Source organism: Sciurus vulgaris (assembly GCF_902686455.1).
Source record: "Sciurus vulgaris genome assembly, chromosome: 17".
NCBI lineage: Eukaryota > Metazoa > Chordata > Mammalia > Rodentia > Sciuridae > Sciurus > Sciurus vulgaris.
This window is the reverse complement of record NC_136478.1, coordinates 45403106-45460440: the sequence shown is the minus strand read 5'-3', so window position 1 is coordinate 45460440 and position 57335 is coordinate 45403106. Positions and strand designations below refer to the sequence as shown.

Below are 57335 nucleotides of genomic sequence, written 5' to 3'. Positions count from 1 at the left end.
CCTTCAGTAGGCTGAAGTCTTGGAGGAGGTTGATAATGCGGTGCTCCACAAGGAAGCTGCCTCTCTAGGAGTAGTGGCCTTCAGGTGGGGTATATTCCCTGCTAGTGGGCAGAGGTGCCTCCACTTGTTGACCAATGGTCATCCAAAGGGGACCTAGGCTGTGGGCTGAGGCAAGGCCTGTTTGGGCCTGAGCCTCTGGTTTTACTGTCCTTGTGGGAAACCTCACCCAGCAGGGAAGACTCACCCGGTGGGGAGGTCTCGCTGGTCAGTTTCCTCCTAGAGGTTCCCCTCAATTTACATCTACTGCCTGGGCTGGGCTGCCTTCCTCTGCAAAGTTTCCAGGGGCCCGGCCCTACCTCCTGGGCCTGGGAGCCTCACCCTTCGCAGATGAATCTCCTTAGGCTGCCCCTCCTCAGAGAATTTGCCCATAGGCCTGGAACCTTCGCTCCGCCCTAAGCCTGTCTCTGTGCGGCTCTTCCACCCAGAAGCCTCCTAGATCCTGGGACCCTGTTCTGCACCTAATCGCCTGGCTGCGTGGCCCCTCCTCTGAGCAGCCACCTGTGGCCCCGAACAATCGCTCTGAGTCCCAGAGACCCGCCACAGGCCTCTTCCTCCAGACAGCTGCCCAGTATGCCGGTGCGGTCACTAGGAGTCCAAGAAACTCACTTCGTGCCTCCTCCTCCCACCAACCACCCGTAGCCCGGGGCAATCAATCACTCCGAGTCGAAGTGACCCTGCCCGTTCCTCCTCCTTCTCCAGATAACCCCCCGGGTGTTCAGGAGCAGTCCCTCTGAGTGGCTCTGAATCCACGTGACCCGCTGCACGGGTCCTCTGGGCCACCGCCCGGAGCTCTGGTGTGGTCCTTCAAGACCAAGCGACCCACCACGCTTCTCCTCCAGGCAGCCCCCCTGTGTTCAGGAGCTGTCACTTTAAGACCAAATAACTCACCACTCGCCTTCTCCTCTGAGCAGCCGCCTGGAGCGCTAATGCAGTCACTGCGAGTCCAAAGGACCCGCCGCGCTCCTTCTCCTCCTTCTCCTACTCCTCCGGGCAGGCCCCGGGGTTCAGAAGTGGTCAGGGTCCAAACAGCTCGCCACGCAGCCCCTTCTCTGGCAACCGCCTGTAGTTCCCGTATAGTCGCCCGAATCCAAGCGGCTGCTCCTCTTCCTCCTCGTCCTCAGGGCAGGCCCCGGGGTTCAGAAGCGTTGTTCTGATTCCAAACAGCTCGCCGCGCGGCTTCTCCTCTGGCAACCGCCTGCAGCTCTGGCGCAGTCTCTCTGAATCCAAGTGGCCACGCTCCTCTCCTCCTCCTCAGGGCAGGCCCTGGTGTCCTGAGTCCACACAGTTCTCCCCGCCTCTCCTCCCCCGGGCAGCCGCCGGAGCCCCAGTGGCTGTTCCGAGTCCCAGCGCTGTGCCGAACGGCCTCCTCTATGGCGCTCCAGCGGGGGGAGGGGCGTCTCGCCGGCAGTTCTACTTCACAAAGTTTCCTGCGTTCCGGGACCCCCGTCCCATCCGGGATGCCCCCCCAGGGGGTGAGAGTCACCCGGCTACTTTGAGTTGGTCCCAAGCGTCTCAATATCTCCTCTCTTGAATCCTGAGTTCTGGAGCAACACGTAATGCAGCCACCCTCTAGGCCGCCATCTTGAAAACCCCCCTGATGTATTTAATTTGAATAAAAAAACAACATTAATGTTGTATACTAAATTAGGAATATGGGTATGTATGTAAATGTATAAAAAGTAGGAAAAGGTGGACAAATTCATGGTGGGTGCTTGCATATGTGGATGAGGAAGAATGGGATGAAATAGACGATGGCTGGAGGAGATTTTGGTTCCACATCTAAATGTCCACATGTTATTTCAAAACTACAAAGAATCATAAAATATTAGGGTACTTCCCGACAGTGGCAATACATGTGCTTACATGGTAGGGTTAGCTTGCCATAGCTTTAACAAAAAAGGTAGATTTACATTATATTTTAAAACAATGTAACAGTTGTCTCCATTTCCAGACACTGAGATTTTTTTTCCTAGTTAGAAAATACATCTGAAAGCTTGGAATGGAACCACCATTTGACCCAGCTGTCCCACTCCTTGGCCTTTACCCAAAGGACTTAAAATCAGCATACTACAGAGATACAGCCACATCAATGTTCATAGCTGCTCAATCCACCATAGCCAGATTGTGGAACCAACCTAGATGCCCTTCAGTTGATGAATGGATAAAGAAACTGTGGCATATATATATACAATGGAATATTACTCCGCCATAAAGAACGATAAAATAATGGCATTTGCAGGCAAATGGATGAAATTGGAAAATATCATGCTAAGTGAGATAAGCCAATCTCAAAAAACTAAAGGACAAATGATCTCGCTGATAAGCGGATGATGACATATAATGGGGGGTGGGAGAAGTTAGCGTTAGGGTTAGGGTTAGGTTTAGGTTTAGCGTTAAGGAGGGGGCAAGAATGGAGGAAGGAAGAACTGTATAGTGGGAAAAGAGGAGTGGGAGAGGTGGAGGGAAGGAAAAAAAAAGCAGAATGAATCCAACAACATTACCCTATGTAAATTTATCATTACACAAATGGTATGCCTTGACTCCATGTACAAACAACATGTATCTCATTTGTTTACAATAAAAAAAGATGAAAGATCACAATAAATAAATAAATAAATATAAACCAAAATATTATCAAATAAAAACAATAGCAATGGCAAAAAGAAAGAAAAAAGAAAATACATCTGAAAACTTCTAACTGCTTACTATAAAAAAATATTTAACTGATTAAAAATGAAATGGCAATATAATAAAACAGTTTTAATTTGCTGTTTTAGCATGCACTGGTAATAGTATGCAAGATCTAATTTCTCATCATTTCTAGCATTGTTTACCAACCGATTAGTTGGTCGTACAATTGTAATTATCCTGTCACTAAATAATGATACAAGCAGCATTTTTGTGGAGAGAATTCAATTAGAGATACTGACTTTAGGTATTAGTTTCCTGGTTTCCTCATATTAATTTCTATACTAAAGGCTTTAGAGACTTAGGTTTTTATTGCAGTGTTTTAAATAAACTCTTCTTTCTAGGTCTTCTGTTAAACCTCTGAGTAACATGCAAACCCATTCATCCTAGCTTCAATCTTACCTTGCAGGGTTTCCCCCCCATAATTTTGAATGGTAAGATTTTCTGAACTAACACGTGTCTCAGAATCATTCCTCTCTCTCTCATAGATTATTTATATACCAACGGTCAGGGGATGTAATTCCTCTTCACTGTGACCTGCTGGTCCTTCATAGGCACAGCAGTTATTTCACAGCTCTGGAAAACTCCTGAGGCACAGAGATGATGATACCAACAGTTGCAAGTTGAAGTTTACTCCTGCCTGGCTTTGCTCTCCTTTAAAGGTGCTTATGAACAGTAAGTTGATAGGCTATTGCCTAGGTTTACATTCTAGTCAGAGAAAAAGAGTTAAAGAACTAAAAGAGGAAAAATGAGGTGATTTCTTATTGGATAAATAATATGAAAGATAAAGAGTTGATAAAAGTAAGTGGGGCTGGGGTGAATACCCGAGGCATAATTGTTAGGGAAGGGATGAGAGTAACATTAGAGCTGGGAGGGTAAGGACCAGCAGGGTGGAAGAGTTACCAGAAGGGGTTGTAACACTAAAGACCTTGAATAACCAGACTTGGACTGTGTCATGAACAGGAGCCTAGTGTGACTGCAGCTCAGCCAGTGAAGGGGAAATGGGTTTGGATTTAGGATGCACAGTAGACATTTCCCAGATGATATAAGGTTTACAGGCCACAGAGGCAAAAGATTTGGGATCTATGTTTCTGTACCATGGAAACCTACTGATGGGTCTAACACCACAAATTTCAAATTGTGGAAAGTAGATTGGGTAGAGCATGAGTGAAATCAAATAAACCAGGTGGGCTATGTAATAATCAAAGATAGGAATGACAGTCTTTACACTAGAAACAGCAGGCATACAGGATAAGGCAAAATGGACAGGTTTGACACACATTTTGGGGTAAAAGAGGACTTGCTAATGTGGGGGATGAGAAAAAAGTAAGTATCAATCATGACCCAATAGAGTTTTGGCTTGAGCTACTGAGTACTTGGTTTTCTCATTTAGAAGCATTTGGGAAAAGGTGTGAAATCAAGAACTGTTTTGGACATGTTAACTTTGTGATTCTCTGATAGGGAAGTAGAAATGTGAAGGACACAGTTCTGTATGATTCTAGAAATGAATCTAAGAGATGAGACATTGGCAAACAATCATTTTTGCCATTTTAGACCACATTTTGTGTTAAAGTTGAGTTGGTTTTGATGCCCACATTTCACCCATTTCACATTTTCAGATTTCTATTTACATTCTTCCTTACACTTAAATCACTAACAGACTCAGCTTTGCATTTAATTGGATCAAATACCCTTGTCTCCACTTCAAAAGAAAAGAAAATCTGAAATTCTGGTTATCATTTTCCGTTTCCAATGAATACAAATGATCTGAGTAATTTTTAAAATCATTTTCAGTGGGCTGGGGTTGTAGCTCAGTGGTAGAGTGCTTGCCTAGCATGTGTGAGCCACTGGGCTCAGCATCACATAAAAATAAATTTAAAAAAGCTACTGTGTCCACCTACAACTAAAGAAAAAGTTAATGATAAAACACTGAAGAAAAAAAATGAAAGATAATAAAAAATGGACAGAACTCCCATGATCATGGACCTGCAGAATCAGGTATAAACCTAAAGGAAAGAAAGTCAGCATACAAAAGACATACCTGCATATCTATCTTTATTGTGGCCATATTCACTGTAGCCAAGTTACAGAATCAGCCTACATGCCTGCCAACACATGAATGAGTGAAGAAATTATGGAACATATACACAATGTTTTGCAGGAAAATTAATGGAACTGAAGGTAATCATGTTAGCAAAGTAAGTCAGTGTAGAAACCAAGTGTAGCATGTTTTCTTTCATATGTGGTGACTAAAAGGAAAAAAAAAAGACCTGAAATTGCAAGAGGGACTATTAGCTTAGGGGACCAAACAGAAGGCAAGTGAAGGTTGAGTGGAGGGTGTATCCAATTAAAACACAATATATATGTGCATAGAAATGTCACAGGGAAAACCACTAATTTGATCATTATCATGAGTTAATGTTCATGATGATGATGATGATGATGATAATGATAATAATAAACAATCTCTGTGTATTTAAGGAATAATATGTGGGAGAAAAAAGACCATACAGGGTGGGTATATAAAACAGGGACCAGGGACCATGAAAAGTCACAAGAAAATAGGCTATGGAGCTTGGAGATATAACAAAATTGGTGTAAGAGGAAAGATATTATACCCAATTTCAGGGATTAGTGAAATTTTCATGTATAGCAAGTGGTATGAATTGGGCCAAGGACACAGATTTCAGTGTCACAAGAGGACTTCTACTTTGCATGAAAGCAAGGCACTGGGCACAACCTGTGGACTGAAATACACCTATATTTGGGAGGCAGAAAGCACTTGAGAAAAAACCTGTATGGATGTCATGGTGATGTTACAAAGAAAACAAGAAATATTCATTGCCCTGAAGAGCTGCCATTTCTGAAAAAGGAAGGTTATGAAAAGTGGTAGTAGTAAAAGGAGGCATGGAGACATGTGGGCCATTCAAGGCGATAAAAAATATAGAAAGTGAACAATTCGATGGTTACTGGTGTGTTTATAAATATATGCGACCGCTCAAGTCAATTGAATAATCTGTACCTTTTAGCTGTTCCCCACCCTCCACACATTGCCTGTCTCCAGATTTAAATAAAGAGTGATCCAGGGCTGCATGCTGGTGCACACCTGTGATCCCGGCAGTGTGGGAGGCTGAGGCAGTAGGATGTCGAGTTCAAAGCCAGCCTCAGAAACTTATCAAGGCCCTAAGCAACTAACTCAGTGACATCCTATCTCTAAATCAAATTCAAAAAAGGTCTAGAGATGTCGTTCTCTTGTCTCTATAAATTACCCTATTGTGATTTTCATATGTATGGAATCATTCATATGCAGACTCACGACTGGCTTCTTTCATTTCTCAGAATGTTTTTAAGGTTCATCCATGTGTTCATTCCTTCCTAAGGCTGAATAATATTCTGCATATAGACAGGCCACCTTGTTTACCCATTCCCCAGTGATGGCAGGTTCCAAGATTTAGCTATTATAAAAGATGTATCTATGAATTTCATGTACAAGTTTTTGATTGAGTATTTTGTAATTTTCAGAGTATAATTTATTTTTTAAATTTTATTCCTAAGTACTTTCTTCTTTTTGATGCATGGAACTGCCCTCCTCAATTCAATTTGAAATTGTTTAGTGCAAGTGTACAAATGTACAACTGATATATACATTGATCTTCTAGGCAGGAGTGTTGCTGCGTTTGATCCTTTTTTTTTTTTTTTTTTTTTTGGGATGTGGATTGAACTCATGGCCTTGTGCATGAGAGGCAAGCACTCTACCAACTGACATATATATACCCAGCCCTAATCCTAAGTTTTTGGAGTTTTTATTTGTTTTGTTTTGCTTTGTTTTGGGTGTTGATTTTTTAAAATTTTCTACATAGAAAATTATAAAAGCTGCAAATAGAAGTGGTTTTACTGCTATTCAAACCTGGAAAACTTTGTTAACATACCTTGTCCAAAAGCCCTTGGGGAAGAAACTTCAGACATTGAGTGGTAGTGGCAAAATTGGACATCCTTGTCTTCTTCCTGATCTTAGGGAGAAAAGAGCCAGTCTTTGATCATTAAGTAAGATGTTAGCTGTGGCTTCTTCCTACATGCTCTATGTCATGTTCAAGAAATTCCATTTTGTTCCTGGCTTTTTGAACATTTTAATTGTGAAAGATTATTGACTTTTGTTCAAAAGCTCATTTTCTCCATTGAGATGATCATGTGATTTCTTTTATATTTCATTTACATGATGCATTACATTAATTGACTTTGGGATGTTGACCCAACCTGTGTTCCTGGGATATGTTCAAACTGTATCACGTAGAACTCATTTCATATGTTATGGGGTTTGGGCTGCTAGTACTTTGTGGGGGATTTTTGCACCCTTATTCTTATAAGATATACTTTGATGGGCCCTGGTATCTAGGTAGTATTGACCTATAAAATGAGCAGAGAGCTTGGCTGTATTCGTCAATTGCAGCAGAGAGACACTGGGTAACTCACAGCTGAGAGCAGTTCGCCTGAACCTACTTAGGCCTGGCAATGCAGAGGCCTGACAATTCAAAGGGACCAATTTACAAAGAAATAATCTCAATTTGAGCAGAAAAACAAAAAATGTACCTTTGCCCAGGCAAAGCCAGTTTCACAGGAAACTACCAGTGACATTATTCCAAGAAACTCTTCTATATGCTGAATAAATAAATAAATAAGAAACACTGTGTCTGCAGATGCTTCAAGTTTTGAAAACTGTGCCAAATTCTCATATGTACAAAGAAGACTCACTGAAAGACACCAGAGAAGAGAATAATTGTCACATGATTCCAACAGGAATAAAAAATTATTTGCAATTTGTCCAGTGCTCTAAAGTCAGACCCCATGCACAAGTACATGATTGCAGGAAAAGGGACAAAGTGATGAATACACTAGAGATGGGAGTTAGTAGAGTTCAAAAATGAAAGAAAAATGAGCAAAACCACTTTAGAAAGAAGAATCAACTACAAGAAGCACAAAATACAACAAATACCACAGAAAGTATAGTGTGGAAAAAGAGAATATGGAACTTAGTGAATAGAACAAACTGAAAAAACTGATGGAAATTATTGGAAGAAAAAAGGAAAGTGAGAGGTGATCCAATATACAAAAAGCAGAGCCCCTAAAGCTGAAATCCAACTTCAGATAAAATATCTAAAACTGTTTTAACATCTAAGAATGAGTCCTAGCAATAAAGCATAAATAATTATAGTGAAAAGACAACATATTGTAGGAAGAAATCATCCCAATCATCAGGACCAAAAGACTGCCTAATAAACGTGAGACTAAAATCCATGAAGAATCAAGGTAAAAACACCCAATCACCTTCAAGAAAAAGGAAATTCAGTTGCCAGTAAGCTTCTGCACTGCTAAATTCAGTATCCCAAATAGTGAGGTAACTTTTCTAACATAAAGACACATAGACGTAAACAGTAAAAACCATAGGGGAAAGAGTATAAATAATAAATGAGATTTTTTAAAGGCGATTTGTTTGCAAGAAGAGAGTGCAAGTATAAGCCATGGACTAGGAGTATCTGCATACACATAGTTGACAAAGGACTCACATTCAGATTACATAAAGTACTCCTAAGTACCAACAATAAAAAGAGAAGCTCAAAAAAAAAAAAAAAAAAAAAAAAAAAAAAGAAAGAAAGAAAGAAAGAAAGAAAAGAAAAGAAAAAAGAAAAACAGGCTAAAAACACCAAAGATGTCCAAATGGTCATTAGACATCAAAACAAAGACATTCAACTTCACTGGCCATCAGTCAGGAAAACCACATGGCCTTACCACTACATACCCACCACTTTTTACAGTCTGTATTAAGAAGAAGGTGGAGCAACTGGAACTTGCAGAAACTCTTGCAGAGTCTCAAAACTGCCTCAGCCATTGCAGAAAACCCACAGAAACTGCTTCTGTGGCCTCACATACTGGGTGACCCACCAGCTGCTCTCCTGGGAATAAACCCAAGAGAAACGCACCCGTATGAACACAAAGTGACAAGGGCAAGAAGGCTCGAAGCATCACTATTCATGAGAGCACAAAGAAGGACTGGACACAGACAAGTGGTATATTCATGCACTGGAACACTATTTAATACAAATCCACTTTCTTTGTTTTTCTTTTTCCTTTGCTTTCTTCTTTTCTTTTTTCTTTTTCTGTCTTTCTTCTCTTTTTTCTGGTACAGGGGATTGAACTCAGGAGCACTCAACCACTGAGCCATATTCCCAGGCCTCTTGTATTTTTTTAGAGACAGAGTCTCACTGAGTTGCTTAGGGCCTTGCCATTTTGCAGGCTGACTTTGAACTTGAGGTTCTCCTATCTCAGCCTTCCAAGCCACTGGGAATACAGGCATATGTCCCTCCATCTGGCCAAATGAACTTTCTACATACACAATGTGGATGGCTCTCACAAACATGATGTTGCACAAAAGAACCAGCACAACGTGGTACATATCCTGCTTGATTCCATCTACACAGCGGTTCAAAGAGACAAAACTGATGTAGGGTGGTTACTGTGGGGGAGCTGCTGGTTGAACAAAAGCTCCACAGGACCTTCTAGGTTGCAGGTATGGCTGGACCTGGGTACTTACAGGGTTGTTTCCCTGTGGTCCTTCACTTAAGTCATACATCTCTAATTGCACTGGTTGCTTGATTGCATTATGGTGGACAGACTTCCCTGGACACATGATAAACTCTAATAAAATTTACCTGGGGAGGAATACATACAAGGCAAATAAACAAAAGAAAGCAGGGGTCATGACCTTGAAGATGCTCAACACCATAACCTACAGTTCACAATGAACATGTAGCAATAATGAGCAGATGCCTATTAACAAAACTGCAGCTTTCCCACCAGAGCTGTGGTAGAGACCTTGCCTGGCCTGCACAAGACCCTAGGTTAGACACAGATACCCAACAGCACAGAAACAAACAACAAAAACAAATTGAAAAAGCTGCAACTCGGGCTGGGCTGTAGCTCAGTGGCACAGCGCTTGCCTCGCATGTGTGAGGCACTGGGTTCCATCCTTAGCACCACCTAAAATTTTTTTTTAAAGAAAGGCATTCTGTTCATCTACAACTGCAGAAAAAAATAAATAAAAATTTTAAAAAACTGCCACTCTCCTAAAGCAGACGTTATAGGTTATGTAAGAAAAATTCAGGCTCCACATGCGAGTTAGAAAAATTAACAAAACAATAAAGCACAGGCCTATAATCCCAGTGATTGTGGAGGCTGAGGCAGGAGGATTATTGCAAGTTTGCTGCTAGCCTGGGCAACTTAGTAAGAATCTTCCTGAAAAAAAAAGAAAGAATCCCGTGGGACACTTCCAGGGCCATTCTCCTGGATTTCTAAATTGATAGTATGGTGGGAAACCATGGAGGAAGAATCAACTAGAGCTATTTGGGGGCAATGGATGGTGGTTTCACTCTAGGTGGGTGGAGTCCTGTCAAGCAGAAGCCATACAGATATTCTTGGGAGCCATGGAGAAGGGCTGCCTGAATAAGCAGAAGGCAAGCAGCCTCAGAAGGACACCCTGAAGCGGTGGGAACAATGGTGTGGCCGGTGTGGGAAAAGCTGCAGCAGCGTCCAGAGGAGCATTAGGCTGACAGCAGCAGTGCGGGTGGGGGTGGGGCGGCCTTCCTCTGCCCACCCTGCTTGGCCCGCGGTCCTTCCTCCGTCACGCGTTCCAGCCCCACGTCACAGGGGCTCAACTCAACGGTGCACACTTTGTCTCCAAGGAGCTGGTGTGTTGGCCGAGCTCCTCTGGTCGACGGACTCGCTTCGGATCCAAGTACACCAGGTGCCCAGAATGGGCACCTGCTCTAGCAAACGGGGGCGCGGACCTCGCCACCTGGCGTGTGCCCATCAGGCGCCCATCCGCCTCTGCCTCGAAGCTCCCTCTCGTCACAGGGAGCACCCTGCAGCTCCTGTCCGGACTGCCTGCAGGAACGTCCAGCAAGACCCCGGACGTCGGGCGCCTCCCGCAGCTGGCTGCTTGAGAGGCCCTGTCCTGCAGGCAGTGGGCGCCACCATGGGGATCCTGCCGCCGCAGGCCTGGGGGGCCTCCGGCCCAAAACCAGCGCTAACATCGCGGTCTGTGCGGATCTTGGGCCCCTTCACAACCCTAAGGATCCCTCCTCCAACTCGGAGCAGACCTGTCCTCCCGCCTTCACTTGGTCAGCCAGTCCACCAGGCTGAGGAGCCCATGACACCGGCTCCGGGCCCTGGAGCTGCTTCGGAAGAAGTAGAGCCCAGGGCCCAGGAACATCTGGAGGAAGGCGGGGAGGAGGAGCAGGAGGAGGAGGAGGGGGACGTGGAGCATGAGGAGGAGCACAAGGAGGAGGAGCCGGAGGAGGAGGCGGAGAACATACAGGAGGAGGACGAGGAGAAGGAGCACAAGGAGGAGGAGCCTGTGGAGGAGGAGCCAGAGGAGGAAGAGGAGGACGAGGACGACGAGGAGGAGGAGGTCGACGAGGAGGACGAAGAGGAGGAGGAGGACGAGGAGGACGAGGAGGAGGAGGAGGACGAGGAGGAGGAGGAGGAGGAGGTCCAGGGAGAGAGTGGTGAGCCACGAGGGAGGCCTGAGGAGCTGGATACGGGGCCCCTGAGCCAAGGGGCAGCAACAGCAGCAAAGTCTGCGGAGGCTCAGGGAAATCTCAGTGCCCTGGAGCCCAGCCCTGGGCCCCTGGAGACCAACAGCAATCCAGACAGGGCCCAGGTGTCTCCACAGCACTCGTCTGGTGGGAGCCCTGCCACCTGCTGCTCCCAGCGCCCTGCTCAGGGCGTCCAGGTTACAGCCGAGGCCCAGGCAGCAGTGCGGCCCGAGCCACACCAGGGCTGCTGCTCACTGCCAGAGGAAGGGAGCAAGGGGAGGCGAGATGAACACCACCGGACAATCTCTCCAGGCCCTCGGGCCTCCATCAAGGGGCTTCCGAGCGAAACATCTTCCTGGGCTCCACCCCATTGCTCTCCCTCACAAGGGGCTGCTACCTGGAGGCCCAGGAAGAGAAAATTGCCCATGGTAACGGCCCTGCCACTCTTGGTGCCCTGGCCTGAGGAAGAGCTGCCCCCACCTGCCAAGCGGCCACGTCTGTGCTTCCAGGAGGACTCAGGCAGCCTGAGGAGGGAAGCTCAGGCTGCAAGGAGGACAAGGGGGGAGGGTGCCCAGGCCTTGGCAGGTAGAAGGGGGGCTCTGAAGGGCCCCCGCACCACTCAGTCGCTCCACTCCTTCTTCCGAGTGGAAGTGCCTGCCCGCAAGGCACACTCAGTCAGCCCGCCCAGTCACCCCTCCCAGATGCCCCATATTCTTTCCAGCCACCAGATCCAATTCCAGCTTGCTGAACCCCTGAACCCATCTGTCCCTCTACCTTCCCCGGTGCCAAAGAAAGATGAGGGGGAAAGCCCCAGTTCAATTCCTCTGCCTCTTCCCACTCACACTCCTCCTGCTTGGAGCAAAGAGGGAAGCAATGTGGGAGTTAACCCCAATGACTTTCACCAACCTACACACCTGCCGAGACCTGTGGCATCTCCCAATTCCCACCTCCCCACACCTCTTATCCAGGTCCCTTTTCCCTCCAACCCGACCCGCTGCAGATCCATCTCCCCCATCCCCATGTGTATTGATTCTCCTCCTCCCACTGCTCCTCTCCTTCCTCCCACTCCTCCTCCCCCTCCGCCTCACACACTTCCTCCCCCTCATCCTACCCCTCTTCCTCCCCCTCCTCCTCCACCTCGTCATCCTCCTCCCCTTCCTCCTCCTCCTAACCCTCCTTCTCCTCCATTTCATCCACCTCTTCTTTCACATCTTTATCCTCCTCCTGCTCCTGCTCTACCTCCTCCTACCCGCTGCAGATCCATCTCCCCCATCCCCATGTGTATTGATTCCCCTTCTCCTCCTCCTCTTCCTCCTCCCCCTCCTCCTGCCCCTGTTCCTCCTCCTCCCCCACCTCCTCCTCCTCCTCTCTCTCCTCCTCCTCCTCCATTTCATCCACCTCTTCCTTCTCTTTATGCTCCTCCTCCTCCTGCTCTTCCTCCTCCTAATGCCCCTTCTCATTTGGCTGCTCTTGCTCCTCCTCCTTTTCCTCCTCTTTATCCTCCTCCTCTCCCTCCTCCTTCTCCTCCTCTCCCTCCTCCTCCGCCTCCTTTTTTTTATCCTCCTCCTCCTGCTCTTCCTCCTCCTAATGCCCCTTCTCCTTGGGCTGCTCCTGCTGCTCCTCCTGCTGCTCCTCTTCCTTATCCTCTGCCTCCTCCTCTTTATCCTCCTCCTCTTTATCCTCCTCCTCCTGCTCTTCCTCCTCCTAATGCACCTTCTCCTTGGGCTTCTCCTCCTGCTGCTCCTATTCCTCCTCCTCCTCTCCCTCCTCCTCCTCATCCTCCTCTGCCTCCTCTTCCTTATCCTCCTCCTCCTGCTCTTCCTCCTCCTAATGCCCCTTCTCCTTGGGCTCCTCTTCCTCCTCCTCCCCATTCCTTCCCAAGCCCTACTCTCCTCCCTTGCACCTGCAACCTCCATTGCCAGGGCCACAATGGACCTGCTACCAGCATCTCTGCTACCAGCATAGCCAAGTCACCGGCTCCCCTTGCTGGCCATGCCACTGTGCAGGCTGAGGACATTCACATGGACACAACCCCTCCATCGATGGCACTCATTTTTGAATCTTCTGCTTCCTGGGGCAGCTCCTGCCCTCACCCCAAGGGCCATGGCCAGAGGATGAACAGGCAGCCAGCTCATGCAGCTGTCTCCACTGGACCCCTGGTGCCTCAGGTCAACCACCCCAACTCCAATCTCTACCCTGCTGTTGTCCTACAGCCCACCCCTCAGCCTGTATCCAAGAACCCTCAACAGAACAGAGCCTCTGCCAACGCCCCCAGGCTGCCACTTGCCAACCATCCACTGGACTCCACCCCGGCACACAGGGCCTCTGCCCCTTCAGCCTCCAAGACCTCCAGTGAAGAACCCATGGATACCACCCCTCCATCTTGGGCGGTCCTCTTCTAGTCACCTCCTGCCTGCCAAGCTCTCATACTCACTCCATTTGGTAAGCATGGCACACACGTTGACAGCTAGTTCTAGATCGCAGGCCTGGTGGCACATGTTTGATGTTCCGATTGCTCCCAGCGTGACTTTGGAGGTGAAATGAGCTTTGCCAATCTGGGCTTTTGACATAATAGCTGGACGTAGAATCACCAAGGTAGCATTTTGCATGCACACACACCCGCACACACAAACACCCACCACACACACACACACACACACACACACAGAGGAATGCCACAGTCTTTGACTCTATATTTCAGAATTATGCAAACTTGAAAATTTTCTAAGACTATCAAGAGACTAAAGAGATGTGACAAGTGTAGGAATTTGGTGACCCTGGACTTAAACCAAGTATGGAGGATGCAAAATAACAAACCTGGGCTAGACATTGGAGGAAGGTATCTATGTTAGTTTCCTGAATTTAGAAATGTTCCAGAGTTAGGAGAGACAATGTGTTTCCTAGAAAAGTCACGGCACAGTAAAGGCATTAAAGGGTTCAGGGGTATGAGACACAAATATTCTTCTCAAAATGTTCAGAAAAATGGAATTAGGAAAAGTCAATGATAATCAATATGTGACAAAATGTGAAAAGTTGGTAACTCATCCTAGCAACTCAAAATAATTCTCATGAAAAGGCACTCAATCAATTTTGTCCAGCCAGCAATGAAGTTATGTAAGTCCTCAAGAGTCTGACAGCACGCTGACTTTGACCATGATACAGTGCCATGAGGTGTGGCCTGGTGAGATCCCTGAGGTGCCCACTGAGATTCCCGGTACACTTGTTTGTCTTCACATTCTTTAATTTCAGAGGCCTGGAGTAGAGCAGCTTTGCTTTGCTCAAAAAGATGACATTGAGTCTGGATTGGAGTAAGATATTTCTATCATGTGGGAGATGAGAAGCCACACTGGGTCTGGCCTAGGGAACCCACGTGGGGATATTTGTCAGGAAACATACCAGGTGCCCTTAGGGAGGTAAGCAGCAGAGGCTTCAGCCCATCACACGTGAGCAGAGCATTGCAGCATCCGGGAAATGAGGGCCCTGCTCTGTTCCTTCATTTACATCCACACAGCGACACTTTTCATTTTACACAGGAATACTCAACTATGACTGATCGACTGTTCTTCCAACAGGAAAATCCAGTTTTCCTTTCTCAAGAGAATGAATACCAATTTCAGCATAAAAATCACTCTTTTGCCAAGAGTCCTTGTATTCCTTTAGCCTTTATAGTGTGTCTTATGCTCTGTGCAAATCATCACATCATTTTCTGCAAGTTTCACAATTCTCTGAACCACATATTATGAGCCCCATTTTAGGTTTGTAAAATGAGCTGAATGGACGCTGATTCCTTTTCCAAGATCCCAGTGATAAGAGTGAGCAGAGGTGATTGCATAAGATTTTAAATCTCATTCGAGTCCATAATAATGAACCTGTATACTAAACAGACTCTACAATATGGACTTGGAGAACAGAAGCTTACAACCTGCTATACAAAGAGTCTGTTATAGGAAGCATCACTAATTAGGCACCATCCATGTGGTGATCCCTTGAGCCATCTGTATTATAGTACTGTGACCATAAAATAACTAGTTGGAATAAATCAACCAATCTATTGAGAGGATAAAATGCAAAGCAGGGATATTTTCACAGATTATTGAAAATTACTCAGGAAAGAAAATTTTAAAAGAAAATATTCTTTAGTAATCCATTTTGAAGATTTAAAACTCTTGGCAGGGTGCATACTTCTTAAGACCTTAAAGGGAAATTCATTTCCAAATTGGGATCAGTTTTAAAAATGCAAGCTTTAAGTCCTGTTTGCACTTAGCAATGCCGAAACATTAAAACAAGGTTTTCTTTCCAAATACAACAATTTTGATGAGGAAAAATTTTTAACTTCTTGTTCTTAATGTTAGTAGGATCCTAGCTTCATTTGGGGCCAGAAATTTCAAATTAGTTGGTTGCATCTTAAATCTTGCCCCTATCCCTTCCTTTCCTGATTGTATTTTAAGAAGTAACACTGTCTCTTCATTTAAGGGATGTTCAATTTCCCTAAATTCTTGAAAAATATCAAGTTTCATTCATGGAGTTTGGAAAAGCCTGAAAGAACATTACTTTAACTACATGCTGACCTTGGTTTCTGTTTCACTCATCCTGTCCATGAAGGTTCTTCACACAGCTAACTGTTGTTCTTAGGCTCCGACTGGTTGATGCTTGCCCTCAATGAGCTTAGACTTAAGCATGAGACACACATGAGTGGCTAACTCTGAGTGAGGGCAAGATGAAAGCACCCAACAGACCTGACAAGGAACCAAATGTACTGTTCCTGGAAGTGTCTTTCTGACTCTAAATTAGTTTTGCTTTTTTTCCCTTCTCATTAGGTGGCCCCACTTCCTATGCCTTAGGAGTCAGCTTACCATGTAGACTGGCCATGCAAATAACTCAGACTTCTGCAAGGGAACACCGGTCTCAAGGTGGAGACATACTTCCTATGGACATTATACAACTGGCTGACTGCTGCAAATGACAATTTGGCTCTCTCTGACTCAACGACTATACACGGTGAAATTCTGGGGTTGCAGAGAACTGCTTTTCCACCATACTTCGGTGGAGGGTTTCCTTGAGACTGTGATGAACACAAAGGACATGAGAGCAGACATCAAATGGAAGAGAGATCCTTAAGGACAGTTACCCCAGTACTGTGTTCAAGAGCTCAAATATTGACTTTTCAGTTACAAGAGCTAATTCTTTTACTTTAAAAAATTCATTTTATTAATAACATAACTCCAGGTTACTATAGCATATTTACTTTGAAAGTTTTTTGACATTTTGATTCTGTTAAAATAACCCTTAGTTTAAAATATAAATACATGTATTCTTGTAAAAAAAAAAACATTTTCTCATTATACTCTCTTAGTTGATAGTTTTATTAGTTTGTTTTAATTTATATTTGATTTTTATTCTTTTAAAAGTTAAAAACTTTAAAAAGCACATGAGTCAATAAATATTTATTTTCTTTACCCTCATTTGTTTGCTTTATTGAATCCTAAATTACCTCTAACATCAACATGATCCTGAAATGGATTTGGATTGGAGGGTTAACCTTTTTCCATGTCTCATCTATGAATTTTCTCCATTTGAAGGGTAGAAGAAAGGAGAATTACCTTTAGCTGGGAACACATCCAAGGTGTCATGAAGGAAGCTGAGTTTGTACTGTGCTTGGGTTTCCAAACCTGTGAAGGAATAAGGACTTCCCAGAGGAGGAAAGAGAAGAGAGACAAATGTGATAGAATCTGGTGCATCCCTACAGCCCATTGGGACAGAAATACAACACACAGGGAGTGTGGAGAAGAAGCTGAGGGTGGTTTGGGAGGGACCATTGGAAGAGGTCAAAGGTTTGCCACCTGGCCTAGAGAAGTATTATGCAAGGAAATTTCAATCATCAAAGATTTTGTAAGAAAAAAGTCAAGATTTCTCAGTTAGTTCTTAGATAATTCTGTTTATCCTGTTAATTAAGGAAATAATTAGGAAAGATGGGGATTGAAAGTAATGTAGAATCTTCTAGTAGGTCTGGTGAGAAGTATACACAATGTAAATACAGTAAGAGCTTCAGAGAAGGGATAAAGCTCTAACACCCACCTTGGAAATCAGGATAGGTTCCTCGTTCCACCTGTTTGAACATTAACACCTGAGTAATGGTGAGGCAAGCTGTTGTAGTCACCCTTTTCCCTGCTGTGATTAAAAGTTCCTACAAGAACTTTGTAGAGAAGGAAAAGTTTATTTAGGGGCTCCCAGGTTCAGAGGTCTAGTCTATAGGCAGCTGCTTCCATGTCCTAGGGCTGCAGGTGAGGCAGATCATCATGGCACAAGAGTATGGCAGAAGGAAGCAGCTCAAATGATGACCAGGAAGCAGACAATCCTTTCTCCAGATACCAAATATATACCCATGGCACACCCCCAATGACCCCCCTCCTCCATCAGACCCTGCCCACTCTCAGTTAGCTCTCAGCCAGGGATTCGCTGCTTGGATTAAGGCTCTTATCACCCCATCACGTCTGCTGTGAACCTTCTTTTATTGTCTCACACATGCTTTTGGGGAATACCTCATGTCCAAACCATAACACAAGCATAGAAAACAACTTTTTCTTTCTTTCTTTCTTTTTTTTTTTTAATGGACGAGAACAGAGGTGGCAGACGTATCCAGAGGGAAATAGACCACAGCTGGGTGTCCATGCAGGTGGTGTGTCTTACATTTTTATAGATCCTAGGTTTCCTCTCCCTCCCCGCCTTCCTTTTCTTCCCTGTGTACAGGATGATGTCAGGAAGGAGCAGCCCAGGGTGTGATCATTTGTGTTGGAAAGTGCAGATCTGGGAGGTGTGAGCAAGTGGTTCAGTAGGAATTGCAACTGGAGCGGCCCATTTCTTATTCTTTTATAACCCTCCTCGTCTTTCCCACCTGATCATTTACTCTCTGTCTCTTTTTCCTGTCTCGTTTCCCCTCTGAGTAAGGGCGCCCTCAGTTCTGAAAGGTGAAATGGGCAAGGACTGCTCTGGCTGCTTCAGGCTGAGATAGGGTGACATGGGACAAGCACTTTGGTTTCCCTTTTAGAAATGTCGTGGGCGTGTTGATGAGTCTGAGGGGTGAGTCTAGTTTCGAGAAAACAGGTTAAGTCACCTGGGAGGAAGGTGCTGTACAAGAAAAAAAGAAAACAGGAGTTCTGGAATGAGGTTAATACAACAATAAATGTCCCAGCATTTGAACATGTCAATGAACATCATGATGATGATTACGATGATGATGATGATGATGGTGATGATGATGATGATGGTGATGATGGTAGAGACCAGCATATTTTTCACCAGGAGATGCCAGATGACCAAGAGCTAAGAAGTTGTTACCATGACAAGGCCTGTGAGGACATTGCCTCTAATGGGAATGGGAATCTTTAAGGATATTAGTTACATTGCCAGAGTTGTCAGGAATGTAACCACAGCATTTAGTTTGTATAATGTCACAGATGCTCCCATAAGTTGTACTTAAGATATCTAATGCCACCTGAATTTTGTAAAATACCTTTTTATTGGCATAACCTCTGTGTTTATTTAATAGAGATCCCTTTATTTCTGGCACTTAGGGTGGGTAATCATATTAGCAAAGACAGATCAAGCGTGCCTCTGTAGGAGGGTAGGAAATTTAGAGGTCTCGAGTTCCCTACTGTCATGTATATCTAAGAGGAACAAACAGATTTGAAAATTAATTTTAAAGAAGGCTTATATGAGAAGTAGTGGAATGCAAATGGCAGCCTCTCCCAGGGGCAGTTTCCAATTTAATTCACCAAGGGATCCGAGTTTACTCTTCTGTCAACCCAGGTTCTTCTTCTATCTAGAAACTTAGTAGGTGTATTGCACAACTGGTCTGAGTATCTGCTTTAGAAAACAACTAGAAGAACACAGACAAAATGTACCAGTAGCAAGATTGCAACGGCAGAATCAGCCTGAATTCACAATCCTCTCTTTGGGAGACACACCTTGATAAACAATGATCTTTCCATAACTCCCTTGACCTTTAGGCCACTGTCTCAGATTTTAAACCAATGTACAATTTGGAAACTGCTTGTTGACGGGAAAATTAAGTAGAAGCTGTACAGTGGTTCCAAGGCTAATTACAAACATGAATTTCCATGTGACCCTAAGGAATTCCGCTTTCCTGGAGCAACAGTTTCCTATTTGTCCTAAGGGAACCTTAGGGCCTGTACTCAGTACAAGAGCATGTGTGCTCCCAGGAGCAGGAATGAGGTGTAAGTGGAAGGCGGCCTCCAGCAGCAGCTTCATACCGATTTCATGAAGGGCTTCTGTTGATTTAAGCATTGCTTCAACCCCAGGTTCACTCTCTGCCCAGGGGCTTCGTGGGTGTAGGACACATCAGGGCTAACAGAGGTGAAATGATGCGAGTAGAAAGGTTCCACAAACAGGATCAAGTGAATTCTCAACTATTATTGGGAGTTATCTCTTGATAATACATAATTTTCCGTTTGATTCAGCTCTTTTGCCAATGTGACCAAAAGACCTGACAAGAACAATCTAAGGAGGAACATTTTATTTGTGGGCTTATAAAACACAAGAGGTGTCAGTCCATTGACAATCAGCTCCATTCCTTGGGGCCTGAGAGGAGGGAGAACATCATGGCAGATGTGTGTGGTGGGAAAAGTGCCTCAGGACATGACGATCAGGAGGCAGGGAAACTGGGCTCAATTCACAAAATAGACTCCCCAAAGTCTGCCCCATTGACCTACCTCGTCCAGCCACACCCTACCTTGCCTAAACTCCCATTCATTCATCCCAACCATGGTGTTAATTCACTGATCGGTTTAAGGCCCTCATGACCCAATCATTTCACCTCTCAACCTTCTTGCATTGTCTCACACGAGCTTTTGGGGGACAACTAACATCTAAGCCATAACACTCCCAAATCTCGCTTGTGCCCTTCACTCCAAGGTCATAATTTTAATGCCCATGTGCAATTTGGAAACTGCTTTTGCAGGAGATAGGAAATGGTACAGAGTAAATCCTAAGATTCACGGGAAGGAAATGAGTTTTAAAATTCAAAAATTCTCTGCAGTCTCAACAAAAGGGCCAGAAAGAAGTCAAGCTTTTTAAGTGGTAATAAAAATTCAGGCAGGTGATGAGAGAAAATCTTTTGTTTTGGTCATCTTCATCTCAGGAGTTTGATCAACAATGATTGTCAGCATATCCCTTCAAAAACAGCATAAGAAACTAAAGACCTAAGGCTGTGTTTCAGATAGTATGCTCATGAATATTTAGCACATGTGATTCATTAGAATATAATTATAGAATAAACACACTACAAGATAGAGGAGTGTGAGTGGTACACAGGATGGAGTAGAGTATGCCATTAGAAAACTAGGGACCAAGTCCACCAATGGAGTAGTCTCATCATGTGACCTGTCTCACCATTTCACCCCTTCCATCTCTATGGAAACTGTTACACATGGTGCTCCCCCAAGCCTTGTGTAAACAGGAGACAAAGGCACACCCAGGCCATAAGTAGTCACAGATAAATGTGAAGGAATGTGATCAGGCCTTCTCATTCTCCTTTTGTCATTCCACATGTAAATACTGAACCTTGCTCATTTCTTCCACTTCCGTAGCCAAACCACTTTTTGTCATATAATCCCACCCAGAGTGCTTTATTTATTCTTTAAATCATAGTATTGCTCATCCATTTGATAGAAAATGTGGCTGTTGTATGCTTTCAAAGCCTCCCCACATCTTCTTTTTCCCTTCTAGACAAGGCCAAGGAAAGTATTTCATAAAATACCTACAAATCTGCAAGTAATGTGTAAGACCCTATGATGAACATCTTATATAATTCTAAGCTAAAATACAGGAAGGTTGGAAACAACAGAGCATCAGTCTGATACATGGAAAGCAATGTAGTCCAGAATCACCACTATACGAGGAACTCCACGACACGGGGTATGTTCTATTTACAGTGATGGAGTTAGTGATGGGTGATATTTCAGACAGGAAAATAATTTGAGAATTCTGTTGAAGCAACATGAATCTGGCACGAGGTAGAAATAAAGTAAAAGTCTTAACTCTTTAGAGACTAATTTTTCATATGTAACTAGGATTCAGTAAAAATGGCATTTGTTTGTGCTATCGATTTTTCTTCTGAACTTGGGAGTTTTTCTTGGGACAGAATTTCTTAGGAGCTGAGCATGGACTCAAGCAACAAGCAACCGAGTTCAAAAGCAGTTCAGTCACAAGGTATGAGCAGTGAAACACACAGAAAGAAAACAGACCATGGTTTCAGATTATTTTATTTTACTGATACCATCTTTTGGTGTTGGGAGAATCAGTGAGCTTGGCAGCACTTTTCTTCATATATTCTATATGGTGATTGAGGATAAAATATCTCTTCTCAGAGTTTCTTTTGAGGGAATAGGGAATCATACACTATTTCCAGGAAGCACCCGGCACAAAATAAGTCCTCAACAACTAGTAAGAAATCATCATCATCATTAGAGGAGTAAATGGAGAACCCAGGGACCTGGGACCTGGACAAACCAGCTGTCTCTTCTGCACTGTGTTCCCCTGGTTGTCCTCCATCAGCTTTAACCTCGCTTGTGTCCCTTCCTCCTTACTGGCCAGAACTGTTTTCACTGTTTTATCCTGATTTCAAACCACAGGCTATTGGGTCTTTTCTTACTATAGAATCGATTATGCAGATTTGTGGCCATGTTCTTGTCATAGGAAAGCATAAAATCTTTTTTAATACATCTTACACTCTTTGTTAACTCTTCTAAACCAAAACAAAATTTAAAAATCAGATAAAAGAATGTCAGATGAAAGCATGAATTAATGAGTGCAGGAAAAACACAGCAAGGAAAAAGTAGGTAATATAGGAAGACCTCAAGAGGTAGAGGTAAAATAAAAAGCAAAAGCACAATTTGTTTTAGAGAATGAAGAAATTAACGAATACATACATGAAAAAGGTAGAGAAAGGAGCTTACCCACACCATCCATAAAATAAGTACCACTAGAAAAATAGAAGGGCATTTTCCATTTTGTAACACAAGGGGATAATGAGAGCATAGAAATGGAGAGTCGTCTGGAATGAAGAGAAAGTTCTCTTGCAAAAGGCTGTGTGTGTGTTTTGCAGGCCTTCAGTAGAGACTTTTGGCCAGTGAAGTGATATTCCAGCTGGATATTCCAGGGGTGCTGCTGCCTCACCAAGCAGCCAAGCTATCATGTGTGACGATGGCTGGCTGGTGCCGCTTCAGCCCATGCTCACCTGGGTAAGGTCCTCTTACTTCATCCTTCAAAACCATCCAGGGCTCTTGGCCTTTTTCTAATAAGAGCACATCTGGCTGATAAATGCACAGCCCTGCCCAGAAGTCAAAATATTAAAACATGATCACATGAATAAAATTTCAGTCTGGAACCTTGGTTGTTAAGGAAGAGAAACAGTGACAGGACAAGAAAAAGGCACCCAAGATTCCTGAAGGATGGAGAAGTTGGGTCACCGAGGATGATGTGGGCTGCCAGTAAAACACAAACTAGGGCTGGGCTTGTGGCTCAGGGGCAGAGCACTAGCCTAGTACGTGTGAGGCATTGAGTTCCATCCTCTGCACCACATAAAAATAAATAAATGAAATAAGATTATGTGTCCATCTATGACTCAAAGATTGTTTTAAAAAGCAATACCTCTAGATATTTAAAGACAACCCCAAAATTGAGAGGAACAAAAATCAGGAATTCCTAAGTTCAAATTGTGATGCTCACCAGGGAGATGAGGTGGCTCCAGCTCTCCAGCACCAGGGCTGTATGAATCCTGCTGTCCCCGGTCCAGGCTCTCCCACTCCCGAGAGGAATCCACGACCGCATTCCTGAGCATCAGCAAGTGCTGAAGCACACATACATATGAGGGATGAAATCTGAGGAGGCATTTTCCATGGAAAAGGTGCAAAAGGGCACTCCAGGGAAGTGGTCATCAGGGAACGAGAAAGCTGAGCTGGCAGCCTGAGGGATGGGAGGAAATGTGTTAGGAAGTGTGACTGAAGCCGAGTGCTTTCAGGCTCTCCACACTCCTCGGGCTCAGTCACCACATCCTGTGACCTTCCTGTAACACATGGCACTAGGATGGCAGCCCAGAGCATTTGACATCACAGCAGTCCTTTGTGAGGTCACTGAGAGGCTGTGGCAGGCTGCAGTGACTTCCTCCATGTTTGGAGAAATCCTCTTCCTGGCTGGCAGCAGTGAACGTCTCAAGTGTGTAAGGAAAACCTTCACACATTCCCGCTCATCAGGAAAACCTGCGGAGAGGCACATTCTGCTCTGCCAACCAACTGCCCCAAATGGACCTAGTGTTACCAAGGGAACTTGTATAGGAGCATGGTGGTCTGATCCCCCATGGCACTTGTGATTGGGCAGAAAGCCTTTTAAATGTACATCTGTTCCCACAATAATTAGTTTGCATGCCGCTCGCCACAAGCCTGTTTCCACCCAGGTCCCAGAGTCTGGGTTCTGACTCCACACCCTTACCTGCGTCTGAGCTAGCCTGGTACAACTACACACTGGGTAATGCCATCCCCTTGAGGGTAAATGAGACCCGTGGACTGCTTCTAACCAACGGAATATGGCAAAAGTTGTGGAATATCACTATTGTTTTTATTTTGTTTTATAGCAAAGGTGAAGAAGAAGACTCCAAGCAGCAAAGTCAGAGGCTCAAAGCAGCAAAGATCCTCCCTCTGTTACTCTGTTCAATGCTTTGAAACATTCAAAAAACAAACTGCCATGAATTCTATAGCCACAAAGAAATTGTTTAATGCCAACCACCTGAAAGCTGGACCCTCCATGAGAACGGCTAACACCTTCACTTTGTAAGACTCTGGGGAGAGGACCCAGCAAACTGTACCCAGGGACCAGGCTCTCTGCACTTGAAGAATCTGCCTTCTGTCTTCGGCACTGATGGATGCTGCCTCTTACCCTAGAGCCTGCCCACCACCAGGGAGGACAGTGACAGGTCGAATACTGTGACCTCCAGGACAGCACAGTTCTCCTTTCTCTTCCCACCCAGGCTCTACTCATCCTGCCACGGCCTGAGTGGGACGTAGAATCCAGGACAACTGGTGAAATGTTCCTAGTGGAGATGTGGAGTATCCTGTGAACAGGTGACCTTGGAGCACCTCAGGCCTACGGCCACCTCGCCAGCAATGAGCCTGTGGACGAGGTGTTCTCCCAGCCTGCAGCCCTCAGCCAGTTGCTCTCCAAGGTCCTGTCCCTGGTGACTGTCAGTCTTCCTGGGTGAGGAGGTCCTGGAGATACTGACTGAAGTAGAAGGAGGAACCTTTCCTTTCTTGTAATTTCTGGCTTAACTGAGCTAGTTCTTCAGACCAGGAAATAATATTTCCTAGGATGGGACAGAAGAAATTTTCAGAGTGGGAATGGTGTAATGATAGGTGATGAGGACTTTGAGAGATTCCTGTGAGAATATCGCCCAAAGTCTTTCAAATGTAATTCTGGCTCGTTTTTGGCTGAACTGTCACTTTTTCTTGTTACATTTTGCTTGCAGTGGCCCAGTGAAAACATGCTCCTGAGGCATTAATAGAACTCCAGAGGCCTTCTGACTCTTAATGTTAGGATGGGATATGAATAGCACAAATAAAAAGACTGCCCAGAGAAACTATGAAATAGTAAATGATTTGTGATAAATTGTTACATTGCAATAGAAAATCAATGTACTTGTTAAGCCAGGTGTGGTGGCACGAGCCTATAATCCCAGTGACTAAGGAGGCGGAGGCTGGAAAATCTCAAGGTCAAAGCCAGCCCCAGCAAGTTAGTAAAGGCCCTAACCAATTTAAGAAGACCATTTCAAAATAAAAAAATAAATAAAAAGTGCTGGGAATGTGGCTCAGTGGTTAAATGTCCCTGAGTTCAATCTCTGGTACCAAAAAAAAAAAAGTATGTTCATAAATATATATATATATATATATATATTTATATACACACACATGTATATATATTTGTTAATTTAATGTATCTATTTTTCAGTATGTAAAACATATCTCTACAGTCAAAACTATACAAAATGGTACATCCAGAAATTTTCCCTTATATGTTTTTTTCAAACAATTCTTTTTTTAGTCTTTATTTTTTAATGTGGTGCTGAGGTTCAACCAGTGTGCCTCACACATGCTAGGCAAGCGCTCTACCACTGAGCAACAACCTCAGCCCCCTCCTCCACTCTCATTTACTGTATCCTCCTCTTTTCAACATGTAAAGAGCTCAGTTGTCAACACTATTCTCTGTTCACACATTCTCCTAGATGATCTCCCATATCCTCAAAACATCTAAAAGAGGGTGACATATATGGCAGTCTCTGTGGGTGGTCACACAGTAGTCATTCCTTTCCCCTTTCTTCCTGCCTGGCAGAATCCACATCTCATAAGAGAGGCTGAAAGTGGAAATTATTCACTTTCTTAGCATTTGTGACTGTTGTGCGAGGACCTGAGCTACTGCAGCCAATTTGTAATTAGATGCAGAGACACTGCCATCACATTGAGGATTACAGAACAGAAAAAAGGTAAGAGCAGGGGATCTTGAAATGATTATTCACCTGTTAAGTCAGGTAAGTGGGGAAGTAAATGTCTTTATTCTATAAGCCACTCTCAGTTGAGCATGGTATACTTCCAGCTAATCATCTTAATTAAAATTCCCAAATTTGTATCTCCAATGCAAACCTTTCCAATGAGCGTCACACACACATATCCAAATTCATATTCAGTATCACCTCTTTCATATCCAACAAGCATCACCAATTTAACATAACCCTCCCAAAACTTGCTACATACCCATTGTTCCCTATCTTGTTAAATGATACTACTGTTCATTCAGGTGCTCAAGAAAAACATTTAGCCACTATTCATGTTCTTTTTCCTTCATATTCACAACAAGTATTAGCAACTCCTGTAAATTTTATACTCAAATTGTAACCCAGTTTCACCATTTATCATTACCTCCACCCTTTACTATCCTAACTCAATGCACCATCAGAACAAAGTCGTCTCCAAAACAGAACATATATAAGTGCTGTGGTTGGATATGGTTTAGTTGAATCTCCTCAAAGTTCATGTATTGGAGGTGTGGTCCCCAGGGTGGCAGTATGGGGAGATGGTGGAACCTTTAAGAGGTGGGGTCTAGTGAGAGGTCCTTAGGTCATGGGTTGGGGGTGCTCTCTGGAGGCAGTTCTCCTGCAACCGCTTGAATTCTAAGCAACTTAATGAGGCCCTAAGCAACTCACTGAGACTCTGTCTCTAAATAAAATACAAAAAGGGTTGGGGATGTGGCTCAGTGGTTATGTGTCCCTGAGTTCAATCTCTGGTACCTGCCTCCCCCGCCCCCCGAAAAAGGTGCAAACAACAGAGGAACACCAGAGCTTGGGCTACCAAATTACTAACAACTCTGGTGCAAAAGAGCAACTTTTGCATACAAGTAGAACATAATTACCCCATTAGGGTACAGGGAGAGAAGGGCTATAAAAGGAACACTGAGCTTGCCCCGGCGAAAGGTGAGGTGAAGAACAGTTAGATTGGGAAACAACCAGCCATACACAGAGATACAGAGTTTCCGCCGTGAAGATAAACCCAGAAATGAAGAACCTTCGCAGACTTTTGCAGGTAAACTGCGACTTCAGGAACAAGAACACTGTGACAGAAACGGTCACCGCCCCCCACCCCTCCAAAAAAAATCAGCCAGTTTTCGCTCACATACTCTGCCCTCGGCGCCACACATCCAAAATTTGTCAAAATGACCACAATCGCGGCATGTGATTTAAAATTCAGAAGCTCGGAGCGCTGACTGAATCCGTCGCCCCCTTGGTGCTCAAACATAGGAGTGCAGCAAGGACCCTCAAGCGTTGAATCACAAGTCACTTGGTCGCGGAGCCACAAAGTTCTTACAAAGACACCCACGATCATTCGAGCGCTTAGAGTCTTGCACAGTAACTGGCACAGCAGGGCTGACAGCGGCCGCCTGTAGGCGCAAGCGCGAAGAGTGGTGGGCGCAGCGCACTCTGGGAAATGTAGTTCAGTCAAAGAAGGCCGCGGCGCAAAGCTTTCTGGGGGCTCGTGGTTCGCGGGGCCAGTCGCAGAACGCTGAGTAGCTAGTTCAGATCCCGCAGGGTTCGGGTTAACTTGGGTCCTCTCCCGGCTCCTCCTCGCGGAGGATTCTGGGCAGTGACGTCGTCGGTCCAGGTGGTGGGGCTGGTTTCCATAACCCGCGGCGCGGGGAGGTGAGTTAGGCCCGGCCCCGGGGCGAGAATGGGAGCCGGGTTCAGCCGGTACGGCAGGGGACCGGGATGGGAACTCCGCAGGCGCAGCTGAAGAGGTTGTGTGCCAGTGTGTGTCAGTGCCACTGGGTACAACTATGTGACGGGCTGCGGGCGTGACAGAATGCTATCTGGTGTGTCCCCGTATGTGTGCGTGCCTGTGTGTGCTTGTGTGACTGTGGCCATCTGTCCCTGGCGGAAAAACTGTGTATTTGTATGCCCCTTCAGGTGTAGCTGTGTGTTACTGTGAATAGGTTTGTGAGAGACCGAGGTGTGACATTGTGTGTCGGTGACTGTTTGACCACCTATGTGGATACATCTGTGTTGGAATCACAGCCGATGTGATTTTTGTGACATGACCATCGGTTTCTGAAGGTATCATTTTGTATGAGTTATTGTGACTATTATGACCTTGTGCAGTGTGCCATTGTGTGTGACTGTATAACTGTCTCTGTTGTGTGTGACCACCTGTCTATCTTTGTGCTCGTATGGCTGTGTGTGATTATGGATGTGACTGTGAGACTGTATATGTGTGTGATTGGGTGAGAATCCGTACATATATGTGAGATGGTGGGTTTGATTGTCAGGATCTAATTCGTGATTGTGAGGTACAGAAAGACTAAAATTACTTGCCCAAGTTCACACAGTTACCAAGTGACCGAACTCAAAACTGGACTCAAAACTGAACAGTTTGGATGAAGAGTTCTTGATTTTAATTAATACATTGATTTTTCACACATTGTAAGAGTGAATAATGGGAGCTTTGGATTCTGAATGTTGGAGATGATAGTCTCTGGTCTTCTACCAGGGACCACTGAAACATGGAAACATAATCTGATTTGCTTCCTTACACAGGACCCAGTCTAAAGACGATGTATTGAGACCATCCTCAAACTGGCTACTTTTAGGGGAGAAAAGTACAACCTGAAAGCCCAGTCTTCTTCCACTTACATCATTGAGTTTGAGATTATAGATGGGTCGTTGTCAAAACCTTCATGTCTGGTGCTGAGAGAGGCTGATCTGGGCCCTTTTTCTGTTGTATCATGTGAGCTAAGTTTTTGGTTTTGATTTTCTCAGTTAATTAAAAAAAAAATGTTCTCTTAATTTCCAAATGGGAGTACAGAAACTAAGCAAGAGGAAGAGTGACTCTTCTCTGAGCCACATGTTAGCTCATGCATTCTTTTTATTTTTTTTATTTGTTCTTTTTAGATATACATGACAGCGTGTATTTTGACATATTACACATACATGGAATATAAATTATTCTAATTAGGATCCCATTCTTGTGGTTGTACATGATATGGAGTTTCATTGGTTGTGTATTCATCTCTGAACATAGTAAAGTTATGACCAGTTCATTCTGGCTCATGCAGTCTTGACACTGAGGAAAGAAAGATTCAGAGAGATGAATTAACTTGCCCAAGTTCATGTAGCCTGTGAGAGAAGGACTGAAGAATCAACCTGGGTCTGGGAGCTATATAAAACCCAAGTTTTTTCCTTTGCCTTCTTTGAGGAATCGATGGCCCACTTCAAACTTAGAAATATATTACCCAAGGGATACTCAGCTTTCTGAATTAAAAAAAAAAAATCAGAAACTTAAAAGAAATTTATTTTATGCAGATGCTACTTAAGACTTCTGCTTTCATATGCCAAGAAGAATACATTGCTTCTCCTCTCAGCTTGCAGAGGCTTTTATGTACTATTCCAAGCTGCATTGCACTAATATTCCTAGAGCTGGCTAGTACAGTATAGCCTAGAATCTGGGGGTTGTGATCCTAAATTCTAGGTCAAATATAACTTCCCATTTCAGAGTGAAAAAAAAATATTGGCTGAGAGAACATGCAGCTTATTTTAGGCTGCAGTTTTTGTTGGTTTAGAATTGTAGTTTGGCAATTTTTCCTCAGGCTGCTTTTCTGTGGAGTAATAGATAACATCTGTCATCTGAAGGTGCTTCTCTAAGGAACATATGAAGGAACATATGGCATTGGTTCCTCAGAGTTTTTTTTTTTTTTTTTTTTTTTTTTTACATAAGAGGGTTTATTAAGCAAACAGAGTATCTCCCTGCAGAGTAAGAGAGAAAATGACAGGAAAAGAGAAAGGGCGTGGGCAAGAGAGAGTGTGAAAAGCAAGGAGGAGAGAGAGAGAGAAAGTGAGTAGGAGAGAGAAAGCATGAGAAAAGATCCCTCAGAGATTTTTGTTGACTATTTTCCATTCAGACATTGTGGGTTCTTGACAGAAGATCAGTTTTTAAGTCTCACTTCAGTTGAATTTATGACTGAGTTGGTTACACATCTTGAATTCACTTTCACTTATCAGCAAAATGGAGATAATAATACCTACCTTTGCAGTTTTTTAAGTATTGAACGAGATAGTGGCATGCACAGCATATATAATAACACTATGTATATTACAAGAAGCACAGTAAGATTTATTTATTCATTTATCCAATATTTTTGAGTACATGCAATAGTTCTGACATCGTTCTCAAATAGATCAGTGAACCAAATAAGTCCTAGCTATCTTGGATCTTACGAATGTGACATTTTCAATGATGATACATGCTAAGAAGAAAAATCAGGATAAGGGAAAAGAGTGACTGGAATGGTGTTCTCTTTAGATAGAATTTTCAGGGAAGACCTTCTGATGTAGTAACAGCTGAACACAGACAGGAATAAAGAGGGAAAGAGAGCCTTGCTGATTTGGGGGAGAAGAGTGTTCCAGGAATAAGGAAAAGCAAAGGTAACCACTGTGAAGGAGGAGTGTCCATGGTATTTGATTAACAATTAGGAAACCTGCATACCTGGAGAGAGGTGAGCAAAAGGGAGAGGGGTAAGACATGAGGTCAGATGAGCAGCCAGGGGCCATGTCAAAACCCACTTGTTGGCCCTGGGATAGACTATAGATTTTGTTGAGTTGGGTTTTTTGTTGTTTGGGGTTAAATTCGGCATTGATCTTTTCCTCCGCTCTTAGAAAGGATGATTCTAGGATGTGGGAATTGTGTAGCATTTCCCAGCTTGCCAGGCCCTTGACTAGCAAGGTAAACATTTGCCATGGTAAACACTGCATATTTCACATGTTAAGATGTTTCACATGGACTGTAAGATTTATTAATGTGGACACTTAAAGGGTAAGAAATTGAAGAAATAAGCAAGGGTATTTTTTCCATCATTCATCAAAATGTGTTTTTGATACATCAGTATAAGTCCTGCCTGTCAGAAGAGCATTCATGATGGACAGTTTCACAGAAGTTTTTTTTATCTCATATTTGTTTGTCAGTCCTGTGCTTCTAATCCCAGCAAGCAACTAGGGACAAATGTTTTAAAAGTTGAAGAAATGTGACATTGTTTGTTTGCTTGTTTTTTAAAGATATAGTGACTGATTGTAAAAGTTAGATTTATTTATTGTGTAAACTTGGGTACACAATACATTCTTAACCAGCTTATGAACAATCATTGGTAAGTTGGATAATACAGAAAATGCTTTTTCCACAGAATAGTTAATTTAGGTCAGTGAATTAAAGAAGTTGGTGATACCTGTCAATTAACTATTTATGCATTATTAATAAAATTATAAGAATAAAATCATAAAAAGAAGGCTATGGAGACCATCAAGGGGCAGTAATTCTATTTTTGTGGGTCTTACACTAGTAAAATAGAACTGGGATGTCATTTTTTTCTTAACTCTCCCTTCTTAGGACTTGTTCTTAATCAAAAACGCAAACTGAAAAAGGAAGGAAGAAATGGCTGTTGGACTTTGTAAAGTCATGCCCCAGGTAAGTTGATATTTTCAGAAATTTCAACTCCTTTTTCAGAACTTTGGGGCCACAGGGAGAATCACAAATAGCCCAGGGCATCTTTATCCTTCTTCTCTGCTATTTATTCATCTAATCCTTCTACAAAACTTTTAATATCTTTTTTTACTTAGTGTTATTCTCAAATGTGTGATGAATCCAAACTATCTTCTTTAGAGTTGGGGATGAGTGCTAGAGTATGATCATGTATGATTGAGTACTCTAATAAACAGGGAGATTAAAAATGGCCTCTCTGAGAAGGTGACACTACAGCAAAGCAAAACTTCAGTGAAAGTAGAGAGTAAGTTTGTGAAAATCTAGTGTAGAAAGAATAGCAAGGACCATGTTATCATGGTGGGAGCATGTTTGGTTTCATCCAGGATAGCAATGAGCCAGTGTCCAGGGGGTGGGAGGGAGTCAGCACTGCGAGGTCATAGTGTAGCTATGTAGGCCCTTGAATGTCATCATCAGAACTTTGAGTTTTGTTCTAAATGTGAAGGAGAGCCATTGAAGTGCTTATGATATGATTGGATTTATATTTTAAAATAAAATAGAAAGCATGGGAAATAGGGTGAAAGCAGGGAGACCAGTCAGGAGACTATTGTGGTAAGCCAGGTGAGAGGTGACAGCAATCTGGACCATGTGGGGAGCATGCGAGCTGGAGAAACTCTGCATATGTATTGGAGATAGAAAATGGGATTTGATGAGGGATTGTTTGTGGAGTGTAAGAAGAAGAAAGTCAAAGATGACTGCAAAGATTTTTGGCTGGGTAGCTACACAAATAGCCATACCATTTACTCAGAAATTCATGATGGAGACTATTGGAACCAAGAATTGAGTTCTGGATATACTGAGAGGCCACATGGAATGTTGATTATATATCTTGGCGTTCAGGACTAGAAATGTGAATTTAAAGCCATGAGACAAGATAAAATTCTTGGCAAATGTAGGTAGGAAGAAGTTCTGGCAAATGTAGGTAGGAAAGAGATCCAAGGACCAAGTTGGGGACATTTTAACAAGACAAGAAGAGGAGGAACCAGCAAGAGACTGAAAAGAACTGAGTGTTGTGGCGTATGCCTATAGCTTCAGCTACTTGGGAGGCTGAGGTGGGAGGATCACTTGAGTCCAAGAGTTCAAGACCAGAGAGAGAAAGAGAAACAGAGAGAGGGAGGGGAGGGAAGGATTGATGGACAACCAGAGTATGTGGGTCCTAGAAGCCAAGAGTAGAAAATGTTTAAGAAGAGAACCATCAGTGAGTTAAATTCCAAGAGAGTGAAGGTGGTGAAGCCTGAGAATTGACCATTGAATTTGGTAGCATAAAAGTGACTGATTAGTTTGACAAGAACTACTTCGTAGAGCAATTGGGATGAAAGCATCATTGCAGTGGGTTCAAGAGATAATGAAAGGGGAGGAAGGAATAATGGAGATGGAGAGTCTGGACCTATGATAATGTAGCCAGTAGCCACATATGGCTACTCCAAATTGAGATATGCCATAATTGTAAAATATATGCCATAATTTGAAGATCCAGTACAAAGAGAATAATATCTTATTAATAATTTTCTATATCAGTTATATCATTTACTCTTAAATATCTTTAAATTATATCTTAATAATATTCTAGATACATTGGTTAAATGAAAAATATTATTATTTCTGTTTGCTTTTAAAAATATGATTACTGAAAAATCTAGAATTACATATGTGACTCACATATTTCTGTTGGATATCCCTGGTCTAGACAACTCTTTGGAGGAGTTTTGTTATTAAGAGGAATCGAGAAATGGAACAATAACTAGAGTGAGATCATGGAAGGGAATTTTCTTATTTATATATTTCTTTATAAGGTAGAAGATATTGCACTAGTTTGTATACTGATAGGAATGATCCGATAAAGTGAGAAGAGTTGGTAATACAAGGAAAAAAGTTGACAATGTCCTTTTGTGGGCAAGTGAAGGATTAGCTGTACATAAGAACCTGTTATCCGTAATGAGAGAGAAGACAGAGTGTATGCAGTATAGATACAGGTTGGCAAGTACGGAGAGAGACAGGAGGATCAAGTTCAAAGTGAACAAGGGAGAAGTAGGTGAATTGAGAAAGAAACAGTATGAAATAGTTATCAGGAGAACAGGAGAGTGAATTTTTTAGCGAAGTATAGTATAGTAGTCTTACAGTGTTTGAGGAATCTATGTTTTCAAAATCAAAATGTTCATCAATTGGGGTTCTAGCAAGAAACTCAAAAGGGGACGATTTATAAGATATTATCAGGATATGAAGAAACTGAAAAGGGTGGTACTGTATCCTGGGACTCATTAAAGCAGAAAATTGGATGGAGAGGGCCACTGACAGGTACTGTGAGCTTTGATTGAAGAACAGAGATCACCCAGGGTAGGGGTTCAGGGGGGAAACTTATTGGAATAAATATTTAACCTACTCACTTCCCTTATATCTCTTGCAAGGAGTTGAACCCAATTGACAATAGCAGTGTCAAGGGAGTACACTGAGGCAGTCAATGTAGGTCAGCCTCCCAGCCACAGAAAAAAGAGCAACACATGGGAATTACACAGTTGTATCTAGTTGTATAATTTTTTTTTCTCCAGACACATTCAGCCCTATTTCCATATTTGATATTTCATTATATTTGGTAGAAATGAAAATACATTCTAAAGACTGGAACCCCATCACTTTTAAGCATTGTGTATTCCTTCATACAGAAATAGAAAATTTCACCAGTTTTTTCACTGAGTGGGAAATAGTTTTTACCATGTGATTAGTTTCATTATAGACACTGGATGTCCATCAGTTAAAAGAGCTTTTCTTTCATGCAGCTTAGAATTCAGTGACTAAACTCTATTTTTGGACATGTAAGTTGTTTCCAGATTTTTTGGTATAATCTTCTAAAGAAAATTCTATCTAAATCTCTTTACTTATTCTTCCTTATTTCTTCTGGATACAGTCCTGGAAATTTTCCTTACATAAAGAGTCTAAATTCAGATCATACTCTTTTTTTGTTAAAGCACAATTCAAGACCTTCCTTCCCTACTCTACTGTGATATCCCAGTTTGGGGAATATATGTGTAACTTACAATTTAGCCCTTGCTCATATACCTATACTTTTTCATGTTATAAGCTAATTTCTGTGTGTGTGTGTGTCTTTTTCACCAAAGTTTAAGAATTTTAAGTGGTGAATCTCTTTCTAATATTTCTTTTCCCTCAAAGTATTTTACAAACTTGAGCATGTATTTCTTTTCTTTCTTTCCCTTCTTTCCTTCCTTCCTTCCTTCTTTCCTTTTTTTTTTTTTTGTACCAGGGATTAAACTCAAGGATACTTAATTACTGAATTTCACCCCCAGTTCTTTATTTTTTATTTTGAGACATGGCCTTGCTAAGTTGCTTAGAGCCTCTCTAAGTTCCTGAGGCTGGCTTCCAACCTGTGATCCTCCTGCCATGTCCCCTGAGCTGCTGGAATCAGAGGTGTGTGCCGCTGAGCCAGGCACATGTAATTTTTTTCTAATATAGTTATTTTCCTGGATTATTTAGAGTTTTGAACTCTGGATGAATTCATAGTTTTTGCTAGGATCATATGGGAATCTAAGCACTTGGTGAACAAGAATTTATTTTTATTGCAGGGGTTGGTGACCTTCAAAGATGTGGCTCTAGACTTTTCCCAAGAAGAGTGGGAATGGTTGGACCCATCTCAGAAGGATTTATACAGAGACGTCATGTTAGAAAACTACAGGAACTTGGTATGGCTTGGTAAGGATGTTTTTCCCCCATAATTCCAAAATTTCCCTCAAGTGTTTTTGCTTCCTCTATCTTGAAAGTGCTTAGCTGAATTCCTACCTTCTATTCCCAGAAGTGATTGGAAGTAGTTTTATAGAGTTGGAAATGAGTAGTTCCCTTCGCTGTAGAATGGTGGTTTGAAAGAACAACATCATTTGAATTTGTTAAATGCAAATTTTAGGACCCCACTTTAGATCTACAAAATCGGGAATTCTGGGAATGGATCTAGTAATCTGGCTTTTTTGTTAGGGAGGAGTACTGGGGATTGAACTCAGGGGCACTCAACCACTGAGCCACATCCCTAGCCCTGTTTTGTATATTTTTTAGAGACAGGGTCTCTGAGTTGCTTAGCGCCTCACTCTTGCTGAGGCTGGCTTTGAACTCACGATGTCCCTGCCTCAGCCTCCTGAGCCTTTGGGATTACAGGCGTATAAAAAGCCCTCCAATAATCCTGATGCCTGTTAGAGTTTCAGAGCCAATGTAGTTTTTGATTCAGTAGGTCTTTTGGGGCATGAGAATTTGCATTTCACACTAGTACCAAGGTGATGGCTACATCTGCTCTAGAGCTTTGAGAGCCACTGCTATGGAAGAAACTTCATCTTCCTCATTCTCCACACAAGCACTATTCCATTCTTTGAGACTTGAAGGTCATTTCTTGCCTGATAACCAAGAAATTGGTTCTGGGACCTGGAATAACTACAGTGTGTTGATTTGTCTATCTGTCTCTGGCTTTCATTTTTCTTACCCACAAATAGGCCTCTCCATTTCTAAGCCCAATATGATCTCCTTGTTGGAGCAAGGAAAGGAACCTTGGATGTTGGAAAGAGAGATGTCACATGGTCAGTGTGCAGGTGAGTGACAGATAACTGGGCAGGGAAGGCCATTTAAGGTGCCCACCCAAGTGGTCTTGAGGAGGCTTCCCTGGATTTCATGTGGCAAGGAAATCTCTTTAGCATGTGCTCCCCTAGAAACCTCAACTACACCTTGGGGTTTTTCCTCCCAATATTATCAAATTTTCATTTTTAGTCTTCTACCTATATCTTAAATCTCAAACCTTCCCATTTCTCTTTTTCTCTATTATGGTCAGAATTGTATCTTTTTCTAGATTTCTTTTTTGAGCTTTTACTTTTGTCAAAATTATTATTAAAGATATACATGCACATTCTTTTAAAAAAAAATCCAGTAGCTTTACAAAATTTTTTTCCTTAAAAAACAAATTCATTTACTCTGCTCTCTCCAGTTCTTCTCTCACTAGAGAGATCTACTTTCTTCTCTTTTAAAATTTCTTTTGGTGTTTCCTTCATGCCTCTAAAAATATGTTTAATATTGCTATTTCTTGATTTTTCCAGATTTAATCCTTATCCAATACCTTCTTACTAAGAAAATTAAGGTTTAGCAATTTCTTGTTCCGAATCCAATACATATGCACCCACACAGATATATTAATTTCCACCCTCTCATTATTCAATGTTTATATTGTTATTTTAATACTAGTCATAGCCAAACTGTGCATATATCAAGATTACTTTTTCTTTATAACTTTTTGTTTTCCCTAGAGTTGTTAATGATCTAGAGATTTTATTTGTTTTGTTTTCTGTTTAATTTTCTACAAACATATCTCTAATTCAATTCCCAATTCCCCAGGAATTATCTAAATCTCTCAAGGCACTCAGGAACATTAAGTAAACTATCAGTTTCATCGTGGAGAAATCTCTCCGGAGTCTTAAGAGATGCTTCACTCTGGACAAATGGTCCGTTACATCCACTTGGACTCATTTGGGTTTATCTGATATTTTCTTATGATTAGATTGAGTATGCATATTTTGAAAGAATGCCGCAGAAATAATGTTGTGTCCCTTTTAGTGAATCATACCAAAGAATTTATAATGTTAATATGCCTTATTATCTATGATACTGACTTTGCTTACCTAGTGAAGGTGGTGTTTTTCTATTATAAAGTTCTTATTTTTCTATTTATAATTAGTAAATATCTTGGGGGAGATACCTTGAGACTATTCAGTTTCTTATAAAACTTTTGCTTATTTAACACCACAGGAATATGTATAGTCTTGTATATATGTATACACATATATGTATATTCTTATAAGTATGTATGCACATATAAAAATAGGATTATTCTGTATGGAAGAACTGTTTCTTCTCTCCCATTTACTTATGTATTCAATTATATTTAGAAGTTCATGCATTTTTTTTTTTTTTTTTTTTTTTTTTTTTGGCAGCGCTGAGGATTGAACCCAGGGCCTTGTGCTTGCTAAGCAAGCATTCTACCAACTGAGCTATATCCCCAGCCCCTATGCATTTTTTTCTATGAAATAATGACTTCATAGAATTTAAAGAGATTCATCTTTATATTTCTAGATTTATGGGGTTTTTTCTATGACTTAAATTCAACAAATTATTATTTTGTTGTTCAGTTTGTTCCTGTTTTGGCCATTGGAATCTCCATGTTGGTTCTTTTGAGCTTTTCACATGTCCCTCTCCATTTTTTGAGCACTTCCTTCCTTCTGGCACTACAAAGTGTCCCAGGTTCATCTTGTTTTCCTTGCTTCAGCCTTGAATCTGTCACTTCTCTAAGAAACCTGGTTTCTTTTGTGGTAAATGATGCTTAGAAACTAAAGTCTGGGTTCTGGGTGTCCTCATTGCTATCAGGCCATCACAGCAGACAGAAATAGGAAATAACACTTCTATTTTTATTTCTGCCTCTGTCTTTTTACATATTAAAACTCTTCACTTATATTAATAATTTGACTCTGGTATAGCTCTAAGCTGGGTTTATTATAGCCCTCCTCTTTTACTTATTTGTAATTTCCTTTTCTGACAATGAGAAACTATATTTACTTACTTGCTCAATTTTAGTTACATGTAAAATATATATACTGAATTTTCTAGTTTATTAATCTGTGAGATACAAATTTACTAACTACATTCAAACTACAGATGTATGTATAGTTTCTTGTGTCTTCTTTCGCAGGTAAAACATAGCACATTGTAGATACTCTGCATTTTTCTTTGTCCACATAATCATGTACACAGGAACTCACTCTATATAACTTCATGATCTTTTGCATTTTAACAGCTGTTTAACACTTCATTATGTGCATGTAATCAAGATTTGTTCAACCACTCTAATGTATGGACCTTTAGGCTGTTTGCAGTATTTTATTATTATTTTTTAAACATTTTTTTTTAGTTGTAAATGGGCACAATATCTTTATTTTATTTATTTATTTTCATGTGGTGCTGAGAAGTGAACCCAGTGCCTCACACATGCTAGGCAAGCACTCTACCACTAAGCTACAGCCCCAGCCCAGTATTTTTTTTATTATAAACAATGTTGTGATTAATAACTTTATGCATATATATTTTCATATTGTTGAGGCTTTATTTTAAGATAAATCCCCTAGATGTGGGGTTGCTGAATAAGTACACATGTAGTTTTGTTAGGACTTGACAGATTCCTCCCCAGAAAGGTTGTCTGCTTTCTGTATTAGTTTTCTATTGCTGCAATAATAAATATACACATTTAATGATCTAAAACCACACAGATACGTTATCTTATACATCTGGAGGTCAGAAGTCAAAAATGTTTTACAGGACTGTAGTCAAGACGTTACCAGCCTGTGTTCTTTCCTAAGGCTGCAGGGGAGAATCTGTTTCCTTGACTTTTTATGTTTCATTCAGGGCCTTTACCCAGCCTTTTATTTTCAACTTTTTTGAATCACTTGTTTTAAATGAGGTTCTTATGAATACAGATTCCAATTTTCCTTTGTGAACCACCCAAATATCTTTTCATTTTAATGGGTACACATCCAGTTGCATTTTTTGTATTTTGGGGTTTAATTCTGTATATTATATTTTCTGGGCTTTAGTTTTTAATTTAAAAAAACTTTCATATATCACATATCTGAAGTCTTCGCTTTTTTAATGTTTAAGTCTGTAGCCTTAATTAAGATTTTTCTTTTGTTTATAGCTCTGTTTCTTTTTTTATTTTTCTTTTGCTTGTCTTTTCTTTTTCTTTTTTTTGTGGGGGGGGGTTTAGGGGAGGGACCAGGGATTGAACTCAGTGACACGACCACTGAGCCTCATCCCCAGCCCTATTTTGCATTTTATTTGGAGACAAGGTCTCACTGAGTTGCTTAGCACCTCGCTTTTGCTGAGGCTGGGATTATAGGCATGTGCCACCATGCCCTGCATAGTGCTGTTTCTTTAGATAGTATTTATTCCTTCTGTTACTTGATTGGGCAGCTTTCAAAAATATCTTTTGATTCTTATGTTACAGATGTGTCATTGAGTAAATTATTTTGTTCTTTATCCACGCTCCCTCTTCTCCCAAATTTTAATTGTATGCTTTTTCACGTCAGGGCATATTACATTTACGTGCTGTTCTGTCCCATTTATGTCAAACGTTCATTTAGTCTTAGTTTTGTAGTTAAATATATTCAGTGTTTTCCACCAGTCCTTCTGCTGATATCTCTTGATTGGCTGACTTGTTTTCTATAATTTCCTCAAAAACAGTTCATGCAAACAATATCTCCCCAAGTTTTACCTTGTTCAGAACTGGCCTTTCTTTTTTTCTTCTACACCAAATCAGAAAATTATCTTAATAGTTACAAAATGCTTTTTGTTACAGAATTAGTATAAGATACCAACTGATTGCTAGGCACAGTGGCACACACCTATAATCCTAGTGACTAGGGAGACTGAGACAGTAGGATTGCAAGTTTGAGCCCAGCCTGAGAAACTTTGCAAGACCCTGTTTCAAAATAAAAAATAAAAAAGTCTGGGTATGTAGCTCAGTGATAGAGAGCCCCTGGGTTTAATCCCCAGTACCACACACGCACGAGAACAACTGGTTATTTCATAATTATCCACAATTACTGGAACTTGAGGTATTAGCTAATTTGGGGCAAATATCAACAAAATCATCCATTTATGTTGATACAGACATCATCCAAGCCTGCCCTGTTGATTTCCATCATGCTGAATTCTGATGAGATGACCTGATCCTTAGAAAAAGTCTCCTCCTTCTTTGGAGGTTTGAAGTAGTTTGACGTTATTCATTAAACCTCTTCAGCTCCTATCATTTACTGCCGCTTCAACATTCAATTCTGACTGTCTCCATTTCAACTTTGCTCTTTTTAGGTTGTTTTAATAATATTAAATTGTCCAAATTCTTTTCTCTCTCTTCTCAGAGGTTTTCTACTACTGCTTAGATCTGAGCTGTACATTTTTATCACTGTCTCCAATAGCATGAGCTGTCATCTTAGAAAGGTGTTTACAGGTTTGACTGGTGTCAGTTTTCCCTGCAAAGGAAGGTGCTGAAACTGTAAGGTTTAATTCACGTACTTGTCCGTAGGTTGTCCTTGTTACCTTAATTCCTGAACTCGGCAAGCTCTACGTGGTTCATAGCCATTCTTCCTTAAGTAACTTTTAGTATAATATTGTTGTTGAATGTTTTTTTGAAGAAGTCTGTTTCCAGCTTGATATTTTTCTTTTATGTATATGTAGCTTTATGTTTTGTTCTGTTGTCAGATGATTTTTCTTTTTAACTTTAAAGTCACTATGTTGGAGCATGTTTCTTTATTGACCATTTTGGGTCATCTTTCCTGAGACATATTTTAGGAAATATGTTGGTTCTTTTCTTTTGATAAAATTAAATATATAGGAAAGTGTCCTATGCCCTGGTTTTTATTTTTCTGGGTAGTATTCTTATATCTTATTCTGTAGCTTATTTTATTAATATTGCTTTTAAGATTTATTCTTGGTAAATTTATATATATATATATATATTTCCATCTTTAACTGCTATATAGTATTCCATGTTTTGAATTTATCACATTTATTTAATCATTTCCCTACTGATGATCAATTTAGGTTGTTTCCATTTTTTACTGTCCTACATAGGAGGGTATGTTTTCATGTACATGTCTCCCTGTTTCTCAAGGATTTGTATCTAAAAGTAAAATTGTTAGAATATAGAAGTCTGCATTCTAATTTACTAAATACTCAAATTGTTCTTAGAAGTGTATATCAGTTTATATGTAGAAGAGCATATGAGATAGCAACTTAGGAGGCAGGAGTATAACAAGTTCAAAGCCAGCCTCAACAACTTAGCAAGGTCCTAAGCAACTTAGCAAGATCTTGTCTTAAAATAAAAAGGACTGGACAAGTGGCTCAGTGGTAAAGTGCCCCATGCTTAACTCTCATTGCAAAAAAAAAAAAAAAAGAGGGGGAGACAAAGAAGGAGAGCAAATAAGGATTCCTTTTTCTTCCTTTCTTGATATTCACTAGCTTACTTTTTTATATTGTTCTTTGTATTGTCTAACTTAAAATTTTGCCATTATGGTTGTTTTAATTTACTAAGGATATTGAGTATCTTTCCAAGAATGCACTCACTGTTCTTGAAGTTTTTCTCTTCTATGAGATGCCTGTTCTTATTTGCAACACATTTTGGAGGGATTTTGTTATTTGTCTTTATTGATTTGTAGAACTTTTTATACAGTTTGGGCATTATTCATTTTTCTATAGTAAGTATCTTTGTTTTCTTTTCCCACACTGTCTCGTCTTTTAACTTGTGATAGCTTTTCCAACATAAAAGTTTTTAATGTTAATGTCAGAGTCATTCATCTTTTTCTTTTTAGTTTGTACTTTATAGTCTCATTTACTAAATCTTCCCCTAGTAACTGGGGTCATAAAAGTATTCTCCTCTTTGGTTTTTTGCAGTACCAGGGATTGAACCCAGGGGTGTTACACCATTGAGCTATACTGCTCAACCCCTCCTTTTAAAAAATTTTTGATATAGGTCCTTGCTAAGTTGCTGAGGCTGGCCTTGAACTTTTGATCCTCCTATCTCAGACTCCCGAGTCACTGGGATTACAGGCCTTTGCCATTGTGCCTAACTCAGCCCTTTATTTTTATTTTTTATTTTGAGATGGTCTTACTGATTTGTCTGGGCTGGTCTCAAGCTTGTGTTGCACCTGTCTCAGCTTCCCATGTAGCAGGGATTACAGGAAGACACCAATGTGCCCAGTTCTCCTGTTTTATTTTCAATAGTTTTAAGGTTTTGTTTTTCACTTCTGGCCTATAATCTATGTGGACTTCAATTTTTAAATATAGTGTGTGAGTTTTTTTAACATAGAATTTTCCCAGGACTGTTTATTGACTTCACTGATGATGATAATGCTCCCTCCATCAGTATACCAATTTGCCTGTATTTATCATCTATTTAGCCAGCTTATTGTACTGTTTTATTCGCTTCTCTGAATTTGTTAGAGAATGATAATTGCTTTAACAAAGTCTTAGTGAATAAAAATGTAAAGAATTTTTTTAGACACGTAATAATCCAGTATGCCATTATCTGGGGCCTCTGCTGCATGCTGTCATTCAGATTGACAATATCCTTTTGTCTGTTTGCATCATCATCTCCTTGGAGTCTTCTACTGAAGCCAGCAAGACAGGGAGGGAGAAAGAGAAAGAGAGAGAAAGAGAGGGGTGGGGCAGAGAGGAGTTTAAGACACACATAGACACAAAAAGAGAAAAAAAAAAGTAAAGATGGATGGATATTGAGGGATTTCTCAGGACATTTTTAATGGGCTAGCTTGGAAGTGACATTTGTGATGTCTATCACTTCTGATTTGCCAAAACTTACATGGCTACAAGGGAAAGCTGGCAGATGCAATTTTTGTATACTTAGGAGGAAAAGGAAAAATGTTTGCTATATATAGTTTCCTTTCTAGTATTTATATCTTCTTTGTTTTTTCTTCTTTTTAATTTGGCTGTATCGATCAGTTTCTTCATCCTGTGCCTAACAGTTACAGTTTTTATTCTTTCTGACATCAGGGGATTGTTTAAACCTTAAATGTGACTATTTTCTTTTATTCTTTGCTTAAAGTATGTATTTTAATTAGCAGGGATTTATATTTCCAACGTCTTTTGAGGTGATTAATTTTTCTCTACTGTAACTTATTTTCTTCTATAAAAATTTAGAGGGCCAGGTGCAATGGTGTATGCCTGTAATTCCAACTACTTGGGAGGCTCAGGCAGGAGAACTGAAGTTCAATACCAGCCTTGGCAACTTAGGGAGACCCTAAGCAACTTGGTGAGCCCCTATTCCAGAACTAAATAATAAATAGGGATGGGGATGTAACTCAGTGAAAAAGCACCCCAGTTTTTCTTTTTATAAAAAAATATACATATGTATACTATATACATATAGATGTATATAAACATGTATATGTTTATATATTTATATATGTAAATATGTATATAAACATACACATATATATACATATTGTAGATGGACACAATGCCTTGATTTATTTTATGTGGTGCTGAGGATCAAACCCTCTGAGCCACAACTCCAGCCCCAGCACCCCAGTTTTTCAATCCCCAATACCAAATAAATAAATAGAAAAAAGTTATAGAAATTCTATAAGTTCATATTTTTTTCTATTGCCAAACTATTCGTACCTTTCTGAGTTGCCTGTTAAAGCATATGGTATTAAATTTAATAAACTGATTCAATTTTTAATATGTAAGAATTTTGCTGATTGATCTCATATCAGAACAGTGAACTAAACTAGTGGAACAGTATAGAAAATATAGAAAGCATAAAAACAATGAGTAGATCAGTGTAACATTCAGGTTTATATGAGAATTTAGAGTAAGAAGAGTAGCTTTTCAAATCAATGAGGCAAAGAGAGTTTCTTTAAAGTTATGAATACTATTTGTATAATACTCATTTTTAGAAAGTTCTTCCTAGAATGACATCAAAGCTAGAATCTATATTGGAAAAAATGAAATCTTTGGGTTTATACAATTTTTAATTTATTTTATCAAAAGTAATATAAATGAAGAGGACATACAACAATAAAAAGTGATGATTTAAGGGAAAAATACTTATATAAACTTAATGCCCTAAATATATAAATAACTTCTACAAATCACCTATTTGATATATAGTTCAATTAAAATGTATGCAAAGCAAGTGAATAAGGAGTTCACCAAAATAAACCATAAAATATATAAAAGATATACAAATTTGCATAAAAAGATAATTTTATAATCAAAATTGCAAGAAGAGTGAGCTATTCTTTACTTGTGTAGGCAATGATTTTAGATGATGTTAGCCAGTGTGGGTGAGTTTTGAGAGGTGCTCTTCCTGTACTGTTAATTGATAAACTTTTCAGAAGGCAATTTGACTGACAGTGAATATTAATATTTTAAATATATACAGTTTAATTTAATGCTTCTACTATTAGAAATGGATCTTGGAGAAATACAAAATTATGCAGAAACATTATTAGATGCTGTTTATTTGATTACTTTCCCATTATTTTTATTGGTGCATTATAGTTGCAAATAATAGTTGGGATTTCTTGTTACATATGTGTACATGTGCACAATATAACAATATAATTTAACCAAGATAATTCCTTAGTATTTTATTTCTTTTTTTTAGGAATGTTTTAAAATATGTATGTATATATTTTTAGTTGCTGATGAACTTTTATTTATTTATATGTGGGGCTGAGTATTGAACCCAGTGCGTCACACATGGTAGGCAAGCACTCTACCACTGAGCTACAATCCATGCCCCTAGTATTTAATTTCTAAGTGATTAATTTTTTTAAATGTTGATTACAAGGAGTAATAAAAACACATATTTAAAAATACATGTTTCACAAAAAGATACATATGTAAATGTATATATGTGAGGCATATATATCTTTATGTTTATGTTAAGCATGTAATTATAAACATCAATTTATAATTAATTAACTAAATATTATATGTTTAGGGCTGGGGTTGTGGCTCAGTGGTAGAGCGCTTGCCTAGCATGTGTGAGGCACTGGGTTAGATTCTTAGCACAGCATATAAATGAATAAAATAAAGGACCATCAACAACTAATATATATATATAAATTAAAATGAATAAATAGATAAATATTATATGTTTAACTTTAAAACATGTAAATGGACATTCATTAGCCTTTCTTTTTGGTGCTGGGGGTTGAACCTATGGCCTTGCACATCCTAAGCATCTGCTGTACTACTGAGCTACATCTTCAGCTCCTTATTAGCCTTTTGATACAGAGCCAGTGCTTTTTATTTGAATATGATCTTTTGATTGGAATTCAGCCTCCATCTTTCTTAAATAAATCACACTCATAATGTATGATGTATAGTACAAAACACAGTCCAACATGGGTACAGAATTCTTTAGAGTTTTGCTTTTAATCAGGTGTTTACAGTTTGATTTCTTACCTAACTCAAAAACAGGTTTTAAGCAACTCAGTTCTATCCTATTTTTCTAAAACTTTCAACATAGTTTTCATTAAAACAATTTTCTTTTAGCACTTAATTAATTAAATATTTAAGCATGTAATTATAAACACCAAATATAACTGTACTAAATAAATTGAGGGCAGAACTGATTCTTGGCTTGTAAGTAATTTAGTTTGGGAGATACAAATGCAAAAATCGTATGGTTTATTTGGTCTTTGAAAGAGGTAGTTTTATTTATGCTGACACTGAAAGCTATCTGTGGTGTTTTATGGGAGGGAAAAGCAGGTTATAAATAATGTATATATAAAAATTGTATTTATTTATCTGTACGGAGAAAGAGAATTCTAGGAGGATGTTAAATGTTGACATTAGCTAACAGTGGTTGTGGTCTTGGGGGATGTTTTGGAAAGAATATTTTTACTTTATATATTTTAAAATTGTGTATTTGTTTAAAAAGAAAAATAATCTAATGCAGATTCTTAGCTGTAGTGTTCAGACAGATCCAAAATGATATGGAAATCCTTCCATATATTCTCCCTGTGAGCTTCCCTTCAACCAGATGTGATTAGCAGATTCATGGTCTGCTTTACTCTGTTCACCGTATCACATTAGTATTTATGATTCAGGTGATTTTCTGTTGACATTGCCTACAATGACAGCAACTTTTACAAGTCCCCCTGGTTTCACTCTTTCACCAAGATTTTGAAGGGAGGAAATGCAATGTCTTGGGCCATATTATGGGTTCTAAAACATCATCTTTTCTTCAGAATTTTCTTTTATATTATTGATAATTTTGTCCATGTGTCCTTTAATTTTCTAAGTTCAGAAATAAAATCCTTGCAGAATTCTGATTGGAATTTACCTGATTTAGTTAACATGAGGTAAAAGTATGCACATATTACTTTTTTCTTTTGGTGCAATTATATCTTACATTTGCTTGTTTAAATCTTCTTTAACATTTATAACATTTTACAGAAACTTTTTAGCGTTCCTGCAAACCATACTTCCTCTCTTGTAATTACTTATATGTCATTTGTAATCTCTTACTGCCTTTACTTCAAATTATTTCCCACTGTCTTGGCAACTTGAAACCTAACTTCTGCCCCTCTATAGAGTTTGACTAAATCCAGGTTCTTTTCTTTATTTTCGTACTCCTCAGCTTACTGAGATTGTATAAGATAGTTCTGATCATTATCCTTTTTCCTCCTTTCAAAACTCTTCTGATTTTCTTTTAACTGACTCCTGTTCCTGCTTTTCTGTCTTTCCTCATTAACCATAAGATCATTGTCATATTAACTTGGATCTCTATCCAGTGTTAAGATTTTCCGTAATGGTGGAAAAAATCTTAAGACGGTGTTTTCCAATACAGTAGACACTAGCCACATTTGGCTAACCACTTTGTGTCTAGTGGAATTGAGGAGATGAATTTTTAAGTTTTTAATTTTAATTAATTTAAATACTTAAATTGCCACATATAGCTAGTGGCTACTATATCAGACAGTATCACCCTAGATAGTCTTTTAAAGAAGGGGATTGTTTATATCATTGGTCTGGCTATTCTTTGCAACATAATTTGCATGTTAGCAATTAACCTCATTTTCCTTCTTGAGATTTCCCCATAGGTCCCAGACTTTTCTCTCCAGATTTCCCAAAAGAATTTCCTGGGTTTCATGCCAGTAATATAATGATTTACTTTGTCAATATAATTATCTCTTAGTATCTGCAGGCTTTTGGATCCAGGTCCCCTGTGGATTCCAAAACTCTTGGAAACTCAAATCCCTTATGCACATCCTCTCATATAATTGAAATCATCTCTATATTACTTATAATGCCTAATACAATGTAAATGTTATGTAAGTAGTTGTTGGACTATATTGTTTGGGGAAGAATGACAAGAAAAATATCTATGAATGTTTAGTACAAATACATTTTTTCTAATATTTTCAATCCACAGTTGGTTGAATCCATGGATGTACAACCTGCAGATACAGAGTGCTGGCTGTATATCAGTTTTTCCGTTGCCCACCAGATCAGCATGTGGGAGACTAGGTCCATGATCTAGTAAGAACTTTTCCTCTTCTAATGCCATAGATCAGCCTACTTACCATATGGTTCTGATTGGATCCAAAGTTGATCATACTCTGATTCTAACTTCCATCTAGTTACAGAATATAACTACCTGGGAATTATATATCTCAAATATCAATTACATTGCCTGGATTTATTTTAACCCCAGAGAATTTACCTTTCCTATTTTCTGTCTTATCACTTGACAGTTACCTAGTTGCATAATCCCTACTCAAACATTGATGTAGTAATAATATCTGTGCCTACTAGTGGTATGGGTACAAGAATTACTGAGTACAGATTATCTTATAAGCATCACTGAGGATCTGTAATGAGCCCAACACTGGTAGATGTGTTATAAATATATTATCTCTTGTTCTCATATCATACTTGCAAGGTGACCTCATTTTGCCAAATAGAAAACTGAGGCTCAAGAAGTAGGTTTATCAGTTTGTTAAGGGTAGCTACCTAGATGCAGAGATAGAATTCAGTCCCATCTTTGCCTAGCCCCAAAGGCAGTGTTGTTTTACTGTGCCACATGGGTTTCCATTTGATTCTGTTCTACTTTACCTGAATCCATAATTTCCTTTTTCTCCTCAGCTACTGATATAGGTGAATATTCTTCTCTTTTTGTGAATGCTATTATGATATCATTGGCTTCTAAGTAAATCTCTACTCTGATTACAGTGAATATATCTTCCACTTACAATAATTATTTCCTGCTCTATACTTTTCCCAGGACATTCTCCCATGTGGAACTCATTCTGCTCCAGTATTCATACGCCTTAAAAAGAAAGGAAGAAAAGAAAAGAGAGAGAGAGAGAGAGAAAAGAAAGAAAAAGAGGTTGGCACTCCAGGCACCTCAGAATCCCCCATGTTGGAAAATATCTGTAGTCTTCCCCCTTTAGGCTTCTTTTACTTGGAATAACACTTAGATATTGTATAATTTTTTTAATTTTATACATTTGCCTGGAGTAGAGAAAAATTTGTTATTGGTAAGAAGGAATATAATGGGCCTGGACATAGCTGTCCTATAACAGGACAGGAAGTCTGGGAGAGTAGACAAGTGAACAAAAGTCACATGTTTCTGAGGAAAGAATGAACAACATTTGGGACCTAACAGAAAATAAGTGAACAAAGCCGCCTCAGGCTGGACTTTGATAGGGGCCTAGGTAGGAGAGGATCCAAGACTGTGCACAGGAGAACTGACAAGGTTTGGGGCTTTACCTGGGTGTGTTGGAAAGAAGGAAGATATAGATACATATATCATCTGCTTTTTGCTTTTGAGTTTTGTGTTGATGTAGTCTGGAGGAAGATTTTCTTTTCAACAGATGATAAACTGTCATTGGAAAGATTCCATCTCATTAACTCCAACACACTGACATGTGCAGTTCTAAAGTAATGCCTCAATATATCCTAATTTGAAAGTGGCTCAGTTAGTAAAATAGTAGCCATATTTTGGAAGCCAAATCGTTCCTTCGTGAATTTTGCTGTCTTTTTTCCCAACATTTATTCTAATAATGATCTATCTCATTATTATCTAGTCTTTCATTATGTGCCACATTGAATCATTGTGTGCACAAGTTTTATCTCTCCCTTTAGAGTTTATAAAAGGTAGGACACTATGTCAGACGTTTTTCCCTCTAGTAGGTCCTGGGCATATAGTCATAGATTCTGTACATTTTAATATATTGCCTAATTATTATGGGGGTGACATAAAAAGAACTTTCTTATTTTTCTCTTTTTTTTTAAGATCATTTTTTAAAAAAGCTTTCATTTCACCTTGTCCCAACCAAGATCCTTTCCTGATAGTATTGTCTACTTGGCAGGCATCATTTTTCTCTCTATGAGAAAAATTGATCATCTTATTTTTTCAAGATACTTAAAACAACAATAATTTTTCTCTAGACCCTGATAAAATCTTAGAAGTTGTTGAACAGCATTAGTGGAAAATATTACAAGATATTAATCTGGCAGCATCCATGTCATTGCTTAAGGCAGTAGATACCACCATAGGAAGAAAAAGGAGTAAACATCAATCCTTGCCCTCACAGAACTTTCAGTTATATGACTATTAGTGTAGGATGGACTGGAGTCTTTAAAGACTATAGGCAGGGAAAACAATCAGGACTTAATCAATCATCCTCAATTCCCTATCTTTCTGGCATTCAGCTTTGTCTACCTCTTATGCCCTACTTCGTACCTGATTTGCTATCACTGCCTCCCCAACACTTATGACCTCCTCGATCAACCTCTTTATTCTTTATACTTAGTTCATATTGCATGGCCCTATTTGGGAGATGTTAGAACCATGTATTTTATTCTCTCCTTTCCCCCAGTTAAATTCTTCCCTTCTTTAACAATTTCTTTTCTCCTAGTGAAGGGAAGAAGACATTTATTTTCTTGATATTTTTCAGACTGGGAGTCTTGGTGTGAAATCAAGGAATTGTCTCCAAAATTGTTCATTGATGAGGAAGAAATATCCCAGGGGATGATAACAGAAAGACTCACAAGTCATGACTTTGAATGCTCCAGTTTCAGAGAAGCCTGTAAATATGAGCGGTTTGAGTGGCATCAGGGAAATCAGGAGAGCCATTTCAGGCAAATGACAACTCTTAAGGACATTTCTACTGGGAAAAGAGACAATGAATGTAATAATTCTGGAAGAAGGATCCCCCTGAAGTCAGTACTTTTAACACAACAGAGAAATCCCACAGCAAAACAAGCACATAAATTTGATATTTATGATAAATTCTTCCCCCCAAATTCAGTCATAATTGAATATAAAAGACTCCATGCTGAGAAGGGTTCTTTGATAGGTAATGAATATGGAGAATTGAATCAGAGTACTCACTTTAGTAAAGATACACGAATTCCTTCTGGTGAGAAACCTTATGAAAGTAATGATTTTTCAAATCTCTTAAGTATCCACTCATTACTCACTGAACATCCAACTCAACATAATCATTTTGGAAAATTAACCCATGAATATGATGAATGTGCTGAGGCCTTTAGCTGTTACTCATTCTTTACTCAACCTCAGAGAACTCACAGTGGAGAGAAAGCATATGCATGCAGTGACTGTGGGAAAGCCTTTAGCCATGACTTCTTTCTCAGTGAACATCAGAGAACTCATATTGGAGAGAAGCCATATGAATGTAAGGAATGTAACAAAACCTTCAGGCAGAGCGCACACCTGGCTCAGCACCAGAGAATCCACACCGGAGAGAAACCATTTGCTTGCAATGAATGTGGGAAGGCCTTTAGCCGTTATGCCTTCCTTGTTGAACATCAACGAATTCACACAGGAGAGAAACCATATGAATGTAAGGAATGTAACAAAGCCTTCAGACAGAGTGCACACCTTAATCAGCACCAGAGGATTCACACTGGAGAGAAGCCTTATGAATGTAATCAGTGTGGAAAGGCCTTCAGCAGACGCATAGCCCTCACTCTTCATCAAAGAATTCACACAGGAGAGAAACCCTTCAAATGTAATGAATGTGAGAAGACCTTTGGCTATCGCTCACACCTTAATCAGCATCAGAGAATTCATACTGGAGAAAAGCCCTATGAGTGCATCAAGTGTGGCAAGTTCTTTAGGACTGACTCACAACTTAATCGCCATCATAGAATTCATACTGGAGAGAGACCATTTGAATGCAGTAAATGTGGGAAAGCCTTCAGTGATGCTTTAGTTCTAATTCACCATAAAAGAAGTCATGCAGGAGAGAAACCCTATGAATGTAGCAAATGTGGGAAGGCCTTCAGCTGTGGCTCCTACCTTAATCAACATCAGAGAGTTCATACAGGAGAGAAACCCTATGAATGTAATGAATGTGGGAAGGCTTTCCATCAAATCTTGTCCCTTAGATTACACCAGAGAATTCATGCTGGAGAGAAACCCTATAAATGTAATGAGTGTGGGAATAATTTTAGCTGTGCCTCAGCTCTCAGACGACATCAGAGAATTCATAATAGAGAAACACTCTGATTATAACAAGTATAGGAAAGAAAACATTTAGGTATCAGCCACTCCTTATTGAATATCAGCAAATTGTTTGATTAGTAAGTCTATGTATGTAGTACATATGAAAAAGCCTTCAGTTCACCATCTTCCATTATTTGAAATGACTGGATTAGTAGACATCTCTTACTTATTCATCTGTTCAGTACCCCACCCTCAAAGCACATGATTTAATGAAAATTTTAATTAGGGACAGCAGAAGATTGGTCATGGGCTGACCATTTATTTCCCATCAACCTAGATATTAATGAGAGTTTCACAAATGGCCTTTCTGGACCAATAGAGCTCTTGAAGTGTTGTTATGAGTAGTAAAAGAGATCTTGTTCTTTCTGAAATTGCAGGCTTTGAGGATTTAATGGGGTTTCAAACTCACCCGTAGCCTTTGCCACCTATGTGGAAAGCCTTCCCAGAGAGATTTCTAAGAGAGAAAAATGGACATGAGAAACAGAAATCTGATGACATTGTTTGATCTGGAACCAGTCATCCATGTCTGCACCATCCTTTACTTTTTTGTTTTCATGATTCAATAAATTTTTTTTGCTTATGTTAATTTGAATTAGATTTTTGCTGCTTGGAATTAGAATACCAATTCATATACCCCGTGTTTGCTATACTTAATCTTTTTTATGGCATAAGCTAGGCATAATGCCTGTAATCACATGCCTGTAATCCCAGAGACTCAGGAGGCAGAGGTTGAAAAGTTCAAGACTGACCTTAGCAACTTAGGGAGAACCTGTTTCAAAAAGAGAGAGAGAGAAAGGACTAGGGATGAAGCTCAGTGGTAAAGCACCCTGGGGTTTAATTCCGAAAAAAAAATATTTATAGGGCCTAATTATTTATCCAAAGGAGAAATATTATATAACAAGTACATGAAAATTGAGTACACAACCTTTTTTTAAAATTTTTTGTAGTCGTAGATGGACAGCATGCCTTTATTGTATTTATTTATTTTTATGTGGTGCTAAGGATCGAACCCAGTGCCTCACAAGTGCTAGGCAACCGCTCTGCCACTGAGCTACAGCCCCAGCTCCCACAACCTTCTTTAAGCTGAGAGAATTGTTACAATTTGTTGATAAAAATTACTTTAGTGTGTATTAGTCTTTTTTACAAGAAGGATGGATACTTTAAAATTGCTTACCAGGCTTTCCCTTAAGAAGTTCAAATAGTTTGTATCAGTGACTCACCATAGGACTGTAATGAAAGACCAGAATCTAAGAGAATTATGGATCCATCAGTTGAATGAATGACACTTCATCTGAAGGAGAGTTATTTGATTTTCTTTTTTCAATAAGGGTTTAAACATGCTATGCGACAGAATATGATAAGGTAGCAATGTAAAACGATGTCGTTTGTGGGTGGGCTGTAAACTTGGTTTATAGATAACTTCTTTGAAAGAACAAAGAATGAGCTATTTTCAACTAATGGTAAAAATTAAGCATTTGAGCTGGGTATGGTGGCGCATGCCTGTAATCCCAGTGGCTCAGGCAGGAGGATCATGAGTTCAAAGACAGCCTCAGCAAAAATGAGGCACTGAGGCACTCAGACCTTATCTCTAAATAAAATACAAAATAGGGCCGGGGATGTGGCTTAATCCCTGGTACCTTAAAAAAAAAAAAAAATAGCATTTGATGCCTAATTTTTTTTTTTTTTTTTAACAAAAAGTATGTTCTTTTTTTTAACATTAGTTACTAATGAAAGACTAGAAACAACTTAAAAATCCAATCACAATAGATTCAATGGACACATTCTGGTATGCCTGAAGATATATACACCAAAGTGATAAGACTAGGTAAGAATTTTATCTCCCTGTACTTTATATATTTTCTTTGATAAATATCTGTTGGTTTTTTAAATGGTCTTATTGATGTAACATTTTTGGAGGGTGCTAACCAGGAATTGACCCCAGGAGTGCTTAACCACTGAACCATTGATGTAACATTTTAAGCATATAGTTCAATGATTTTAATTAATTTATTCAGTTGTGTAACTATCATAACTCAACATGAAAGCACTCTGTCACTCCCCAAATTTCCCAGTGCCAATTCACAGCCAACCCTCTCTCCCACACCCAACCTCAACATCCCTAAAATTTTTAGACAACAAATCATTACTATTCTTTGGAATATTGGAGAGGATGAGAATATGAAGCAATATATTCATATTGTATCTTCATGTAGGGAAGCAAGTTTTGGTGATATGAAAACTTAGCTATCTTGAGCAGTTAGAATCTGTGAAAAAGTATATATTTTAAAAAAGATTAGAACAAGCCAGATGCAGTGGCACATACCTATAATCTCAGCAGCTTTGGAGGCTGAGGTGGGAAGATGGCAAGTTCAAAGCAAGCCTCAGCAACTCAGGCCCTCAGCAACTCAGTGAAACTCTGTCTCTAGATAAAATATAAAAGAGCTAGGAATGTGGCTCAGTGATTAAAAGCCCCTAGGTTAAATCCCTGGTACCAAAAAAAAAAAAAAAAAATTAGAACAAACACATTAGGCAAGAGGGGAGGATTTATATATGTGCATGAAGTGAAACTGATTACTACTTTCATAATTTAACAGTTTATACATATTCCAAATTCAAAAAATTAATTTCCTTAAATACTGACAAGACAATTTTGCTGTATACAACATAAACTTCAGATTTAGTATCACTCAATATTTCAGACCTTAAACAGAAAGAAACAAGTATGATTATAAAGCATTGCCAAACGTCTAACCTAAAATGCATTAATATCTTATATTTAATTCATATCATTTCTCTATTTTTCTTGGAGATATAGGAATACTTATTTTGAATATGTATATATATGTGTGTGTGCATATATATATATACACATATATGTATGTGTGTGTATATATATACATATATATGTGTGTGTGTGTATATATATACATATATGTGTGTTTGTGTATATATATATACACACACACACAAACACATATATATGTATGTAGTTGTAGGTGGACACAATACCTTTATTTTATTTTTATATGGTGCTGAGGATCAAACCCAGGGCCTCATGCGTGCCAGGTAAGTGCTCTACCACTGAGCCACAACCCCAGTCCCCTGAATATGTATCTTAATAATTTTTAAGTATTGAGTAGTAACTTATTTTGGAAAGTTTCCCAAGGTATACAATAATCTTACCAGGCTTTAAGGAAAAAGAAGAAGGACTCAGACCAGTGAAGAGTCTGAATTATTCACTAATTGATTTTTGGTCTAAGTGTGGCAGCTAATTTCTTACTCTAAGGTGACAAACCTAAGCCTCTGTTTAATCCTTTGCTTTTACAGCTGAACTTCATCTATAATGTTGATAAAAATATTTTTTTACCCATGTGTTTAGCATAGGTGTTTGCATATTGTAATCAAAAGTTTCTCCTCATGATGAGGTAACTAAATTTTCTTTATCTGCAACTATTCCTCCTGTTGTCTTGTGGTGATACATTAACTTCATCTTTTGGCATCCATGGAAATTTATGCTTTATTAGTATCTGATTGTTATTAGGGTCATCTGAAATTTGTGTTTATGTGAGTGTATGTCTACATCCGAAGAGTATGTATATATCCTTGAAAATTTTTGCATTGCATTTTTGCATTGTGGTGGCACATGCCTGTAATCCCAGCAATTCAGAAGGCTGAGACAAGAAGATTACAAGTTCAAGGCAAGCCTCAGCAATTTAGCGAGGCCCTAAGCAACTTAGCAAGATTCTGTCTCAAAATAAAAGGGCTAGGGATGTTGTTCAGTGGTGAGGCACCTTTGGGTTTAATCCCTAGTACCAAATAATAAAATTGTAATAAGTACCACTCTGTGCCGGTTTGCTCTAATTTAAGAAATGGAGATACAAAAATCCCTATCTTCATAGAGCTTTACCACTGAGCCACATCCTCAGTCCTTTTAACTTTTTACTTTAAGACAGGGTCCATTAAGTTGCTGAGGATCTTGAATTTGTAATCCTGCCTCACCTGGGGTGTCACTGGTATTGTAGGCATGTGCTCCCATACCCAGTTGAAGTTGACTTTGGAGTCAAGACCTGAGACAGATAAGAGCTCCATCTGTCTGCACTGTGTATACACACACATATATAGACATATTTATATTCCTTATAAAGTTAAAGTTTTGGAGGCCTAAAGTGTCTTAAGTAAAATGGCATTTTTTAATATACTGTATTTTTTCCATAGTTTCTATTACCAAGAAGAAAAGGAATTCATATTAGTAAGAAGTTTATATTAATCGCTTTTCATAAAACTTGAAATTATTCAGGATTTTTGAAATATTGTTTCCATAATGTTAAAAAATTACTGTTTGAAAATTGGTAACTTAAAATTGGCTCAAGTAACTGTAAATGAGCCCAAAGGAAGTGTGACTACATTTCTTCACATGGTGACATTTGCTATCTCCCTCCTACAGAAGATTTTCTTTCTTTTCAAGTATTTCAAAGTATTGCTTTTTCCAAGAAAACAATGCAAACTTTTGTGTAGTTTATTATTTTCCATAGAGTGTGCATGTGGTACTGGGGATTGAACCCATGGCTTCGTGTATGCTAGACAAGCACTCTCCTACTAAGCTACATCTCCAGCCCTCCTGGGCCCCTTCAGCAGCTCCTATATTTGAATAGTAGGACTGTGCAGGAATTTTGAGCAGGATTGCTGCCATTTTGACTTGGCCCTTTTTAGAGTCAGCTTGACTAAATACTTTCCTGTAAGTACATGTTTTCAGATTAATTTCTAGTGTCTACCTGCCATATTAATTTGCTATACCTACTGAGATTTTTTACTTTATTCACAAAGCTCAACACAAGGGGATAGTAGATTGAATAGTGGATAAAAGTAAATCCTTTGAAGCCATGAGATGACTTCCTGTACTTCAGTGATAAGAGGGATGGATTACCTTCTTGGTCAGCTTTTTAAAAGGCACTTACACAGTAACTCTTCACATATTCTTCCAGAAAGTGCAGTGGAAATATCTTCTCTTTTGATTATTGACCTAAGTATGGGCTTTGGAATTAGACCCAAATGTGTAGATATTAACCCCTTAGGTTAGGAGAACTTGAAGTGATTTTATTTCTTTCAGGCTCAGTTTAGTCATCTGTACAACTAGAATAATTCCAAGATTTTGTGAGAATTACTTCAAAGAATGTAACATATACAAATAGTCAACACAAATTACTAATGATGATGTCAAGCACAGGAAGTTGAATGGTCTGCCCGAGAGCTAACTGCTAATGGGAGATAAAATTGTAAATTCATCCTTTGGTGTGGATTGAGTCCCAAAGAACAGTGGTCCCAGGCCCTTCTGTCCAAACCTGGAGTGGAAACTGCAGCTCCAGAGTTTCTCAGAGTTCTCTGTTTGATGTGGATATTTCCAGTTCTCCACATAAGTAACACTTAACGACTTTCCTTTTTAAAAATTATATCCATCCTAGTAAATGTGAAATGATACCTGGCTGTGGTTTTGATTTGCATTTCCTAAAGACTAATGAGTTAAACATCTTTTCATATGCTTGTTGGACATCATATATCTTCTTTGGAGAAATGTCTATTCAAGTTCTTTGCTCAGATTTTAATTTGGTTATTTGCCTTGTTCAGTCATAAAGAATCCTTAATATGATTTAGATACTAGATCCTCATCCTGTACTTGATTTACAAATATTTTCTCCCATTCTGTAGGTTATCTTTTTACTTTCTTGATAATGTCCTTTGGTGCACATTTCTAATTTTATGAAGTTCAATGTATGT

General features: G+C 39.9%; 1 protein-coding gene across 9 annotated transcripts; it reads left to right on the top strand.

Moving 5' to 3' along the window:
- The first annotated feature begins 27442 nt into the window (after positions 1-27442).
- Positions 27443-52149, top strand: ZNF527 (zinc finger protein 527). Of its 9 annotated transcripts, XM_079118798.1 has the most exons (6): positions 27443-27768; positions 28480-28669; positions 31319-31396; positions 35044-35170; positions 35953-36048; positions 49990-52149. In XM_079118798.1, exons 3-6 carry the CDS (start codon positions 31364-31366, stop codon positions 51564-51566), a joined length of 1833 nt encoding a protein of 610 aa, XP_078974924.1. In that variant the 5' UTR covers positions 27443-27768; positions 28480-28669; positions 31319-31363; the 3' UTR covers positions 51567-52149. The 9 variants fall into 9 exon arrangements, with proteins under 9 accessions (XP_078974924.1, XP_078974925.1, XP_078974923.1 ...); XM_079118799.1 differs by lacking the exon at positions 28480-28669 and having other exon boundaries at positions 27443-27683; XM_079118797.1 differs by lacking the exon at positions 28480-28669.
- Positions 52150-57335: the final 5186 nt, after the last annotated feature.

Excerpts from the sequence above, each read along its gene's own strand:
- ZNF527 (XM_079118799.1), top strand. The coding sequence starts at position 31,364 with ATGGCTGTTGGACTTTGTAAAGTCATGCCCCAG. Across the intron at positions 31,397-35,043 it reads TTTGTAAAGTCATGCCCCAG|GGGTTGGTGACCTTCAAAGA; the intron begins GTAAGTTGATAT and ends TTTTTATTGCAG. Across the intron at positions 36,049-49,989 it reads GTCACATGGTCAGTGTGCAG|ACTGGGAGTCTTGGTGTGAA; the intron begins GTGAGTGACAGA and ends GATATTTTTCAG.